At 40.4% G+C, this 72,089-nt stretch overlaps 2 long non-coding RNA genes across 2 annotated transcripts; both read right to left on the minus strand.

The window, feature by feature from the left end:
• Positions 1–18,836: 18,836 nt before the first annotated feature.
• On the minus strand, positions 18,837–20,870 carry LOC115299544. Its single transcript, XR_003912236.1, has 3 exons — positions 20,810–20,870; positions 19,200–19,422; positions 18,837–19,068 (listed from the first exon to the last, which is right to left on the minus strand). It is a non-coding gene; the product is annotated as an uncharacterized LOC115299544 (long non-coding RNA).
• A 2,492-nt stretch (positions 20,871–23,362) lies between these two features.
• On the minus strand, positions 23,363–49,198 carry LOC115299543. Its single transcript, XR_003912235.1, has 3 exons — positions 49,052–49,198; positions 28,167–28,255; positions 23,363–23,498 (listed from the first exon to the last, which is right to left on the minus strand). It is a non-coding gene; the product is annotated as an uncharacterized LOC115299543 (long non-coding RNA).
• Between the last annotated feature and the right edge of the window lie 22,891 nt (positions 49,199–72,089).

The raw sequence follows: 72,089 nt of genomic DNA on the forward strand, positions 1-72,089 counted from the left end.
GTTTGCACCATGTAGCCAAACCCAGGGAGTTTGTGGAGAGGTAGATGGGCTTATGGGATTCTGAGATGGGTTGAGCTCTTTCCTTACTGGCTGCTCACACTCCTTTGCTTTTTCTTCCTCATCTCCTGCCTCCACCTTAAATAATAGAGCCCAGGGCTCAGTACTTGGACCTCTTCCCTTTTCTACGCATATCTTTTATGAGCTTACCCACTCAGGTGGTTTTAAGCATCACCCTTTTTCTGGTGACTCTCTAGTTTCTGTCTTTGGTGCATGTCCCGGAGTCTAGACTTGCACATCCAGTTGCCTGTAGACCATCTCTACCGAAAAGTCTAACACTGAAATGTTATGAGCCCTAAAACTGCCTGGTGTTCTTGACCAGATCTAGTCTTTCTCCAGCCCTTCCCTTGTAGTGGATTTCCTTCCAGATTCTCAGGCTAAAAATCTTGGGGTCATCCTCAGCTCCTCTTTTGCTCACAACCACAAACAGTGATTAGAAAATCCTGTTGACTCTACTTTCAAAATACAACCAGAGTTTGACCACTCCTCCTCACCTTCTCTGCCACACTCTAGACTGGGCCACATCATCACTCACCTGGATTTCAACATCCTCCTAAGAGACCCAGACCTTCCCTTCCTATACTCACAGGATTCTAGGTGCAGGCGCCACAGGGATTCTGTTTGAATGCAAGGCGGACCATGTCTCTCTTCAACTCACAATACTGAAAAAGCCCTTCTCTTGCTCACAGGAGAGCCCCACACTCTTCCAATGGCTTTTCAAGTTTTTATTCTCTCAACTTCAGCCAACATAGCCTCCTTGCTGCTCTTACAAGTCCCACCTCACAGCCTTTGTCGGATCATTCTGTCTTCTTTGGAATCTCTTCCTCTGGACTTCCACAGTGTCCTTGCTTCCTCACCCCTTTTGCTTACAGGCCATCTTTCCACAGGTCACCTACTCCAGCCACCCCGTCAAGAATGGCACCCACTTTGACTTATTTTTCTTTTTTGCACTTATCACTGTCTATCATAGCTATTTTATATATTTACCTTGTTTATTCTCCACCTCTGTCTTTGATGTAAGCTTCCAGAAGGCGGAAGTGTATATGGGTTTTGTCCACTGCTCTATCTCCAGTAGCTAGGATAGTGTCTCTATCTAATAGGAACTCAATAAATATTGGGTGACTGAATGTACAAAGAATTTTAATTGGTTTCAGGCAATGAGACACAACTGTAGATGTTTGAATTGAGTCTGAAGAGAGAGAAATGAGCAACAAGTCTTTACCAAAATCTTGCATTGTATCTTTGAGGTAGAAATTGCATTTCAGGGGCAGCAGTCCAAAAACAAAATATCAGAAAAAATGCCTTGACTTCTTCCCCCATCCCATCAAAATTGCATCTCCATTTATCTTTGATAAGATTATCAAGATTATCAAGATTATCAAGGCAGCTTGGAATTATGGAAAATAATAAGGACATTGGAGTAAAAAATATACCAAAGTTAAATTCTGATTCCAATAGTGTTTATTTCATCTATAAAATGGAGGTTATAATCAAAATTCTTTCTCATGGGTTATAAGGATTAACCATTATTGTTAATGTATGTAAATGATCTGGCAAATAGTAGGTATTTATAAAATCCTAGTTTCTTTGATTTAATAATTAATTAGAGAACAGCCAGTCTCTTAAACTTACCTGCCTATCTTTTCATCGTCCATTCACCCAAATTCTTGCTAATGTTGTAGGTAGAAATTATCAACCAACATTTGACTAATATGCTCAGCAATAAAATGTGCCTGCTATATGATTCCTTCTGCTATGTTTCATTAATTTTCCTATGATCCATGCTTTCAAAGTCTGCACCCATCTCTGACTATCCAACCAACTCTCAATCTCTTCCAGTCTACTGGAAAAAAAATAACTATTTTATCAAGTACTTTATTAAATTAAGAGTACATTCATTTTTTTTATTCTGCATTTCCTTCATAAAGAAAGCTTTGAAAATTAAATTTGAGAACAAAATAGGTTGGGATCACCACATCTCACTCCAAACTGTCCATATAATTTCTGTATTAGGCAAGGTAGATTAATCCAGTGGCTTTCAGTCTCTTTGGTCTCAAAACCCCTTTACATTCTTTAAAGCTTATTAAGGACTCCCAAAGAGCTTTTGTTTATGTGGGTTATACCTATCAGTATTTGCCATATTAGAATTGAAAAGAGAAACATTTTTTTAACATAAGAATACACAAAGACACATTCCATTAGACATCAAAGCAATGACATCATCACACGTTATATAGCATATAGAAAGCTCTGCTTGACAGTCAGTATAGTATGAGCATGAAAAAGGCAAACAATACCTCGACATTATTATGAAAATTGTTTTCGCCTGCCTAACCCTCTGAAAGGGCCTCAGGGATGCCTAGGGGTTCTTGAACCATATTTTGAGAGCCACTTGCCTAACCTTCATTTAGTAACAGATAAGTCCTGAGTTCCCAATGACTTAACTCAAGGAATATTGATATTTTACTCACATAAAGCCCACTGTGGCCTGGACAGTCTTGTGCATCTTAGAGCTACACCATCCAGAATGTGTGGCTTCATCTCAACAAGGGAAGAGGCACCTAGCCGGCTCCTGGCTGCTCTGGTCCAGAAGCACACATGTTAGTGCTACACACAGTTCATGGCCAGACATAATCACATAAACATTTGGTACAAAGAAGGACCTTAAGTGGTTTTAGACAATTAGAAACCAAAGATATTTGAATTAAGTCTGAAGTAAGAGTAATAAGCCTCAAGTCTCTGTTGAAATCTTGCATTGTATCTTCTTTTTTTAATACTTATTTTTGAGAGACAGAGAGACAGAGTACAAGCCAGGCAGGGGCAGAGAGAGAGGGAGACACAGAAATCTGAAACAGCTTCCTTGGCACAGAGCCTGACGTGGGGCTCGAACTCATAAACCACAAGATCATGACCTGAGCCGAAATTGCTTAACCGACTGAGCTACCCAGGTGCCTCTCGCATTGTATCTTTAAGATAGAAATGACCCCAACCTGCTACAAGGGAGGCTGGCAAGCTAGAAGTCTCCCATACTGATCTCTTTCAAACTTCTGTGTGAAACATCCTTCTCCAAATAAAGCATTTGGAATCAGAGCATCTAAGTTTCATTCAGTCTTCTGAGCAGAAACTAGATTCAAGGCATTGAGCCAGACGGTGACCAGGGAAGTGAAAGACACTTTCAGCACAGAGATAAAGCATGCTAAGAAAATAAAGAAGGAAATGGATCCAGTTATAGAACCATTACAATCCAGGCCTTGTCTGATGTAGTGAGCACTTAGTATGCACAGACCAGTGGCTGCATTTTTTGGCCTCATTTAAATCCTCACAAAAACCTTATGTGTTCTGCCATTATTTATGCCAATTTTTAAGCTGGAAAAATTGAGACACAGAGAGATTTAAATAACTTGTCCAGGGTCCTGTGGCTAACACAGGGTGAAGCTAGGACTTGAGTCCAGATCTGTTGAACTTGAGACAGCACTTTTAACCACTCAGCCTCACAGTACTGGCTCTCTCAGATATCTCTTCCTTGAGAAAATCCTTCAGGATCATAAATGATGTTTCATCAGGTTAACATTTTCCTCCAAACTCCATAAGAGACATGTGACTTAGCCACTACAATCCTACAGCATCAGTGTCGCTTGGAAAATCACACCAGTAATGGCTGTGCCTTTGCTAAATCTCATTCACTATGTTTTTGCTGCTTCTCTTGAGAGGTCAATGCTTAGAATGTAAAGTGCATGGCATACTGGGTTCTAGACCCATCTCTGTGTGGGGCAAGTCATGTCAACCTCTCCATGCACTGTTTGCCCCCATTTTTATAGATGAGGAGGCACAAAGAGTGCAGAAACATGAGAATCAGACAGACGTATTACAGATCCCAGCAATGCCACTATTTCTGTGAGCTTGGCAAGGCGTTTAAACTGCCAGGCCAATCGCTTCTCGGCCTTTTGGCTAAGATCAAGTGAAATTGCCAGGCCACCATTTCTTTATCTGTAAAATGGAATCGATAATGAGATTATTTAAACACTACGGTGAGATAATACATGGGAGGAAGCCTGGAAGGTACGCACACTAGGCCACGCCTCCCAACCCCGCGCATTTCACCTGTTCCCTCCCCGTGTGCTTCAAATAGCATGCCAGCCTCTGAGGCCGTACAAAACCGGTGAGGTTCCAGTCTAGTCTTTTACTCAAATTAACGCATCTGCAGTGCCTCATCAGGGCAGCCACCTTCGTAAATATAAGAAAGACCCATTCATAGACAACCGTTACATAATATTAATGCTTTATTTTATAGACAGATTGTTTCCTACTTTTCAAACAAGTTGAAACACACACCAAGACAGTTTTTTTTTCCCTAAGAGGAAAATGAACACAATTTAGAATGTAGAGTTTCATTCTGATTTGCTTAGATTGCCCGCTTTTTAAATTAGTGTAACATAGAGTCCATATAATATGGTATCTTACAAGAGGCAAAATGTTGAGATTTGGTGTACTTTTTATAAAGCTTTTTGTTAATATGTGTCAAGAGCCTGAAGTTACCCCAGGAAGTTCTATCCTGAGTAAAGAACGTAATCATAAATATGGAAAAGACGTTATATACAAAGATGTTCAACATGGGATTATTTAAAGTAGTTAAAATAGTGTAATCTAAATTCTCCAAAATTGAGAACTAGATACGCAAATTAGGATAAATTCCTAGTATGGCATTTTATGCTGTTTATGAAGATTTATGATGATATGGTATATAATTTAGGAACATTCTTAGCTGCCCATAACAGAAAAACCTGACCAACAGTAGCTTTAGCAAAAAGAGGTTTGTTCTTCTTACATAACTAGAGGCCAGGGGGCTGGTGGTCGCTGTTTTTAATGAGCTGCTCAGTGGTAACATCAGAACTCAGGTTCTTCCTTGTGGTTCGGTGTGTCACTGACAAGGCTTGACTTTTTATCCCTCATGCCTCTTGCCTTGTAGTAGTAAGATGACTTCTGTGGCTTCAAGTACCACATCTGTGTTCAGGGCAGGGAATGGTGTATCAGAAACGTCTCCTCCTACGCTTGACTCTTTCTTCAGGAAGTGAAATAACTTTCCTAAAAGACCCCATTCGCGTCCCTGGGCCAAGGCTGCTCCTTGTGGCCACCTAGCTGTCAGGGAGATTGAGCAAGCCGTTGTCGACATTCCCTCCTCTGTAGCAGAGGTGGGGATGGCAGAAGGAAGCAGTCAATTGGCAGCATGCAGGGGAAGGGCTGAGGTGGGTGGGTGGGAGAACGCAGAATGTAAAAGAGGCTGAGGCAGCCATACTAAAACACGGCAGTGTGTTAAGGAGGATAACGCTGCAATCATGTCCCAGACTCGAGATGAATGTTTGATTTCTCCCAATGTTAGGGACTAGAGAGTAGACTGCATTGAGAGGCCCTTTAAATGCAAGTTGAGCAGTGAAGCTGATGGAAAGCTGTTTCTTAATTTTGTTTATTTATTTATTTATTTATTTATTTATTTATTTATTTATTTATTTTGTGAGAGACAGAGACAGCACAAGCGGGGGAAGGGCAGAGTGAGAGAGAGAGAGAGAGAGAGAGAGAGAGAGAGAGAGAGAGAGAATCCCAAGCAGGCTCCACACTGACAGTGCAGAGCCTGACTCAGGGCTCAAACTCATGAAACCATTAGATCATGACCTGAACTGAAACTGAGAGTCAGAAGCTTAACTGACTAAGCCACCCTGGCGCCCCTTGGAAGGCTGCTTCTGTGCCAAGAAAGTTCTCTACTTTTGCAGAATTTTCCACTAAATCTCTGACTGTATTGAATATCTCCAATCTGTGAGGTATCCTGAACATGTGAGGTGGTGTAATACCATGCTTAGGACTAGGGATTAGAATCTGACGGACAGGAGCAAATCCTATGTCAGCCACTGACTAGCTGTGTGACCTTGGGCAAGTTATATGCCTTCTCTGATCTTCAGTTTCCTCATCTTTAAAAGGTAAAAATAACAAGAAGAACATAATTATTATTGCTGCTGTTCTATTAATAACTACTTCACCCTTTCGTCTGAGGATTCCTGACCAGGAATGTAAAGCACCGAGCTACATATTACAACAGGTCAGCTGATCTTATCTGAGATAAATACTAATTTATCAGATGTCAGGGAAAAAGTAAGAGAGCAGACTGAGCAGCAGCAGAATATTAGCAAAGTATGATAATAAGAGCTAACACTGTTGAGACTATATCATGTGTCAGGAAGTGTTTTATTTGCCTTACCTCACTGAATTCTCACCGCAAGTGGTGTGGCAGTGATTAGTCAGGATAATTTAGGTTATGCTGTGGTATAAATAACTCCCAAGTCTCAGTGGCTTCATAACTACAAAAGTTTATTTCTTACACAAAATCATGCAACGGGTATAAGGTCCTAGCGGCAGCATTCCAGGATGCTTTGATTATTTAGGAACATTCAACCATCACTGGGGCAGGGCCTAAGAACCACGCCACTGGCTTCTGTCAGTCTGATGTGTTAGCACCTGCCCTCCATGCATATGCCGGCACTCCTTGTTCTGGGCAGCCCAGCGATGTGCCTGAGCCGCCTCGCTTTGGCCGCCTGCCTCTCTTATCACCCCCCTGCCCCTCTGGAAGAGTCCTCCTCCCCAAGGCGCACTCTCAATTAAAAACCAACCCTCCGGGGCACTTGGGTAGCTCCGCCGGTAAGCCATCCAACTCTTGATTTCAGCTCAGGTCATGATCCCAGGGTAGTGAGACCCAGCTCTCCACTGGGCTCTGTGCTGGGTATTTGGTCTGCTTAGGATTATCTCTCTCCTTCTGCTCCTCCCCCAATCTCTCTCTCTCTCTCTCTCCCTCTCTCTCTCTCTCTCTCAAATAAAAAAATAATAAAACCCAGCCAAACAACACTACACCCACCTCTCTGTCAGGCGCTTACGCCCAGGACCACTATGCCCTTGCCCTAATCACTCCAGGTCTGGGAGCAGACAACTGGGGACAGCATCTCTGCCTTCGGATCTGCTGAAATAATTCAAACTAGCCAGTCCTAGGCCTGCCTATCCTGCCTCGCTCATTCTTTCTTGCAGAAACGACAATCAAAGCCCTGGTCGATAGTTCCTTCCTCTTGCTCTGCCTTGTGACACACCCCAGGGCTTCCTGGGTGACCCTGCGCCTCCTTCTCCTGAGAACCAGGAGTAAGTAAATTGTCTTTACAGCGGTGATGGTTTCCTTATCTGTTGGCCTTAGTATTCCTCAAATTTTCTGGTAATACACTGTCTTTTAAAACACAGGGGAAGAAAGAACATGGAGACACACACCTTAGCCCTGGAATGATTCCATCCAGACAAGTTCATACCCATCCATCTGCAACGGACGAGGAGGCGCCGTCCTTTCTTGCATGCGCTGACGGGAAGAGACCCTCTGAGAAGCCCTGGTGAACAGGCTTCCGTCTACACCCGAGGAACCAGCAGTGAGATCGCAAGCGATGAGGGACGCGGACCAACAGAGGCGCCCATCGGACCCACGGCCCTCAGAGACCCACACGTGAGCCAGGGGGCAGTTAGCTATGCATTTATCTTTTAGCCACTTTGTTTTGTTTTACCAAGGGTTTACCTTGGTGCCAAGGAAGCCCACCGATTCCACCGATGCTCTGTGACCTACTTTAACACATTTTCATCACACTGTCAAAATAAAAATTTGGAATCTTTCCCTTTTCAAATTCCTTGGAACCTAATAGTCTTCCACGAGGTTTCAAAAATAATTGCCAGCTGGCCGGCGCGCCTCCGTTCTCTCCTTTTGTGCTCTGCAGCGATTTTCCTACCCTGGACTTTCCGAGGCGCGATGCTTCTGGGCGCTCTATCATCCTTGACGATTATTACCTTAAGTAGTATTCTGGCTATTACCGTTGTCACCAAGCCTGGCTGGCTCATAAGACAGGCCAAGCCTTCCGCCCTTTTTCTATAATTTCCTATTTGCTCTTTTTCTCTGTTAAGAAGCTAGTCCACATTTTCTTTTTGTCATATTTTTTTTCCTCTCTCGAATACCTTCAGAATGCTATTTTTTTTCTCTTCTGTGACTTTTCCCCTTTACTCACAGCAGCTGTGCTATGGGCCCGACTCTACCAACGTTGCCCGTGCCTGTGTCGCTTCGGTCTCTGCCTCAGTTCTTTCCCAGGCGCCACTTTTCCATGGTCCACTTCCCATCTTTATGTCTTTTAAACCATCACCCCTGTCTCTACTCATGTTTCTGTTAGAAATTATTATGGCATTAAGTCATTAAAATCTGTATCACTTAGCTGTGTCATTTTACTGCCACCCTGTCAGAGACCTCTGGCTATAACAATATAATGGAAAATTACTCTCATGCAAGCAGTGAAAAAGAGAGGGGCAAAGTGACAGGAAGAGAAAACAGAGAGCAAACATAAAAGTAAATTACAAAGGGTCTGCACAAAGCGAATGGAAGAACGAAACCATCAATCAATGAATTTTTTCAATGTAGATGGTCAATTCAAATCATTCTGGTAGGAAAAAGAAAAGGCAGGCAGGCTGGCAAAACTACCCAAGAACTCGTCCCTCCTAATGTCATTTTCTTCCTAAATTATTTCTCAATTTATTCTAGGTTTATTCATTTATCTAATGCATATTTACTGTGTTCTGACTATGCGCCTGGTGTAAATGAGATATATTCTCTCTCCATTTGCACAGATCCCAGAAATTCTGGGGTTTGGTCTGGACTCTAGCTCTTGCAGGTATATGTGCTAAGAGGTTCAGAATTTTATTGGAGTGAAGTTTCCAAAAATGATTTGTCATGAGATCTGTCAGACTTCAGGAACTGCACTGAGAAATGGGCTCTGGGTGCTTCTCTTCATAACAAATCAGAAGGTCTAGGTTGGTGGAGACACGGGGAATATGGCTTCTGGTTCCTCAGCTCCTCCTGGCCAGATGGCCACTGTGTGAGACCTCACTGCGCTCCCCTAAGCAGTGGAAGGGGGATCATTAAGCCCACAGATGTGGAAAACTTCCAGAGAGAGTGAGATGAGGAAAACCGAGAGGCTGGTAGAGGACAGCTGCGGTCTATGTGAAATGTGCTAAGGAAGGAAGCAATGGAGAGAAAAGGTGACTTTAGCTGTTCATTACGAATACACTTTAATGGGGCGCCTGGGTGGCTCAGTCGGTTAAGCGTTGGCTTCTGGCTTCGGCTCAGGTCATGATCTCACGGTTCGTGGGTTCGGCCCGACATCGGGCTCTGTTTCAGATTCTGTCTCTCTCTCTCTCTCTCTCTCTCTCTCTCTCTCTCTGACCCTCCCCTGCTCTCATTGTCTCTCAAAAATAAATTTTAAAAAAACATTAAAAAATTAAAAAAAAAAAAAAGAATACACTTTCCTGGGGCACCTGGGTGGCTCAGTCGGTTAAGCATCCGGCTTCGGCTCAGGTCATGATCTCACGGTTTGTGGGTTCAAGCCCCGCATCAGGCTCTGTGCTGACAGCTAGCTAGAGCCTGGAGCCTGCTTCAGATTCTGTGTCTTCCTCTCTCTCTCTGACCCTCCTCTGCTCGTGCTGTCTCTCTCTGTCTCTCAAAAATAATAAAAAACATTAAAAATTAAAAAAAAAAGAATACACTTTCCTCTTTGTCATTTCCTGGAAGGACTGATAAAAGATTTGAAAGATGTACAGTTAGTTTGGGTTTCTAGGTTGTGTTTCTTTGCCTGAGACAACATCTTTAGATTGGAGTACATGGGCTTCCAGAATTTATTTGGATTACCTCTGCCCTTAAGCACGTCACTCACTTCCCTTAGAAAAAATTTTATAACCTGGAGAGATAAACGAGATGACACACAAAAACTGAAAAATTATCATTTAATCTGAAGATGGGGAGGGCAACTGGAGGCTGAGGTCACAGCTCACATAGGTAGTTCTCTGCCAGGGCTGATACATTCAGCCCATTGGCCAGCCTCCATTTGGATTGCCTGGTCTCCATGCTGTATAGGGTATTAAACAGGCTTAATACCACACTGGCCTCATATGATTCTTGCACATAATTACCTGAATAAACTGAGCTTTTTAGGGAACTATGTCTAACTCTAGAGTGAAGGATTATGGTAGGAACACCATTGAAACAGAACCTTTTAAGTAATCATCACAGTGAGATGCATTTCTAGCAGGGAGTGCTACATTTAACACAACGGAAATATTGATTCATGTGTTTACCATCTCTGGAAGTCACTGGGACTTCAGGTGTAAGGAGAGAGAGCCCACAGAATGGGCAATTGTTTGGAATAATTAGATGAAGTTATGTCTGGAGCTGGGCACATGGTCTCCAGTGAGTGGTATGCTAAATCCTGTACTCCGACACCCCAGAGCTGGAGAATGCACTCCCTGTGCTGATGTGGAACCTGCTGTGGGACACCTGTGGTATGCTTGACAGGCCAACAGAAAGAGCTGAACTGAAAGTAAGAGCATGCCCTCAGTAACCAAAATGTCCTGAGCAAGGATGGCCAACAAACTAAGCAGCACTGTGAATTTTAGCTTTTCTCACAAAAGAGCAGTAGGATTTTTCATTCCTCTTCCCAGGTCACTGAATGCAGAAAATTTACCTGCCAGGGCTCTCTTCCAACTTGCCTCTATGTCTGTGCTCTAGATGTGTGCTTTGTGAAGAAACTGCTTAGGTTGCTCATGAGCCATATTAACATAGGCTGAATAGTCACTGTAGAGAAAAAGATGGATTTTACCCTCAAATGAGGACAACATCTTGCTTTCAAGTTGACATTAAACTTGCAATTGTCCAGAGGTACCTGGGTGGCTCAGTCTTGGCTTTGGCTCGAGTCATGATCCCAGGGTCATGGGATGGAGTCCCGCATTGGGCTCTGTGCTGGGTGTGGAACCTGGTTTGGATTCTGCCCCTCCCTCTCTCTCTGCCCCTCCCTCTCTCTCTGCCTCTCCCCTCCCTCACACGCTCATGCATTCTCTCTCTCTCTCTCTCTCTCTCTCTCTCTCTCAGAAAAACTTCAAATTGTCCAGAGAGGCTTGTAGGCAAGAACTACCAGATTCACCCCAGTGGCACCTTAAGTGGCCAGGTGACAACTCCTCTAAAGCACAGTTAACTCCTTAAAGCCCAGAATGAGCTTGGCTGCATGAAGCAGAGACAAACAGTTCTTACAAAAGAACCAAGCCTTTCATATATCCCACTATTCTGATTCTCACCTAAGTCAAGGGGTTTTTGAAACAAATCTCTCCCAGAATGTCCAAGTCCAGCTGATGTTCCTGCCACGTGCTTCAGAAGCACAACCACCAACAACATGCAAGAACAAAAATCCCTGGAGAACAATCTCTTAGAAATAGGGATGTGGACCCTATCTCTAATTGTCAAAACTCAGAGCAATCAAATGGCTTAATAAAATGGCCAGAAAGTATCTGCTAGATTCAATTATTCATTTTTTCAATTCATTCATTTATTCGACAAACATATATAAAGGCAGACATTCACTAAGTGCTTCAGATGCACCATTGAACATAATAAACAACAAACATGGTAACAATAAGGACCATAAACATTAATTTTATGGTATGGTAAAAGTCTTCGGTACTGTCCAAGAAAAAAATATGTAGAGTAGTATAAGATAATGTGATTGGGAGGGCAGGCTGCTATATGAAATCAAAATAAACTGGGAAGGTTCAATGAGGAAGGGGAGAGCAGGTGAGATTACATCGAAGCAACAGCTCTCTTCCAAATATCTGTGGACAGTGGCTGAGTCCCCAGCCTCTATCCACTCTTAGCTCAGTAATTCCCCCACCTTTTACACTGACATCCATATCTCTGTCACGCAGCCCTTCTGGCCCAGGAATGGAATGCGTGTCTGGTGCCCAAGGACAGTCAACATAACCCTCTGTCCTGCCCAGTTATTGACTCAAGGGTGTGCCCTTGACCCCATCAGAACTATAGATCTAAAGAAGCTATTTTATAGGGGATCCTAAAGAAGATGTCCTCATTTTCTGGCTCTTGTAGGCAGGCGATGTGACCTGGGTAACTGCTGCAGGCATTTTGCCACAGTGAAGCAGCCAGCCCGAGGACTGCATCAGCACTCAGAGGACCAGGCCCAGAGCCCAGATCAAATCATGTCTCTGGACCCTTTGGTAGCATAAGCCAATGAATCCACTTTCCTATACAGAACAATCAAAGTTAAACTTTTTGTTACTTGCAACCCAAAACATCTTGGCTAATAAGGCAAACAAAAGGCTACTAAGGACAGGAGACCCACCTCGTGGTGAACATGTGTGAAATGTCTTATTCTAGCAATCGTATCCTAAATGTCATCTCTCTTTATTAAAGTCATAATTTATAGACATAAGTCAACATTTTTTTGTGAGTCACAGAGAAACGACTTCTTAAATCAGTAAAAGAGATACTTCCAGAAAACTAAAAATAGCATGATATATTGAATTAGAAATGAAAGGTGCAGATGTTAAGGCAGGCTCTGGAGGATCAATTCTAAGGTAATTTAGGGGAAGGAAATGACAGACGCTCTCAACCTCCAGCATAGTAAATTGTTTCTTGATTCCCTCTTAATGAAAATATTGCACATTCTCGTTTCTTTCCTGCAATATAGTCGATGGACTTTTTTGCCCTCTTTTTTTGCTTTTACTTTTTGCATAGACTTGGTATTTTTGTTTTTAATAAAAGTGGAGGTGTTCCTGGGAATTTCTATTGCAACAGCAGGGCTTGAACTTCAGGACAGCTGAAAGGAAGAGTATGTGCTGTTTCCATGGAAACGGTAGCAGTATAATGTCAGGTACTAAGAGACATCAAGAATGAAGGGATAAAATCCCTGCATCATTTTAATAAACATGTCCTACTTACCATTATTAAACACAGTCTGCATACATGTGCTCTATCTCTTAATAGCCACTCTTCACAAATTTCTTCTGACCACAGCTAACCTTTCTACATTGGTCTTGATTGTACTAAGTAAATAAAGATGAAAAGAATGCCCTTCATTAGAGTATTATAAATGCTTTATTATTCTGAAAACTCATTAGACTTATATGTTTTAATTAGAAAATAGTACTCCGGTGACTCGATCATAAGGGTTAACGTAAACCTGCAGACAAACAGGTAAATTAAACAGGGCTTACATTTTGTCCTTAGTTCATCTCATATTACGGACCCCATTCTGGGTTATTTGCAGTAGAAAAAATCATCATCATCAAAACAGTTCTTACCCCAGCCCTGTCTCTTACTGATGCCTCTCCCCTCAAGCTTATGCCCCTAAAGTATCATGTCTGGCTGTCCGAACACTATGTCCAAGCCTCCAGTCTCCCAGGCAGCAAGGGATGCAGCCAAATGCTCAGCAGCCTCGCCTTGGGGAGATTATGAGCCGCTCTCCTAAGGCAGCCTGGAGAAGTGCACGTCTGCAAATGCTTCTCGCAGTGTCCTGGTCTTTGCTCACCTCACCTCTCCCCCAAACAAGGAGCCAGTTCTCAATCTTTTCCTCAAGGTCTGGCCTCCACACATCTGTTAGCAATCAAGAAGGAAGGATGAGAGAAGGGAGGAAGGAAGCAAGGAAGGAGGAGAAGAGTCAGAGAGGAGGGAAAGGGAGGAGGAAAAGGGGAGTGGAGAGGCTGGACCACACCATAAATCTACTGGAGGGAGGAAAGGTGGAGGGTTTCTCCGCTCCATCTAGGACCTGTGTCAGGGAAATTGGTTGGTGGGAGATTTGTGTGTAGTACTATATAAAGCCCCTTTATTTTTCTCCCAAATTCAGTGAAGGGAAATTGTACCAAAGTTCAACTAAAATGAAATAATACTCCATTAGGGCCAGTGATTAGAACTCAGTGAGCAAGGCCTTTCTGTACTATGGCCTAAGAAATGGTAACCGCTAAAGGGAAAAGGAGTCTTTTCTCCCTTCAGGAGGTAATAATTGGAATTGAAAGTAGTAAACCCTGGTAGTCAGGGACTTCACAAAGCCATGGGGGATTCACAGCCACAGCCAGAGGGCTAAGGGCCTTGTGATAGCTGGCGAGCCACAGAATGAGGGGCTGGTGCGCCAGAGGGAAGCATCGAAGAGATAAAGTAGCAAATCTGACAATAATGGGCCCCCAATCCTCTTAAGAACTCCCCAGGGATGTCTTAGCCAGAGAAGGGATGCCTGGAGCTGAGGTCCAGCAAGTCCCTGGTTAAAGAATATGATTCAAAGCCTAAGGTCTGGGTCCTCTTTCCTTAAGTGTATCCTTCCTGTTGGGTTCCACTCTAAACCAAGAAAAACAAAACAAAACAAAACAAGACAAAACAGTACAGCCATCACTAAATTATCACCAAATCCAAGAGAACCAAAGGACTGAGAAGGACAATCCTGCCCCCGGGAGGTGATACTAGAGATGCCAACAGGAGAATTTCTTGTTGGATCCAGGCATGATCAGCCCTCCCCTCCCCACACATCACTCATCTGAAACCAAATCACTCCAGGTTTTAGGTTTATATGTGGCATAAAAATACCCAACTAACCGACTTAACTACAGATAAAATCCCAGAAGATGACCTGAAATCTTATGAAATCATCTCACAACCTTTTAAAGAGACGATGAGCTTACATTTCGTGCAATCATCTGATTCTGTATAAAATGTTCATATGCAATATTAAATATCCTTTTGATTTTATCAGATTAGGGGCTCTGGAATCATGATGCCAGGAAAGCCAATCAATTTGGACATCAATAAACTGGTCCTTTGATCTTCAATAATGTCTGATAGTTTGGAATATACAAATGACCTTGAGATGGTTTCCCTCTCTACCCCACATGAAGATTCTCCTACAAAGGAAAAAACTGACAATAGCAGAATAGGTTACCATTTCCTGATCAGGGAACGAGAAGATAGTATTCCAGACGACATAGAGCAAGTTAGTTAACTGTAATAACAGATTTTTAAGATGCAAAGACTTCATTAGAGTTGAATATCTCAGTGGGTGCTTTTAAAAAAATGTTTATTTATTTATTTTTGAGAGAGAGGGGTGGGAGGGGCGGAGAGAAAGAGAGAGAATCCCAGGTAGGCTCCTCAATGTCAGTGCAGCACCCGATATGGGACTCTCACGAACTGTGAGATCATGACCTAAGCTGAAATCAAGATTCAGATGGCTGAGCCACCCAGGTGCCCCACAGTGGGTGTTTCTGACTTATCATATTCCCAAATCTGACCTGCCTCATCATGGGCTTACTATCTCAAGGAAGATTCTGTGGGAGAAAAGGATCCAATCTCATTGACCACAATTGCAGAGCATCTTAAATAAATATTTTTAAGTGAAGCAGAATGGCACAGTCTTCCTGATCTTCACTGAGTCTTAGAGAATGGGAAGAGTAGCAGGAAATATAATTGGTGTCTGTAGCTAATTCACACATTTCAGTCTTGAAGAGTAAAATTGAGAAATCATCTAGTCCACGTGTGGCCAATTCTTGCCTAGCATGTTAGGTTTGGCTTCTGACATTTAAAATGAACTGACACCACTTGAATAGGTTTACTTGGGGTATGCCCTATTGGGTTTGCCACAAACCTTTATGGTCTAGCTCTATCCACCTTCGATTATTTGCCCAGCCTTTGACATCATTCACTCAGCCACAAAAAAACCTGGAAACTGTGCTTCAGGGCAGTTTGATAATTTGGTTGAGACCACAGCATGACAGAATTAACAAAGCTTGTGTTTGTGGGACTATGAGTGGAGACAGGAATCTCCCAAGCTCTTCCTCACTCACAGATAATGTGAGTCAACTCAAGCTGAGGCAGAGAAGTCACAACCAAAAGAAAAAGTACTCCTTTCCCTTACTTTTCTCTATTGCTAAGCACTGAATCAGGTTCCCCCACCCACCCACCCCAATTTCATATGTTGAAGTCCTAACCCCTAATTTGATATATTTGGAGATGATTCTTTGAAAGGTAATCCAGTTTAGGTGAGGTTGAAATATATTTGGTACCAGGAAGCAGCGTGCTAGTGTAAGAAACACAAGACAAGAGGAGACAGCTTCGGTCAGAACTGGGTAATGGGTGCTTGCCAGAGGTATGGACAATTAAGGCAATTTTGGTGAAGTCTCAGATGGAAATGAGGAATGTGTTATTGGAAACTGGAGGAAAGGCAGTCTTTGTTATAAAGTGCAATCTACTGGTTTGCAGAAGGTAGAACTTGAAAGTAGTGAAATTGGATATTTAGCTTTGGAGATTTCTAAGCAGAGTGTTGAAGGAGCAACTTGGAGCCTCTTGACTGCTTAGAGCAAAATGTGAGAAGAGAGAAACGAAGAGGAAGTGAAGAAGGAAGTGTTAAGCAAAAAGGAACTTAAAGGTTTGGAAAATTCTCAGCCTGTCTATATAGAAAAAAGAAAAAAAAGTATGTTCAGAACATAACACCAACAGCCTGGCTCAATAAAAAAAAAATAAGATTATACCAGCAAAGACACTGCCATTCTGAATGAAGGGAGACAGAGAAAGCAGGACAGAAAGAAGGCAGGCTGCCAGACTTGTCGGGTTTGACAAGAAGGGACCATAAAGCTACCCAGCTGTGAATGTGCACTATTCCTTAAGGAAGGGAAGAAAGAACCCTGAAAGGGATTCAGACGTCATAACATTGCTTCTCCCACCATGGTCCCAGACACCAGAGCTGGTTCCTCCTGGCTTTCCAAAGATAGGGGGACTCTTCTGTTTTGGGACCAGGGTTCCCCCGGCCCAGTGCCCCAGGGGTGGTACCTCACAGAGCTGAAGGGGGGGATGGGGGAGTGAAGTTGGCTCCACAGTAGGCCCAGAAAATGAGAGGTTGAGCCAAAGTGGATTGATGATTCTCAAGCCATAAGATCTGCTAGAATTTGCCTTGCTGGATCTTGGACTTGCTTGGGATCCGTCACCCCTTTCTGCTTTCCAACATCTCCTGTTGGAATGGCAATATATATTTTCTGCTTGACCCGCTGTTGTATTTTGGAAGCACACAACTTGTCTGGTTTCACAGGCTCACAGCTGGAGAGGAATTCTGCCTCAGGATGAATCACAACACATGTCTCAGCCATATCTGTCTTAGATGGTATTTACATGAGACTGTGGACTTCAGACTTTCAAGTTGATGCTAGAATAAGTTGCAACACTGGGGGCTGTTTGGACAAAATGAATGTATTTTATATGTGAGAAGGACTTGGATTTGGGGGGCAGCAGGGGCACATCGCTGTGGACTGAATTTTTAGGAACTAACATAGCTACCATTACATACCCAAGACTCCCTGAGCCAACTTACACCCCATCCTAGAGTCTGTGTGAAATGGAACCAGTCTGTCACATCAAGAGTGTAGCAGAAATTCTGTTGGTGACATTAGAGTCCTAATTTCTTCCAAAGGAGCATTTTCAATTGCAAATTTGTCCATTCATCTCTGAATCCTTGTTTCATACTGAATTCAATGAAGGCTCAGTGTAATAAGATCTTATTTTTAGCCATAATCATTATATTTATTTTTATAACTCAGCTTTTTTTTCCCAATATAGGAAATATTCTGGATCCTAGATCATCTTCTAGATTTTCAAACTAAAGATTAAAAAAATGGTTTAAAGGAAATTTTATCATAAGTACAACTTTAATGGAATTTGCACTTCTGACCTTTGAAATATGAATCTAAAATTTGACCTATCAGACTACACTATTATTTTTACTCTCCATAGGCCTGTCTACACACTGAAATCGGTTCTCAGATTGCTCTTTCAGAGAGTTCTCCAAGGTCAACAAAACCTGAGATTACAAATAAAAAATTAATTTAAGAAATCAAATAACAAGTATCACTAGGGTCATGACAGAGTCCTTCCTACAGCGGTCAGGTCCACACCCGGGGCAAATGGCAGACAAAGCAGCCTTACTATACTAGTCATACGATCATGTGTGTCTGTGTGTGCATGTTTGTGTGTACCTGGGAGGAGAGAAAGAAAGAGCAAGGGGGAGAGAGAGAAAAGATTGAAAGAGAGAGGGAAGATTTCAATGTGCCGGAAAATTGCACTGTCAATAGGGCACTCTTTATTTTTTTATTTTATTTTATTTTTATTTTTATTTTAGAGAGAGAGAGAGAGAGAGAGAGAGAGAATCCCAAGCAGGCTCCAGACTCAATCCCACGTCCCACGACCCTGGGACCATGACCTGAGCCAAAATCAGGAGTTGGACACTCAACCTCCTGAATCACCAAGGTGCCCCAGTAAGGCACCATTTAGAATAAGATGACATTTGCAAGGTTGCAAGAGCAGAAAAGATGGATGTGTAAGACTAGAGGGTGGGATGCCCAGACTTTTATTTCAATTCAATAGTACAAATTTTGCAGTTTGGGGCCGTGGCTGGCCTCTCTCACTTCAGTAATCTGCCTTCCTTCAAAAAGAACAAGTTTTTTTGTTGTTCTATATGATGCTTCTATCAGAAAAAAAATCCAAAATTAAAACTTAAATAAAGACCAAGTCAAGCAGAAAAAAAGTCTTTAAGAAGAAGCAAAAAAAAAAAAAAAAATCTCTGCTAACTGCATGACAGCCTTCACCTGCAATGGCAAGACTGCTTGCTGGGGTCTCCTGCTCCCAGACCAGAATCTATCTCACTAGTGCTCATTTTCAGTTAGAAGTGTGTCCTCAATCTTATTACATATCATTATTCATGAAAACTAAATGATAAGTAAATTTTAAGCTTCTCAGATCAGTGTAGGGTTTCACTTATAAGCATGTTTTTAAGTAGACAAAGTAACCCATGAGAACCAGGTTTCGGTTTTGTTTTTTCTTTAATAAACACATTGCTAAAGATCTTCATTCAGTACCTAATTGAAGCTAAATGTAACATTATTTTTATGAGAGCTTTCTATAATAATGAGTCACAGCCAAAAAAAACCCCCAAAAACAAACCTACAAAGGAGGTATATAGGTGCAGAGAGAAACGATGAAAGGGGTCTCCTTGGGTCTCCTCCAGACATGGAGCCACTGCAGGGACAGCAGGTCACTAACGTTGGTCAGGATCTCTAGCTGACCTCAATGGCTGAATTGAGTTGAATGTCAGCCTACGTTGTGGAAAACATCAGAGAGAAGACACGTGTTATTAGGGTTTACAGTTTGGTATTAAAGAGTTACAGTATCTTAAATCATACACCAATTTTATTTGCAATACTTTGACTCAGTGTCACATTCTTACCATTCTTGTCTTTGAAAGGTCCAACATTATGTTATTGGTTCTAGCATCGCTCAGTCTTTTATTTATATTTTCTTTGTAATTCTAAAGTAATATTTTGAAGATTTAGGGAATAGACAGCACAGTGGCTTTGAGGCCAATCACATCAGGCTCTGGGTCTTCGCTCCGCCATATGCTATATGTGACCTCGGGGCTAATACTTCCCTCTATAAGTTTGCTTACTTATCTGAAAAGATAATGGGTAATAAAACCATTGTTATGAGGTTTCAGCCCACAACAAAGGGAGAATTTACTAGCAATTTCTCCTCCTCCTTCTTCTGCCAGCTCTTTAGATGTTGGGATTACTCAAGCTTCAGTGTAAGACCTCTCTGTGTTGATTCCTGACTTGAGGACGGTGATTACAATGCATTTATTTTTGTCACCCACTGTCCCTTCAACTTTCCTCTGTGGCACTAGTTCTTTCCCTGCCATTAGATGACTTTTCAGTTATTCTGTTAGTCCTAGCCAGCAAAAAGTCCCAAAGTCAATGAAATAGAAAAACTCAGCCATATTTCTAATTAAATTATCTCCTCTTGTCTATTTTTTGGATGCTTTAAGCTCAGTTTGGAGTTTTGGTGTTTCATCTTTCTTACTGAGAGTGCAGTTTGAAAGCAAAAAGAAGCTACGGTCAGCCTCTTCTCTCTTCCCTCATGTGGTGTTTCTCTACTTCTTCCTTATCTTGCTACCAAGTCCACAGAGAAGCACCCAGAAAGCAGGAGAGCTCCAAACTGACTGCTATTGTGTGTGCATGTAGTGTCAGGCTCTCTGTTTAAAGTTTAGTTTAGTCACGGTGTCTGAGTGTCTGTTGGTTAAGTGTCTGATTCTTGGTTTTAGCTGACGTCAATGATCTCATACTTTGTGAGATTGAGCCCTGCATCAGGGCTTGGAATTCTCTCTCTCCCTCTCTCTCTGCCTCTCCCCTGCTCATGCACTCTCTCTGTCTCTCTCTCTGTCTCTGTCTCTCTCTCTCAAAATAATAAATAAACATTAAAATTTAGTTTAGGCAGATGTTTAGAGACCCCAACAGACACCCAGAAGTCAATATATCCCAATCCAAGCCCATTGCCTTGTCCGCATTGCATGCTCCTTTTAACAGTTGTGGTATTTTTGTCTCTTTTGTTTTGTTCTTTTGCCTTGTGCCACCAACTCTCTGTTGAATAATCTGATAAATCTAGAGTCATTCATGTGTTCACTGTCTACCTCATCTCATATCAAATTAGTCACCATTTTTTCTATTTATTATATTTACTGACAGCCTCTCCAATGGATTTCCTCTTCAGCAGCCTCACCACCACTGTCCTGCTTAGGACCTGGACATCTCTTCTCCAGGTTATCCTCATGGAGTCACAGCTGGTCATCCAACACCTGCCAGATGTCACAAACATGGCATCTCTCTTTATTTCATTTTAATGTCTTTCTTTTTATAAAATGATCTTTGTAATGTTACCCTGACCTTGCCAAATCCTTCTCAAAATCTCATAACTCCCTCTTGCCAAAAGGACCATCCAGATTCATTTATCTGCCTTATAAGATTCTTCAGTTCACATTCCTACCTACTTTCCCACCTCTTTTACCTCATTGTAGCCTGTTCTCAAGAAGCCTCTGATTAACCACATTTCCCAATGTGGAAGGCTGTTCTCCCTTCTGTGTCTTTGTATATGCTGTTCCTGTTGCCTAGGTTACATGTCCCTTGCTTCTACACTGGAAAACTCCTATCATCTCCTCCAAAAAGGCATGGCTCATTTCCTTACCAAGCCATGTCAGTTTGTGGCTGTTCTTTGTCCCTACTGCACTTTCTTCCTAATTCTCTGATAGAAAAGAGTTAGTGTTATAACTTTCTGTTGATGTCTTTCTCCTCCTTTAGATGGTGGGATTATTGATTTGGGGAACAATGAAAAAAAATTCATGAAAACTTGATAAGTAAGTGAAAAGGCATATGAGCTGAACAGTTGGAAATTAAGAAAGCAGAAAGAAGGTATAAGTCAAGGAAGTTGGATTCTTTAAATATGAATTTTCTCAAGATAAACAGAATAAGCCTTTGTTCAATCATGAGCTATTTTTTTGCAGAAAGGACTTTCTGTTCCTAATTCTTAATCAAAGTGTCATTTTTTACACACTTCTATGTATGATCTCTGGGCTGGAGAATGGAGTGTTCTACTCATCTTTCTGCTAGTTTGGGGGAAAGGGAAGGAAGAATTGTATATATTGCTTAGCAAACTAACATGCTAACTGTGATGCTGTGGTGTCAAATCTTGGAGAGAAGAGATTATACTTTGCTCACACCACACCCCACACAAAGCTCTTGGCTCAATGGAGATGCCTGATACATTTCTTTTAAGTACAAGCAAATCATACGTTGCCCAAAATAAACTCATAAATACTACATCCATTTTCAAACTTAGAGTTCAAGCACATGCATCATATAAACCTAAGAGTTAAAACAATTCTGACAGCAATGGGTCTTAAGGTGAACAGTGAAACTACATCTGCAGAATAGGTTGGCTGTGGCGTTCTCTGTCTTCCAAAGTTTTCTTCCAAGAGGGCATGTACAGAGTGTGGAGGAGGATGAGAAGGTTGGGCATGGTGGGGAGGTGGGCAGGCTCATTTTCACACTGGAATATACAAAGCAGGAAGTAAAATGGAAGCCCCTTCTGGGTACCAGAATTGCTAGACCATAGAGGCTGTCCCCCAACATTTTGCTAGTCCTATCCTTTGGATTTACCCATCTTGTTTTGTAGAATCATATTTCCTACCAAACTCCGATCTCTTCCATGCACACCAAATCCTTTAGCAATGTGGCACTCAAGAGGTTAACATGATGGGCAAAATGGCTTTGGTTCCTCCCGGAGGGCATCCTGACATTGCTCAGCTAATGTTCTACATTCTACTAATGTGAATGACAACTGTGGAATTTTTCGATGCCAAGGAAGGGAAAGAATATCATCAAACATTCCAGCATCTCCCAGTTCTCCCTCCCACCTCGCTGTGTCTAACGCTGTTTAAATGGGCTCATTTTTATCAGAAATATGACAAACACAACAATAGCATCATTTTACAGCAGTACTAAAGCACATTTTAAAAATTCATTCCATTTCAAAGCTGCTCTAATCTGAGCCTTTTGGAGTCTTTATTCTCCTTTTCTCCAGAAGCAGCCTGTGTTTCTGAATGCCACCAGGAGAGCTGAGGAATGTGGATAGCACCTGCCAGGGATGAGGGGCTGCCTCCCAAGTCTTTAGTGATTCACAGGTTACAAACGTGCGGCTGTGCACTTACACCAGGAATTTATAAATGGGCATTTGCAGCTTGCAAATGGTTAGCGGTTAATATTACTCCCTGATATAGTCACAAATGTGAACATCAGATTCTCTACCAGATCAGTGTTGATAGGTACAATTCAAATTTTTTTTCTTAGTGCTTCCTTTTATCTAGAAGGTAAGAAGTAAATATCATTTTGCTTACTTTTAGTTTTTCCAAAATCAATCTGAAATAAATGCTTCAGTTACAAATGTGTATTTCAGAGTATTTTGAATTACCTTGAAACAGTTCGCATCTAATGGACATATTTACTTTACAGAACATGCAGTTTGATACCGATTTTGTATGCGGTTTGGTCAAGCTGACAGCTATGAGCGAAATGCTAGAGGAGTTGCTTCTGATTGTCCTTATGACCAAATATCTACTCTGTACAGCCTGAAGTATCATGAGGATTATAGCCCTAACTGCCAGTTTCTGTTTTTAAAACATCTCAGGGCAAACGGACAAGCTGACCTAATCAGGAGGTCATTTGAATAGATTTTATAGTGCAAGGCACAGCTAATGCCTGGTTGACATTCCAACCCAGAAAATTTTTTTCTCTGTGATTAATGGACTTGACATCCATTTTCCCTTTGCTTTTGCTAACCATGTAGTTCAGGATTTACTGTTAAATACCACTGAGATCACAGGAATCTAAACTCTTATGGCTGTGAAAATAGTGCACCAAAGGCCAGAGTTTCTCCAAAGAGTTTGCTTGGATCATACTAAGAAGTATAAAATGGTTCATAGTCTTGGTCCGACCGTCACAATTTCTCCAGTGTAAGAAACTTTTTTTTTAATGGAAAATGGATTGCATTAAGTTAATAAACCCATAGTTAGATGAGATTTTTAATAACTTTGAAAAGGGTAGCAGAACAAAGAGGGAATGAAATAGAGACGGGATATCCATCTGGTCTCATAAACGGTTGACTCTTGCTTTCTCTCTGCTTGCACAAAATATTCCAGGAGCTGGAAATGAGAAGGGTAAGAATTTGAGAACCCAAAGCATCTTTCTCTTGTTTCACTGATTTAAATGATTCAATTTTGCTAGCATTGACATGAGACATATCCTCCTATTTAATCTGCCACTATCAGGACATAATGTTAAACTCTTAAAGGATTCTCTAATTCTTCTCGATAATTCTAATTCTGTAATCCTTCCTTATCATTAAGTAGTCTTCTGGTGCACAAACTAAGAGCATCTGCCCTTCGTATCTCTAAAGAGGACACATCTTACTGCCATGAAGCCTTCGGGGTAAGCTAGTAGGTGAGAAACCCTGGCCTATGTGACCTTGGGCAGCTTATTTAATGCAATCTCGGATTCCCACCATGTAAAACAGAAATAGTTATAATACTTTCTTCACTGGGTTATTGAAAGTATTTTTTAAAAAGCAATGCACAAAAGGTCTTAGTACCTGATAAAAAACAGAATCTCGATAAGTATCAGCTATGATTTTTATCAGGTAGTTGAAATCGTTGCTTTTAAAAAGTGAATAACACATTTTTATTCACAAGCCACATTAGACCTAAATAGGCTTTACCAAATCTGTCCCTTAATACAAGCAACAAATGACTGTGTGATGTGCGTGTAAAAACAAATTCGCAGTGAGTTGAGGAAAATGGCAACCCTCGTGTGTCCTTGGTTCTTAAGGGAAAATGACAATTTCAACATTTCTGATCATTTGCTGTACTTTATAGGTGGGGTCGATGTCCTGTCTAAATACAGGTTAACGGTGACAGCAAGGAAGAACAATGGGCCAGCCCATGTAGCAGGGTTCAGGTGATTGTTTTATTATGAAAGGAAATCAACTGTTACTCAATTAAACCACCATGTGTGAGTCACAGGTGTCACTACATGAATGTGTTGACTGACTAGGGCTCTGCTGTGAAATGAAACATTTGAAATCTAAGCATACTTTTGGAACAATACACACATTTTCATTTACTGGTGAATTTTAATGCTTTTGTGAAAGCATAACATCTTACTTAGAGCGTATAAATGATTGGTTTCAAAATGAGACATGTAAACACAATGTGGGTTCATTAATTGTTCATTACTCCTGCCTGCTGCAAACATTAGCCCGGTGACTGGGCTCTGGCTGCAGCATACATAACATGCAAGCTGCATTTTAGTCCTTCTCTCTTCTGTCCTGGGCTGCGACAGTCCAGAATGAGCACCGTTAGCGATTCCTAATGGAGGCTCTAATTCCTACTTAGAGGCAAACAGTAAGAAGTTAAATCAATTCAATCTAAAAACATACAGTGGCAATACCATTTCACAAGGGATGCTGTTTAAACAGTTAACTCTGAGTGAACTCTTCCTGTTCTTTGATTGGGAAGCGTTTCAGCCCTTAATTACTGTGTTCTGTGAGTATGTGACAGATCGTCCCTTTTTTACAGGCTCCTTGCCAGGATAAAGCAGCCTTCTTCTTCTTCTTCTTCTTTTTTTTTTTCTTAAGAAGACTACACTTAATTAGAACTAGAACAATTAACTCTTTGTGGACTTGATCTTGGTTCACCAAGAATTTTTGATTCCGGCTGGAATCGTCTTCTCTTGTTGTCCTTGTAGAAATTGTTTAAATGAAAACAATTCGGAGCAAAAATTTACTGTCTGTACCAAAGGTAAAACTTTGAGATTTTTTTAAGTACAGTAAACAAAATTGTAAAAATTTTTAAAAAGCAAATGGGAGCATTTCCACCACAGCAATAGAAAGAGAAGGAAGGACAGAGGAACACAGGATTTCCCTGATAGCCGCATGACCACAGGCAATTCTTGTAGCCTCCCCAAGTTTCTGTTTCTTTCTGTATACAATGAGACTGGGAACACCTAACTCACAGGCTTGCTCTGACCATGCCCAGCATACATCAGGTGCTCAATAATTGTGAGCCAATTTTTCCTGTCCTCTTCAACCTTGATCCTAAAATAAGCTACTCTGCATTTTACTTTTTTTACTCTATTGTAGAACACAGCAGAATGGCTGTCAATCTGACGAGCTTTCAAACCAGTAGCACCCCACCGCCATCCTTCTCCTCAGAGAGTGTCCTTTTGGGTGACGCTGTCTGTTCATAGATCTAAGAAGAAGAGATGACAGACTTGACTTAAAACAGGGAAGACTGGGATATGAAAGGTTATCCTGAATGATAGAGAATGCAAGGAATGGCAGAGAAAAAGGATTCACTCTTCATTAGTGATATCCAAATAAAAATTGATCACATTAGGCTCACTATAACAAAGAATAATTCAATCTGTAGTGTCTTTTAAGATAATATATAAATTTCTTCCTAAAGGTAATTTAGAAAAAGGTGAGAAAAAATCATCTAGCTAAAGATGGCTGTATTGCTCTCTCCCATTAGTTTTTTTTCTTTAGAAAAATGACTTTATAGATTTTGTAAAAATGGTACATGCTCATTATAGAAAAAGGAAAAGTCAAGTGATAAGGTAAAGAATGATAGAATGATGAAAAAAATTGTTTAAATCATCAAAAATCTACCAATTGGTAGCACGGGATTGACACACTTAAACTTCTTCCCCCTTCTCATCATTTCACTTGTATGTTGTTCTGGTATATAGCATTCACATTCCATTAACTGAGGCAGATTTCAAATTTTAGTTCTCTATTTAGGTGGATTAAATGCTTTTCACTAGTATTTTAAAATTATATTTTCATCATTTCAAATTTAAAATTTTTGGATTATGTCAATCCAGTTAAATTTGAGTTAATTGTTTTGTAAATTTTCGATTCCTACAGTTCATGAACACAAACATGTTTCAAACAAAGGACAGCCTGTTTATGTGAAAATTTTGGGAGTACACATTCCCCCAGAATGCAACATACTATTTCCTAGTCTTGACTGTAAAGGGGAAAATAACTAAGATCAATCTGCTATTTTTCCCATTGTACATGACCGGAATTTTGTCTTGATGTCAATGTGCAAGTTATTTATTTATTTATTTATTTATTTATTTATTAGCCTTCAGGATCAGTAACTTCACTAGGATATACACTGGCATTAATTAGCCTAACAATGTTTTCCTAGCACATGAGACCAGTTGATCTGATTGAAATATTTATATTAGAAAAATTTTTTAAATTTTATTTCTGTACAGTTACTTCTAGAATCAGATGTAAGGCCAAGAGAATGTGAGGCCATGCACAAGGAGTGCCCAATATACCATGCAAAAACTAAGCAAAGAAAGCTACCATAGTGAAACTAATAGCAGACACAGTAGATTTAAAGTAAGAAGGATTACTAAGTATAAAGTGGAACATTTGGTAATGTTAAAAAGGTCAAACCCCAAAGAAATAATATAACTCTGTTATTGTACATACTTAATAAAATATTCTCAAAAAGCTAAAACGGACAGAATGAAAAGAACTAGAAAAATACGTTATCATAGTAGGTTTTAACACATCTCTTTCAATATCTGAACAAGTAGATGTTAAAATATTATAAGGACACAGATGATTTGAACAACATGATTAACAAACTAGACCTATTTGACATATGTAGGACACTGTTCATAATAACTATAAAATGCATTATCTTTTTGATAGAAAATAAACATTCGCCAATAATAAGCCAAGCCTATATGCTTGGCTACAAAGCATATCCCAACACATTTCAAAGAATTGAAATCAAAGAGAATATGTGTTCTGACCTTTGTGGAATTAATTAGAAATCAATAACAAAAGTGTCTACCTCTTGATTTCACCTGAAGTCATGATCTCAAGGTCTGTAAGGTAAATTCCCATGTCAGGCTCCATGCTAACAGGAGAGAGCCTGCTTGGGATTCTCCCTCTCCCTCTCTCTGCCCTTCCCCCACTCACATGTGCTCTCTCTCTCTCTCTCTCAAAATAAATAAATAAACTTTAAACAAAGAAATCAATAACAAAAGATAACTATACATTTCTCAAATACTTGAAAATTAAGTATTTTATTTCTAGTTGATCCATGATAAAAGAAAAAGTCAGTAAGGAAATTAGAAAATTTTTTAACTGAGTGAAACAAAAATATCGAAACTTGTGATTTATAGAAGTGATTAGAAGGATATGTTTAGCATTAAAATTCATATATACCAGATAATAAGTAAAGACTAAAATACTAAGTAATTTAAGTAAACTTTAAAAAACAGCAAGTTAAATGCAGAGAAATTAGAAGAAAAGAAATATTAAAGATAAGACAGAAATTAATGAAATAGAAAATTCACATACAGTAGAGAAAATCAATAAAGCCAAAAATGTATTCTCCTAAAATGTTAAAATTAATAAATTCCTACCAAGACTCATCAAGATGAGAGAGAGACAGAGAGAGAGAGAGACAGAGAGAGAGAAGGCAAACACTACCAAATTCAAGAATGAAAAAGGGGCATCAGTACAGATCCTACAAACATTTTAAAAAGAAGATATTATGAGTAACTTCATGCAAGTAAATTTGAAAATTTAGAAGAGATTTTCCTTGGAAAATATGGCTTTTCAAAGCTAAAATAAGAAGAAAATAGAAGATATGAACAATCTTACATCTACCAAGCATATGGAATCCTTTAAAAATCTTGCCAGAAAGAAAACCCCAGGCCCATATGGCTTCATTGATAAATTCTACCATTTAAGAAATAGAGAACAGCAATATTATACTTACTTTATGAGAGAATGAGAAAAGAGAGACCACATCCTAAAGTGATTTTAATTTTGCCAGGAAAACCTTGTTACCAAAACTTAATGAGGACACTGCAAGAAAAGAAAATTACGTGAATCTCTCTTAAAAACATAGGTAAGAAATACTAAACAAACCAAAGCACAAATAAAAGATCCAACAGAAATATAGGCAAAAGATGCAACACGATTTAATTTCCTACTTATGCTGCAACAAACTACCACAAAATTAGTGGATAAAAACAATATAATTTATTATCTTACAGCTATGTAATTTAGAAGTAAGAAATGGGTCTCACTGTGCTAAAATAAAGGTGTTAGCAGGACTGCATTCCTTGTGGATGTTCTAGGACAAAATCCATTTCCTGGCCTTTTCCAGTTTCTAAAGGCTGCCTGTATTCCTCGGCCCATGGCCCCATTCCTACATCTTCAAAGCCAGTAACACTGAGGCCAGTCCTTCTCACACTGCCATCTCTGGTTCTCTCTTTTGATTCCATCTTCCACTTTTAAGGGTTCTTATGATTACACTGGACTAACCTAGATATTCAGGATAATCTCCTTGATTTAATACCAGCTGATTAGCAAACTTCATTCTATCTGCAGCCCTAAGGCCCCCTTACCATGCAACCTATTTATTGGTTCCAGGAATTAGGATGTACACATATACACATACCCTAATTACTGGATATAGATCTTTAGGAAGACATTTTCTACCTACTACAAAACACATACAAAGAAGGACATAGAAATAACCAATAGAAATGTGAAAAGGTGTTCAACCTCATTAGCCATTCAGAAAATGCAGATTAAAGTCACAATAATATACCACTATACTCCTCAAGAATGGCTAATACTAAAAAGTCTGTACGGATATAGAACAATAGGAATTCGTGTATATTGCTGGTGAGAGTTTTTTAAATGACTATTTAATTTTGAGAGGGAGAAGAATACAGAGGGTCCAAAGCAGGCTCTGTGCTGACAGCAGAGAGCTCAATTCAGGGCTCGAACCCACAAATAGTGAGATCATGACCTGTGTTGAATACAGCCACTTAAGGGACTGAGCCACCCAGGTGCCCCACTGGTGAGATCTTTTTAATTAATGCAACCACTTTGGAAAATTAAAACATAAAAAATTAATACTTTAATATCCAACAATTTCATTTCTAGGTCTATATTCTTGAGAAGTACATACACATATGCAGCAAATTACACAATAGACTGTTATTCAACAGGAAAGTTGAACAAATTTCTACTATATAGAACAATATGGATGAATCCCACAAAATATGTTGAGTGAGTGAAGTCAGAGACAAAAAGGTATATATTATAGGATTCTATTGTCCTTCACATACAGTTGAAAAACAGACAAGACTAATCTCCTCTAAATGAAATCAGAATAGCGGTTACCTTGGGGCACACTACACCTGAAAGATGGGATGCATTTGGCTTTTGAGGTACTAGTAATGTTCTATTTGGTAAAAAATACAACTACAACTTTTATAATTTTCTATGTATGCTGTATTTCAAGTCAAGTTTCAATATAGCTATTGAAATAGCATATGTACTTGTGTCAGGAAGCTTGGGACCTTATTTAGCTTCCAAGGATATATAAAAACAGACTCCTGGGTGAGGCAGGCTATCGTGCTGAGACGAACTTCACAGTAGACAGATGCTTCCTGTCAGAAGAGCCAAATACCAAAAGGCAAGAGGTTAAAATGAATTAAAATTTATCTACTCTTGAATCAAATGAAAATGTTACAGACCCCAGAGATTATTCTTATATTTAGACTTTTCCAGTGACCTAAAAGTAGTCATTTGAAATTAGTTAAGTAACATTATATTCAACCTTTTGAAATGAGAGTTCTGCCTTTTTATGAGAAATTGGCATTTTCATCATCAAGGAGGTACACAACCTTCTTGACACAGTGATTCTCCAGCAAAACTATTCAATTTTTTAAAAATACCATGCTTACCAAAAGCCCTGCCACGATCTGTCGACAGAAAAAGGAACAGCAGCGATGTGTGCCCACAGGGGAAAAAAGAATGGAAATTTCAAACTGTAAAACCAGGAATCGAAAGCATTATAATGAGAATTCCCATAGTAACATGACTAAACCTGCTTCCTGTTTTGGTTTTGGTCTGTTTTTACAGTATCGCACATGGGTATGAATAACAATAAAGTAAATAATATTTCTTTTTATATGGTGCTTTATGTTTGTAAAGATCTTTCTTTCATACTAATAGGCTTCATTGGAAAATCAGGATCATTTGAAGATCTACCTTGGTTCAAATCCCAATCAGACCCCTGATGGGTATCCAACTTTGGACAAATTTCTCAAGTGAGCGTCAGTTACCTCCCATGTAAAGGTGATAAGAACTACCAGAAAAGGTTTAAGTGAGGATCAAGGGTAAGTCTCTGGAAGGCAGTACAGCAGAGATACTAGTATAAAGCCCGTGGCACATGGTAGGCACTTGAGGAATGGCAGCCCCTGCTATGATTATCGCATTTGGCTTTTATAACAACCTCTGAGGACAGGGACCGTGAGTGTTTACTTACCAAAATGCCTGCCCCATAGTAGGCATTCAGTAAATGTTGGTTTCATGAGTGATAGATTCATAAGTGAACAAATAAAAGGAAGTAAGGCAAGATCCACTGTCCTAATTCTGGATGAGAAAAGTGAATTTTATCGGAGGTCTCCCTGCTACTAATGAGAAAAGCTGAGTAGCAAACCCAATTTTTCTTACTCCAAGCCCGGTGCTCTTTCCTCTATTCAGGCAGTGCTCATGACAATATTTACTCGCCTTGCTCTGGATGTTGGCATTTTATCTTCATTTTGTGTGTGTGATTTGTTCTAAGTTAAGGAGTGTCTGGACTCAGCTCAGGAAGAAATTCAGTAAACAAGTTTCACGCTTATGCTGATAGCATGTGATATTTTAAATATACCTAAACTATGATAAAATGTGGAAGCACTGAATTTATATAGTGCGTATGTTTAATACAAAATAAAAATATCACCACAGAAAGTATTGCGCAAATAAATCCTCCCTGGGTTGTTTTTTGTTTTTTTTTTTTTTTTACTTGAAGCTATTGCCTTAGAAAATTAAACATTGCCAGATAAATGTCTTTCCCAAAGGCATCATGGTAATTCCAAAGTGGCATGTTAGGTCATTTAACTAAGGTTTAGAGAGTTTCTTCAACTAGCTAACATCTGGGCTGTCCACGCACCTTGCTTTTGCTGTTGGAAACGTGTTCATTGAGGCCAGCATGCTGGGAAACTTATGTGCATGACCATAGAATCATAAAATTGATTTTCAAATGTCAGTATGTTAGCCAACATAGTATGTGCAGAATGGAAATGATCCAGGAGCACGGGGAAGCAAATCAAGTTTTACATTGGAGGAGAACTGTAAAAAGCAAGAATGAGAGCAGGTAGAAGAAGAAGCTGGAAAGGAAGCCAGCGAGATTCAGGATGGGGCATCAGGACAGGAACCAGGCCCTCATCCGAGGAACTGTGCTCAGAGATGCTGCTGACCGCGTGTCACCGGGCTGCCTCTGGGCCGGCGCAGAGCTGAATGCCTGAACTATTCAGGCCTGACTGAAACTGCCTTTTTCACTATTTCCCTGGATAGACTATTAGGTTCTGTGAGTGTAGAAGACATGTGTACCTTTACATTTTCCCAAAGGCCTAGCATATAGGACCCATAAGAGTAACTAAAAACTATTTGTGGAATAGATGAAAGAATGAATCAATCAATCAATTAAATCTAAATTCCTCAATATGACTTATAAGGACCTGAAGCCCTGCTGACCTTTCCAGTAGCTCATCTGGTTGCCACTTAGTACAGAACCATGAACCCACCAGCCATTTTGAGTTATCTCGTTTATAACACACGTTAACGCCCCAGTCCCCCCTCTCCAGAACACCTCCTACTCATCCTTGCGAGCTCAGTTTTGTTGACTTCCTCGCCCTCATTTCTTTCCCGCCTCATTTAGGCGTTTCTACGCCAACACACTCCCTCCCTCTATAATGACACTTCGTAAGTTTTTCTGGAGCTTTCTGCTTAATAGTTAGTGTCTTCCTCTAGATTACAAGCTCCCAGAGGACACAGAACATGTTTAATCCAGTGTCTCATTTATTCCTGGCACACAGTGGTCATGTGATAGTTGTTGAATGCATAAATGAACTAAATCATTAAATCATTTTTAAAAACATAAACAAAATGTATGGCATTGTTCAGGCATTTCCTTCGTATTCCTCCCATTTCCAGAAAATGTCAATGTTCTGATGCCGTTTGGATCCTTTCTCTCTCATCATCTTTCCAAATTATCCACAGATCCTCTTCTGCATCCTATACAAAATTGGAATTGCTGTTTTCCTTCATGAGAGCTTTTATTGCCACTGTAAAGATTCTGCGCCTCTCTGTCGGCAACTGCTCAACGTTTCCACTTGAAGTGTCAGGTCTTTAATAACTGTATCGCTGTCGATTTGGCACATCCTGTTCCTACCAGCTATTGTTCAGACCCACACAAGGGCTGAAATATGAGACTTCCTCTCCTGTCTCTCTTCAGGTGCCTGTCACCTCTTCAGCTATAATGGAGTTTGTCCATTTCCTGGAGCCACACACTTCTCTGTTGAGTCTATGCAGCCTGTATCTTAGAGGAATAAATATTCTTGCCAGTCAGTGGATATTTCAGTATTCTCATTATTGGAATGCAAAGAGTATTATCTAGAATGAGCATAATCCTTGGCATCTCACACTTTTTCACTTTGTTTCACACTTAACTACAGCCATGTGAGCTTAAACTGTTTCATTATTTCATGCCCATTATGGATGGGTTGTGTTGCACCTTTACAAAATAAGGAGCGAGGAGGAGTAATGAGTGCAATCAGCCACTATTCTGGAGATGCTTTCCAAGATGCAAGGCGATGACATGCCTGCTGTCTCATCTCTGGTACCAAAAAGGTCATATATCTTCATGTGTCAAACAACATCTACCCTGATTCCCATTGTCCCGGCCACTAGCCTGTATGTCCTGAGACAGATTCACCACTGTTCTCCTGCTCTGCTCTGAATCACAATAAATCATATTTCCCAGATTCCTTTGGATTATGTCAGGGATAAGTCCTCCCCTGTAGCTCCAGAGAAACTAGATTTTACCAGAGAGTCCTTCTTTTCTGCTGGGGTTTCATTTCTCACCACACAGCCCAGTTTCTCTATTTTGACAACACCAACTTCTTTGACTTTTCCAGCCCTGGGGATGGTAGTGGTTTCCTGTTCTCAGTACTGTCTGGGATGCTGCACCAACCCCTATGTGGCTATTGTGGGAAGCCATCATCTGTGGAAGCAGTTTTCGATATTAAACTCTCTCTGTTGAAACAGAGAGGCTCACGTTTCCCTGACTGGACCCTACTTAGTAATATCTGGAAAAATCCAAACGGTTCAACAAATAAATCTTTTAAAGTATGTAATATTTTAAATATCGTAAGTCCTTAATATAAAATAACTATAGATCATTGATAATATTTATCATCTACTCCCTCAACCTGCAGTATTTATTTGGAATTCCATTTTGTGCTTTTTTAATTTTTATGTTTTTAATTTATTTTTGAGAGACAGAGACAGTGCGAGTAGGAGAGGGTCAGAGAGAGAGGGAGATACAGACTCTGAAGCAGGTTCCAGGCTCTGAGCTAGCTGTCAGCACAGAGCCCGACACAGGGCTTGAACTCACGAACTTTGAGATCATAACCTGAGCTGAAGCTGGACGCTTAACCAACTAAGCCACACAGGCACCTGCGTTTTGTGCTTTTTTAGTTAAAAATGTGAAAGAATAATGGTTCTGGTTCATGTTTTAATAAAAACCCCATTATGAATTGAAATCTTAAAATGAAGTTACAGGATAAGGAAGAAGGAGAATTTGTGGGCAAACTGGAAAGCCCAGACCTAAGACTCTATCACATCTTATATCAGAGAACCTAAGACATTATTTCAGGTAGAAAGTTATTAGACGTTGACCAAATGGTCCTGAGCAAATTTCAAACAACCTGGACTCAGTCAAGTGGCAAAAATCTTTTGTCCTCCTAAAATTTCCTGAATATTTAAGCATCTAGATGTTTTGCAAAGCAAATGAATAAACAAACAAAAAGCAGAATCAGACCAGGGCACCTGGGTGGCTCAGTTCATTAAGCATCCAACTTTGGCTCAGGTTATGATCTTGTGGTTCATGGGTCTGAGCCTCACATTGGGCTCTGTGCTGGCAGCTCAGAGCCTGGAGTCTGCTTTGGATTCTGGTCTCCCTATCTCTCTGCCCCTCCCCCACTCACGCTCTGTACCTCTCTTAAAAATAAACAAACATTAAAAAATTAAAAAAAAAACAGAGTAAACTCTATAAATACAGAGAACAAACATGGTGGCTGGGGAGGAAGGGGGATGGGGGGTGGTCGATGGACAAAATGGGTAAAGGGCAGTGGGAGGTACAGGCTGCCTGTCATGGAGTAACTAAGTCATGGGGATGAAAGGTACAGTGTAGGGAATCACTCAGTGGCATTACAGTAGTGTTATATAGTGACAGATGGTAGCTGCACTCATGGTGAGCATAGCATAATCTGTAAAGATGTTGAATCATGATGTCAAACACCTGAAACTAATGTAACATTGTGTGTCAAATATTCTCAAAAAAAAAAAGACTCTAGACGTTTTAAAGAAAATTCTTGTATGCTTCATATTCTTATGTTAAAAAAATTTCATCTCAATATATATAAATATAAAATCATTATGTTGTACACCTAGAACTAGTATACTGTATGTATATTAACGATACCTCAATAAAAAAAAAATTCAGTCCCGTCTGTAATAACTTGAGGTCTTAATTTCCTTGAGTCTTTAAAACATCATCATTTAAAAGGAAGTTACATTTTATATAAGTTGATATTAAAAACAGAAAGAAACTTGCTGCTGACATGAAGGCAAAAGCCCAATAGCTTTACAGTCCAAGGAATGTAAAACACTAAAATTAGCAAAATACTGTTTTTCAAACTTCAGTAAAACTATCACTTTTAACCCCACATCCATCATATACAAACATTCAAACGTCATCAAAGATGGAATTATCTTAAGCCTCCTATACGAAGGCTATGACTGGGGGTTGCCTGGGTGACTCAGTCGACTGAGCATCTGATTCAGGTCGTGATCTCATGGTTCATGAGTTCAAGCCCCACATCAGGTTCACCACTGTCAGCATGGAACCTGCTTCAGATCTTCTGCCCCCTCTTTCTGCCCCTCCCCTTCTTGAGCTGTCTCTCTCAAAAAATAAATAAAAACATTAAAAAAAGAGAAGGTTATGATTGGAAGTCCCTCGGACACTTCAAGAGCAGAGCTAGCTCAGAGGAGCTCATGGTGACTTAAGCATTGGAAGTTAATACTCATTCTCAAAGGGCGCCTGGGTGGCTCAGTGGGTTGAGTGTTTGACTTCAACTCAGGTCATGTTCTCATGGTCCGTGGGTTTGAGCCCCGCATCGGGCTCTGTGCTGACAGCTTGCTCAGAGCCAGGAGCCCATCTTCATATTCTGTGTCTCTCTCTCCCTCTGATCCTCCCCTGCTCATGTGGTGTCTCTCTCAAAAAAAAATTTTTTTTTTAATTAAAAAAAATACTCATTCAAACGAAAGCTTTCTCTCAACCCTTCTGGAATAACCACCCACTTCACCAAGTACTTCCTGGACTCTATAGCCAAATGACCACATACTCTTTAGAGATTTCCTTTTCGAAAGTCCTTTACTAGGTCTCTGACAGCAGAGGCAATCCTATGGGTAGACTTGAAGAAGACAGGAGGCTGTGAGAACAAAGTGGAAGTAAGCCATCCAGGCTCCTGGTCTGTTCTCCACTTCCTCCTAACGCAGCCCTGACAGGTGGGACACAACATGTCATTCTACAAAGAGCACTGCTTGTCTGGTCTCCCCCCTGGGAAACAGGTTCTTGTCTACCAACTTCACATATTTACACTGAGAACGATCAGAAAGTGTTTCTTTTAATTCCAGTGTTTTTATTAAAAGAACCTCAAGTAAGAATGAGCAAACTCTTAATATGGTTTATTAAACAATAGAAATCTATGTTGCATAGACATTTCCTTTATTACATCCCAGAAAGATAATCATCCAGCCTTGTTGTCAGTGCCTCCAATGACGTGGAGCTTGCCAGCACAGTGTTAATATTTGAAAGCACTTTCTTAAGCTGAACTAAATTCTCTCTCTTACTTTTAATAGCTATCATTTATAGAGTCATCGTGATGTGCCAAAGACTGTTATGTCATGCAGTACTTCTAACGAAACCTCACAAAAACCCTACAAGGTAGACATTATCCCACTTCCAGTTGAGAAAAATAAAGCTCAGAAAATTTCATTTACCTGCCTAAGATCACCACAAAGCAAGAACCTGGACCCACGGTGGTTTTTCCTAAGATGCCACACTGCCTTCAACAACAAAGAAATTAAATTCTTGGAAATGAAAACTAACTATTAAATAAAGCGTCATCCTTTAAACTGTCATACCTTTGGGATATTTACATATGCCCTTTCTCCACACAGCTGCAACAGTTGCTTTCAGGCAAGAGAATGATGATCTATTTTTTTACTCCCAGTAAATCTGAAGGGTTTGGAAGAAATAGACAAATGTCTGGGTATTAAAATATGTCTGTGTGCAAAGATACATGAATATGAATAGGGCCACCATGTGTCTCTCTTCTAGTCTATGTACAAACACACACACACACACACACACACACACACACACACACACACAAACACCTATGCGCACAACAAGAAACAACCTGATTTTTCATCCTTATGTGAATGATTGAGGTTCCTCGCCGCCACTCACCATGGGCGAGAGCTAGAGTAAACCCCAAAGGTGGTGGTAGGTGGGAAATGACAAAGCAGGGGGCAGTGGGTCGGGGAAGCACTTTACATGTGGGGCTTGTACAAACCAACCCATTGCCAGCTCAAGAGGCATCTTCCTGAAGAATCCAACCCTACCTTACCCCACGGATCTCACAAGGTCTGGGTGGGGAGACCCTAAGGCTGAATAAGGCCAGATCCTTGCCACTAAGGAAGTCACAATCTAGTGGGAAAACACCAATAAATAATTCTACTGGAAGTATGCACACAACAATTAATATCTTCAGTCTCTGTTCACCCCAGAGTGTCCTCAGCAGAGCAGTTGGGAGCGAGGAGGTTGGGTTTGAAAGCTGGCTCTCCCAGTGAAGACCACTGCTGACCCCACTCTGCTACCAAGCTGTGGTCCCCGTGCTTGGTACGCCTTGTAAACGGAGTCTTAATACAATTAGGGAATCTGAGTGGCAGTCAAGAAGATCACCAGGTGGGTGATTTCTAGCTACTGCATGACTGTTATTTTACATATTATCAGAAGCAAAATCATAATGTTACCACAGTCTTTCTCAGTCTTCGAACTCATGTAATTTCCAGAAGTTCAGCATTCACCCAAAACTCTCGACAACATAAGGGTCACAAACTGGATATCCCAAGTGCCACAGCTAGCGTGAACAACCGTCTCTTTTAACCTGGGACCAAGAGGCTTCCCAGGATGTGGGAACATCAGTCCTAAAACCGAGACGGCCTTGGGCAAACCCATACAGCTGGTCCACCTAACAAGGCCATCTCTAGATTTCACAGCACACCCGGGTCTTCTGGGTGCACTGATCCACACCTCCCATTCAACAGGGGTAGGAAGGGGGACAAGGGACCCTACTTAGGCACACTCAGAAACACACCAACCAATCAAATAAGAGGGAAATGGAAGAGGAGAGTAATCTCGTGCCAGGGGACACCTCGGAAGGAACACTTGTTGCCAGTGCCCTCCCGCACAGAAGAGAGAGCCCTGTCATGGGAACTGATTGATGTGCTAACATTACCTGAGCTTCAATATATAGCAGCAATACATTTTTACGAAGCTGCAACCTTCTCTTGGAGAAGGAAAATACAATAGTAAATTACTGAACACTTATGTGTATATATCATTCTAAGGCTCCGTTTTGTGTCCAGAGAACACTGCAAAGGCAAATTCAATAACTGTCAAAAATGAATATATACATATTCATTCCTTTAGCAACGTCTGCTGAGGGCCTACTACACACCAGTCTTCTCACGGGCTCTGGGGACCCACAGGGATGCGAAGGACTCCACTCTTCTCTGTCAGGCATCTTATTTAAATCCTCCGCGGTGTTCATAATCTCCACTTCCTAGTTTGAGGCTATTCTAACCTATATAGACTTGTTCTCCAGGGCTTGGGCCATGCATAGAAAACATTCAGTAATTCAATTGCCTCATTTACCATTGCTCCCCTAAGAAGAGCCATAGCCAACGAATTTTTAATGCATTCAGCTTGCATTTTCTTCTCTGGGAGCTTATTTCTGTCCACCAACATAGCTTAGGCATCAGGTAACCGCAGAGGCGTGCTGAAGACAAATGAAGGTGGAAAGCCCAACAGGAAGAAAATTATTGTTTTAGCCATTACCTACCATTTCTTGTATTGAATCAGTACAGGAACCATTCCCCCCTCCTAATTCATTATCATTACCTCAGCCCTTAAGGTCTTTATGGCTTCCTTCTGCACCTGGAGGAGCAACCACCTTCTGCGAAATCAGGCAGGGAAACACAGGCGAACCCAACCCCACTGATCAGAATAATACATTCGTGTCTATTATCTGACATCGCCCTCTTTTCAGCTAAACTCAGACACCACTCCATGGTTTTAGCTGATGATGCCTGACAGAGCAGATGACTGAGGCAGGTGACAGACAGGGTTTCAATAGAGGGAGAAGCCTGTTTAAGCTCCGGCCTGTCTGCTCCAGTAAATCTCAGGTTTTATCATCTGGGTGCAACTGGCTCATTTCGCCCAGATCGGTGGCAGTCCCTCTCTGTACAGCGCCTTGTCAGGGACAGCCTCCGGGTGCCTCGGCCGGCCAGGTCTGCCGGGAGGCCGGCCCGGTGTGAACCGGGAGGAACCCGGGGGCCGGTCCGGACTCCCACCCCGCGCGCCGCGGGGGCGGAGACCTGCGGAAGTCCAGCGGAGGGAACTTCCCGCGGCTCATTTGCATGTGAATGAACGCGGGCGCAGACCCGGGCGGCGGCGGCGGCGCCGAGAACGCGGCCCGCGCCCCCGCCGCCAGGGACGTTTCTACGCCGTCCCGGCGAAACCGGACAGCCTGTCAGAAACATGAAAACGGCGTTTGAAATCTGCATGTCTGGGTGCAGGCATAAAATATTCATGCCTCAGATTAAAATATTTTATTGAATTAATATTGATTTACGATTAATTTTTAAATAGATTCATATTTCATGAAGCACTCACGATGAACCCACCAATTGGGCCTCAGTGAGTGAAACCAATTACACAAATCGTTAAGGAAGCGACCAAGAAAAGCAACTCCTCGATGCCTGGGAGGAGACAAAAAGAACGTGAAAGTCTGGCTTTCTGATAAAATACACGGAGCATCTATACAGCGACTGAAAAAGAAAGCTCATCTCCCTGCTCGCTTTGATACAGCTTTTTCTTTTTAATGCATGCCAGCGGGGCATCCCCCTGTCAATTTTTTTTTTTTTAGAAAGATATCTATGTTTGGCCTCACATTTGAAAACTTCACCGTAGTGACATTTTTTTTTCAAAATTGCAATTAATTCTCCCCTTCTGAGAGGAAACTGTAATAATAATAGCAACCAAAAAGGGAAGCTTCGTTAAGAGCTTCGTCTCTCCTCTATTGGGCAAAGCCTTTCAGAAAAGTGCTGACAGCTGAAAACAAAAGACATTGATTGCTGCTCCCAATTAGCATCTTCAGACACAAAGCAATGGCGGGTAAGAGGAGGGTCCCCGAGCGCTTTCCAACGTGTTCTATTTCAATCTGAGCCCGGGGAAATTAACTTTTCCCCCTCAGCTCTCCCACCACGCTTCCCAGAATCATACCTGTATTTTTGTCTGAACGCTCAGATAGCCATCATTTCTGCGAGACCCCTTTTGGTAAGGAAAATGTTTTCTAATTTATACAAGATATTTTTACAGCCTAAGTAACAGACCCAGTTCATCTTTATTCATCCTTCTTTTCTTTTTATGTCTCATTCATGTCTTCCTTTTCTTATTCAACCATTCTAAATTGGGCCATCCTTGTTTAGCTTATTATAGTCAGGCCCTTTCTGCACAAAGCACCAGTATGTAAAGTTCTAGGACAAAATAAGGATTATTCTTCACTTTGTGATGAAGGGTTTTAATGTGAGCGTGAGGATTTGAAAAGGCATGGAGAATCTGCAGGAGATGCTAGACTGGGTTAGAATAGCCACATGGGGCTAAGATGATGCCCAGGGTCTCCTAATTAGATAAAGCTATTGTTTAGATTCAGACAATACCTGTTTACAGTTCAATAAACAACTTGTCACAGTTGCTTGCTCAAAGCAGACCTAGATGTCAGTGCAAACAGTTAGTACAGAGGTAGTGGAATAAATTGGTCTCCTGAGTAAATAAATTGAGCAGCAATGTGAAACAGCCTCATCAGTACTGAGGAAGATAATCATTTATAAAGGTTTAAAATGGCGTTTCATAAGTATTGACATTTAGAGAAATGTCTTTCCCCATCTAAATGACTACCCCACCTTTTCCTATTTTCACCAGCCACTAAAAAAGAAAAACAGTAATAAAAGAAAAAGAGAAAATAAAGTATGTCTGGGGTCAGTCCATCAAAGTTGTATAATGCTTTGTATATAAAATTGTATATAAAATACTCAAAAGATGCCTGGTTTTGATTCTAAATTATGGGTTAAGTATGGCACCTGCCTTCAAGGATTTTCCATTCTGTCACCGCAGAATGGAACCAGACAAAAAATGGTAAGACAATGGAAAGGTCATCTGACCAAACACACAGGTTTGTTGTTGCTGTTGTTATTTCTTGCTGAGCGACTGAGTGACGAAGGGAAAAGCACTAAAAGAAAGAACAGAGGCGAGGCACGTGCTTAGAAACTGTAGTCAGGGAGATTAACCAAGGGAGGCAGGAAGAAGAAATGAGGTGACACAATTTGGTGACTTCTTTTATGAGGATAATGACTGCACATAGTGGCATTCCCTTTCCCAAAGATCTTTGAAAGAAGGCGTACTGGGAGATATAACTAAAGAACTGAATGTAAGGTTTTTGCAACAAATTGCTGTACAGACAAACAGAGAAATCACAGAGACCCTGTCAGAGACCCCCATGCACACGTGAACACTAGGAAGCAGAGAGGCAAATTCCAGTTCTTTAGAAGTTGTAAGAAAACAAGGTGTTAACATTGACTCGCTGCCATCTTTAAACCCTTCCCGTAATATACAATGTAGCCAGCCCACTATAGGGCCAGAGGGGAACAGTCCAAAACCACTCGATCTGTATTACCTTGGGGGTCAGGGGGTCAGGGTGGGGGAGCTAAAGTTCTGTATACTTCATAGATGGCAGAAGCCGTTTCCCACCACATTTTCCCTTCCCTCCCTTTCTTCCTGCCTTCCTTCTTTTTCTAAGCCTGGCCATTATGCACCACCCCAAAGAGCCTAAGTGAAAGAGCTCTGGCCCTAAAAATGGTAGAGGGCACATCCCCTTTAAGTCTAACTTAAGCATCACAGCATTTAATTTAGTCTCCTCAATTCTGCCACCATGAATAATATTTATTTCCCTTTAACACAGAGTTTTTAAATCTTGCACTTGGAGTCTACAGCAACAGACGCCTTTTTCTGAACCAAGAAATAAAACTGGAGTGTAGTCAATACGATTATAAACCCCAGTGATCCTTTCTGGAGATGAATATTTAACATCTGCCCTGTAACTCACACTCCCTGTATTCCTGGCTCTTTACAACCACACCTGCTTTTTCAAATGGAGTCCACAGACTGACCGTAAGATGTCTTTCCCCAGCATTATGTTGTGGTCACAGGCCTGAGAGCACATAATGCCAGGATTACTGCTGACCTGCCCTCTGTGGAAATCTGAGCTCAGTGGTGTCTTTATAAAATGTTAGCTTTCAAGGCTACTCTAGACAAAATTGGCAGTGGATGTAGTTTTTCACCTCTATTCCCAGCTGCCATGTTCTGAGACAAAAATCTCATTTACCCCATACTTCTCGGGAGGGCCCAGTGCTCTTTTGAAACCTCTTCTTGGGCAGGGACCGCAATGCAGAGAGCAGAGGGAAGGACTCGCGATGAGAAAACCCAGGTCCGGGTCCCATCTCTCTCTGGCTGTGTAACCTTGTCCAAGCCACTTAACCTCTTCCTGAGGTGTAAAATGGGGATAATAAAATCACTTACTTCTCAAGGAGGGTGTACATGCTATAGTTACAAAATAAACAAATTGAAGTGCTTTGAAACATCAGGGACCAATCAGGTACCATTTCCATAAAGGGGTGTTCATCCACTCAAAGAGATAACGGAATACCTACTGTATTTGAGGCTGGATACAGTGATGGATATGGTGAGTCCCCTGCGCTTGGAGACACAGTGGAATGAGGAATGTCACGGAAAGTGTGACATTAATAGCATAAGATTGGAACCGTAATAGAGTATTAATAAGTGTTATGGGGTCACAGGTATGGAAGCAATCAAATAGTTTTGAGGCAAGTCATGGAAACTTTGTTATTATTTTTTTAATGTTTATTTTTGAGAGAGAGAGACAGAGACAGAGACAGAGAGAGAGAGAGAGAGAGAGAGACAGAATGTGCCCATGCCCACACAAGGAGGAGAGGCAGAGAGAAGGAACAAAGGATCCGAAGCAGGCTCTGTGTGGACCGCAGGGGGCCTGATACAGGTCTCAAACACATGAACTTAGAGATCATGACGTGAGTTGAAGTCAGACACTTAACCGACTGAACCATGCAGGCGCCCCAAAACTTTATTATTATAGTACATATATATAACAGGCAAATGTTAAGCCCTACCACTTACCAGGGCAGAATAGATTTTAACTCGAGTTAGTCTGAAACTCAAGGCATAGAATCTAATACTTCAATATTGAGTCTTAGCTCGCCATCAGAGGAGTTGGAAAAGGACCACCAGGCCTAGTCAGCTCCTGCTCCGGGCCTCCAACACACATGGACATGATCACTGCAGTTAAGGCAGACACCCTGCTTTTAACCATGGAAGTGAATGGTCAGAACTGTCTTAAGTCATTTTAAATAATTTATTCAGCTACATTTTTTGTAGTTAAATGCTCTACCCCTGAGCTATACCCCCAGCTACATTTATTGGATCTTGATCCAAATATATTAACTGAAAAAAATCTACTTTAGATGATGAACCTATTTCTGGTTTAGAGGTTTGGGAAGTCCTGTGGGAACAGTGTTGAGCAGACTCTTCCCCAGCCTCCCCCCCCCATAATGCTAGCGAGCCCCAAACCTTGTCTCCTGTGCAGACGCCTTCTGAATGAGCTTGCCAGTGTTACTGGTGGCTGCTATTGGTGAGTCTCTACCAGACCACACACACAGCTCCAAAACCAGACTTCCTGTCAAGACTGAGAATGACTCTCCTCCTAAGTTTCTTTTCTCTGTAGAAGATACCACCACTTACTCCTTTACTCAAGAAAGCAAGAATTTCTTCTTTTCTTCTCCCTTTATCTCCCCTCCCTCTGCTGTGTCAATCTGTGTCCTTACCACTGTTCATGCCTGTACCATCTTCTCCTTCCTCCTTTGACTGCCGGAGTTCAGCTGCGTCACCCTTCATCTCAGTTTGGAAACAGCCCCCTAACAGTCTCCCCGTGTCTAATCTCACTTCCTATAATTCATTCTCCAAATGCTACCAAAGTGATAGTGATCTTTAAAAAGCTAAGAAAGACCATGTATCCCCCTTTCTTAAAATCCTTCAAAGGCTCTCCATAGTTTACAGAACAAAGAACAAAATTCTTAAAATGACACAGAAGACGCTAAATTATCTGTCCTCACAGTTGTCTTGACCTCACAATTCTTAGAACTCTGACTCTTCTAGGTGGTTTTATAACTCCCGGCCTTTGCTCTTACTGAATCCCTTTGCCTGAGAAGTCGGCCTCCTGTCTTCAACCTCCTGTCCAGACAAACACCTACTCATTTGCCAAGACTCATTCCAGTCACCCCCTTCTCTAGGAATTCTTTATTTATCTTACCAGAACTTTGAGATAGAACTGACCACCCATTCCCGCCTGCCCTCCCCCTGCACTTTGCCCAGATATCAAAAACATGTCTCCCTTCTCCTGGAAAGAAAGCTCCCAATGACAAGGTCCACAACCAGCTAATTCTGTATACCCAGTACCTAGCACAGTATCTGACACATGTTTGGCACTCAGGTGATGTTGTGTGAATGGATGAATACAATATGCAACCCATTCTGTGAGAAAGGTCACAAAAGCCTAAAAGTGATTTGCATATAGTACGCAGTCTATACATATTTGTTGAATGAATGAATGAACAAATCCTTTCATATTTTGCCATTGGACTGGAGATCTGGTCACTGTTTTTTGTGTAATCCTACTCCATATATATTTTTTCTCTAAAATAACAATGCCCACAGTAGGCTAAAGCAGTGTGTATTATGCCAGTATCAAATGCTGACATGGATTGGAGACGACCTTGCTGGCTAATTATTTCATTACTGAGAACTCCTTGAGGGTTTCTTTCCTAGTGTCAGCCTCTTCACATATATTCCTAAGGACTCAAAAAAAAAAAACTGCTTTGTTTTTCCACTCAACTGCTCAACAACAACTAAACCAGGGCAGGAAAAATTATACTAACCCAGGGAGAAAACATCACACAAATTCTACTCCTAGTATGTTTAGATTTCTGAGATTTACATAAAAATTCAGGGTTAACCTTATAAGTGTGCAGAATAGACATACTTTCTAGAGGTGTGATGAACTGTCAAATATTTACTACTCTGGCACAGTAGAATGCTGAAATTTCTATTACAATATGATACCCTTTGGCTTCTCGATCTTTAAGAGAATCCTTTTAAAATGTAGATACTCTTGGGTAGAAGCAGGGTTGGTAAGTAGCCTGTATACATGATCAATAAGGACAGGGTGGTTGTTTGTGGCTGTCAATGGCTTTTATCATTCAGTGCTAGTATATTACCAGATGTTAAATATATAGCCTATGCTGCCGCCCAGAAGTAATCCCACCCTGAGCCTCATTTCTCAAGATTTAGAAATGAAAGGGCTTTGGGGCACCTGGGTGGCTCAGGCAGTTAAACACCTGACTTCAGCTCAGGTCATTATCTCATAGTGTGTGGGTTCAAGCCCCGCATCGGGATCTGTGCTGACAGCTTGGAGCCTGGAGCCTGCTTCAGAGTCTGTGTCTACTTCTTTCTGTTCTCAGTTATGTTCTGTCTGTCTGTCTCTCACTCTCTCCCAAAAATAAATACTAAAAGGTTTTTAAAATAAGAAATGAAAAGGCTTTGTAGATCATCGAGTCCTTCCCATATTATGTGTAAGGGATTTATTTTTTTATGAATATATTTATACATTTTTTCATTCGACTAATATTTGCTGACGGCCCAATATGTACCCAGCATTTCTCAAGGAACTCGGGACACAGGAATGAATAAAAGAGACAAAAATCCTAGACCTCATATGGCTTATATTATACTGGGGGAGATAGACAATCAACAGTACATCAGCAAAATGTATTTTTTCTTGGCTGCATGGGTTTATCAAATGGTGATTCATGAATACAAATGCAACTGGGAAAAGGGAGAGAACATGGAAGGCAGAAAGTGAAGGTGGCTTCTAACTTAAATTCAGTGATCAGGAGGTCGTCGCTGAGAAGGTAGCATGTGAGAGAAGACTGGTGGTGGGTTGGTGGGTATGCAACTACCAGGACAAGAGGGGTTTTCCAGACGGAGGGAAAAGCTAGTCCAAACATCATGAGAGAGGAATTTGTACGATATGTTAAAAGAAAAAGAACAAAGAGGACGGTGTGTTTCTTCTCGTGGAAACAAAGGGAAGAGAAATAAGAGGATGAGCTCAGAGGATTAGTGAGGGGTCCACTCATCACAGAACCCTGGTGAGCATTTTAAAGATAGGTTTAGGCTGGGGCGCCTGGGTGGCTCAGTTGGCTGAGTGTCCGACTTCGGCTCAGGTCATGATCTCACGGTCTGTGGGTTTGAACCCCACGTCTGGCTCTGTCCTGACAGCTCAGAGCCTGGAACCTGCTTTGGATTCTGTCACCTCTCTCTGCTCTTCCTCTGCTCATGCTCGCTCTCTCTCTCTCTCTCTCTCTGTCTCAAAAATAAATAAACATTTTAAAAAATTAGGTTAGGCTGAGTGAAGTGGGAAGGAACTGGAGGGTTTGAGCAGAAAACTGGCATGCTTAGACTTACTATACAAGTAAAGGACCACACTGCTGCTGTTAAGAAGAGAGACTGAATTGGGGCAAAGACAGAAACAGAGAAGCCAGGTGGAAGTCTATTGCGCTGATTAAGGTGAGAGGTGACAGCGGTGTGGACGGGTGGTAGTGGTAGTGGTAGTGGATGGTGAGAAGTGGACAGATTCTGGATACATTTTGATAGTGAAGCCAAGAGCATGCTATTGGGCAACAAATTGATTATGAGGAATGCAAGAAAGAAAATAGACAAGAATAGCTCTGATTTAGGGGCGCCTGGGTGGCTCAGTCAGTTGCATGTCTGACATCAGCTCAGGTCCTGATCTCACTGCTCATGAGTTGGAACACGGCATCGGGTTCTGTGCTGACTGACAGCTCAGAGTCTAGAGCCTTCTTCAGATTCTGTGTCTCCATGTCTCTCTGGCCCCCACCCCCCAAAATAAACATTAACAGATAAAGAAAAGCTCAGGTTTTTTGGCCTGAACAAGTGGAAGGATGGTGTTTTCATCAACTGAAGTGGAAAGACTGAGGGTAGCGTGTGTTTTGGAGGAGGGGGTATGATGGTCAGGAGCCAGTCGGGGCATTTTAAGTGTGAAGTACCTAGTAGACATCCAAAGAGAGGAGCAGACTAGGTCAAATAATCAGCTGAGAAAAGGTATATACAGGGAAGCTGTGAATTATATCAGGTCATCCAATCACAAAGGCACCATCAGGGTGAGACATAAAATAGCACCCTGGAGGGAAGAAATAGAAGCTAAAGGGAAAAGAAAGACTGAGACAATGACAAATTCTGCCTTCCTCATTGTTTGGCCGGGAAGTGAGTGGCCAGACCAAACTGAAGGTTCATAAACCACAAGCGAAATTGCAAAATGTCATTCAATTGCTAGTTTCTACTGTGCATTTTTCCATTAAGTTCATGATTGTGTCTACTAAATTTATTTTAATGTCAAACATTCTTTAAGAGTTGTGTGATGAGAATGTAAAGGGAGAATAGTATAAACTAAGATGGCAGAAATATATTTGAACTGTTTTACCCACATGGACTGCAGACACTCCTTACATATCAAGTGTCAGAGCAACTTGGAGTCCCTGGTGGCAGCTCCTAGAATTTAGATTGGGAACAAAACCTGTTCAGGATATGAAAAGCAACTGGGATTGGATTGGGTATCTGGCAAAGTGAATGGAAAGAACTTTCCCATTTGGGGTTAATTGCTCATAAAATACTTGGGAAGGAGCAAGATTCTGAACTGTTCATGCAATGACAGTATTCTTTTGCAGAGATCTAAAGCAGTACCTAATTCATAATCTTCTCTAAAGTTGCGAATCTTCAAGGGGTCATTTGGGTCAGCTCTGGCCTGGATAAAACCTTATAGGACAACTATAAACTGGGGTGTATTTACCAGCAGAACATGGAAAAGGGGAAGAAAGACAGGTTGGATCATTATTGGTGGCCTGATGGAGACATGTAGATATCCAACCTATGTATAGCCTCCATTTGCAACCTGCTACTGGGGTTCTGAAATAGAGGATGATCTCAAATGATTTCAACTTTTCAAACTTTTATCCTATTAAAATTCATCTACCATAAATCTGCTTATCTTAAATACTTTTTTTTAAGTTTTATTTATTTTTAAGAGAGAGAGAGAAAGAGAGAGATCGTGAGCAGGGGAAAGTCAGACAGAGAGGGAGACACAGAATCCAAAGACAGGCTCCAGGCTCTGAGCTGTCAGCACAGACCCTGATGTGGGGCTTGAACCCTCAAACTGTGAGATCATGACCTGAGCCGAAGTTGGATACTCAGCTGACTGAGCCACCCAGGTGCCCCAATACTTTTAAAATACAGAGTATCCAATTCATACAGACACCAGCCACTTACTGGGAGGAGGTTATGTAGGGAGCTGGTCCAGATATGATGGTTTTCATAGTTCATTGTGAAGAATTAAGAAGGGTGACTTGAGACATAGTACCTGCAAGAAAAACCTAAGCCCAAATCAGGCTATGTCAGTTAGTTACCTGTTATCTCTCTGTGCCAAGTCAACCCATCCTCACTCTGCTTATTTGCACTATATTTTCAATATTCCCATGCCAGATGGATTCCTGTTAGTTTCTGTCAGTGAAAGAGACTAGTGTGAAATTGAAAGACAGGAGGAGGGAAGAATGGACTCTTTTTCTATTTACAGTTCCTATAAGTTTTCCTCTAGAAGCAGAAAACAAATACCATACCAACATTGCTTCAGCCCCTCAGGGCTGGCTATGCCCCTTCAGTGATAGAGTACCAGCGACACCATGCACTTCTCAGAGATCATGAGTCCCACAGGACCTCTCCTCCAAAGGGCTGAACAATAGTCTCAGGGTCACCTCCTTAGAGATCCACACAACAGCCACATGGTATTCATGATTCAGAGCATCAGCCACACAGACCAGTCCTCTGAGCCACTACATAGACCAGTGCCCTTTTGTTCCTTCAACACCAAGAGTACTTGCTCCCTTCACACATACTAACATTGGACTTACCTTGGCATTCCTTACTGCTCTTTAAGGTTTCTAATACTGGTGAGCGATGGTTTTGAAATATGTCACAAAATTTTTCAGCATTATTCTCTTTAAATGGTGGATCCTAATTCATCTTCCCTTGATTGTGGGCTGGACTTAGTGACTTGCTTCAGATGAGTGGAATATGGCAGACATGATGTGTATGGCTAGGTCATAAAAGCTATCACAACTTCATCCTGCTCTCTTTCTTAGATCACTCTCTGAGAGAAGCCAACTGCTACATCATGAGGACACTCAAACAGCCTTGTGGGGAGGCCCATGTGGCGAGAAACTGAAACTTTTTGCCAAGTGCCAGCAAGAAGCGGAGGCCTTCCTGCCAATAGCTTTATAAGTGCGCCATCTTGGAAGCAGATACTCCCTCTTCAGCCAAGCCTTCAGACAACTGCAATCTCATCTGACAGTTTGACTGCAGTCATGTAAGAGATCCTAGGCTTCTCTTGGATTCCTGAACCTCAGAAGCTGTGTGAGATAATAAATGTATTATTGCCGTTTCAAGCTATTAAATGTGGAGGCAATTGGTTATTGGTTACAATAGATAATTAAAATACCAAGTAACCAATTCTTTATATTAAAGTTCTCCATTTGAAATATCTGTTGTTGCCTCTTGATAGATAGAGGACTTGGTAACACACGTGGGCCCGGGAAACTGACCCTCAAAGATAGGATTCTATAATTGGGTTACTTACCTCTTTAACTTTGAACCCAGTGAAACCTCCTTGCCAATGACAAATGGGATACTGGTAATCTGTATGAGGCAACAATAGCAAAACAACTTAAACTATGGCTGTGGCTTCTTGGGATGAATTTCCTATGGAAGACAAGGCTTTGAGTAACAAAGTGGCTAAAGTACTTGACAGTTACAGTAGTAAGTGTAACTATAAGAACTGGGAATGACATGCTTTCTCTCTGCCATCAAGTCATAGAAGACCAGACAGTGTCTAGCAGCTATAAAACAGCCTCTTATTTCTTGGATTCATAAGGCAGGTATGACTAATCAAAATATAATTTTTAAGTTGTATAATTACAATATAAGATGAATTTACAGAGTTTCTTATGTAAAAGTTTAGGAATTGTTTAGAATGAATGCCTGAACTCGGAAGGAGGAAATTTTGTGCAACTTAGACAAAGTTGAGTGTTTTTAATCTGATATCTCTGAACCTCACTTGCTGGCAAAAACAGCTCCTTAGGTTTTGAGGTGCATAGCCTGACCTCCCCCGAAGACTCTATAACCTCCTCTAAGGCCGATGCCTTCTAAAAGGATGTCTGTTATCCTCAGCACCTGTCACTGCCTCAAGACCTGCACTAGAGTTGTTATCTCAACACAGTCCATGAGCCAAGTCCCATTTGGGAGAAGAAGGTTCATATTCCAAAATAATACCAACGTTTTGCAAATATACATTGACAGAAACTTGGAGAATACGTATGGGAGTAGATTCTATAAATATTAGACCAAGAAGGGTAAAACGTACTATTAGATGGAGGCAAGTATATTATCATGGTTTAACTTAACAGAGAATTAGGTAACTGTGAGGAGTGCCAACAGTTTGCTTGGATGATTACTGAAACATGGATACCAAGGTAACCTAATTCAATCAGGATGAGATGCCAGAACTTCCTTGCCATAAAAGAGAAGGACCAAAAGGCTGAGGAAGATAGAAACCCTGCAGTCAAGTGAATATTCACATAAACGTGTCCCTTGAGAGTCCAGAGTACTCTCTCTTCACTAGTGTGTTGAGAAATGCGTTAATGATGGGGTCACTATATGCTTAGAAGAGCATTATGATGGCTGGCTGGCTTTCATAATCCAGGGATAATGGTGAGAAATGCAACCACTGAAATGGGTTTGCTAATTTTAAAGTAGATAGTAAAACTCTGGAATGTTAGGGGCCAACTTAACCTCTAAAGACAAAGTTTGCATAATTACCATAATAAGCAATTATATTTGACTGGCAGGTATCTTCAGTAAGGCTTGATCACAATATTTCAATAAAACAAATAGGTAGCCTATTAAATATATATACATATATTTAGTGTGTATATATTCACATATATGGCATAGTTATATATATGTATGTACATCATAATTATAATTAAAAATTCTAGCCCAAGTGAGCAGAAATCTATCTTGGATCACCACAAACACCACAAAATGATGAAGCACATCTACTTACCCACTGCAGTCCTTAGCAAATTCATAAGCTCAGAGTGCAGGGGGTTCATTCAGCATCACCATGATTATATTCTGAAATATCTTCTAAGCCTTCCACAGAGTGCTTACCATATAGGGTGATCACACTCTGGGAAAAGGAAAACATTGGGTCCTAACTGGAGATTCCTAGATTCTAGCTCTATTGATTTATAATGCCACTGTGGTCCACTAGTCAATGTGGGGTTTATGGAGGTCAACTGATAAAGTGGAATTTTGGGCCTCTATTTATATCCCAGACCCTGCATATATAATTTGAACAGTTATGTTTGTAAACTCACACAATCACCATATGACCTCTCTTACCTCTGGAGGTAAGACTGTTATGGTATGATGATGAGGTAGTGGCCGCTGAAACTTTCTCTCTCAACCAGGGTAGTAAGCCACAACTGATTCCTGATGGAATTACAGACAGCATGGACTTCACCAAAAATCTGAAAGGTGGAAGGATGATAACTCATACCGCATTCCAATGTAATTCTCCTTTTTGCATGCAAAAGGCAGATGGATCATGGGTTGTTATAAAGTTATGCAGGTCATTATTCCAGTTGCGGCAGCTACTTCAGATATAGTATTTTATTTTTCAAGGGGCAAATGGATACAATCTCTGGACCCTGGTATGCAGCTATTGACCTAGCAAGTGCCTTTTTGTCTATACCAAATTGCAGGTCCCACCAGAAAGTGTGTTCTCACTTAGCAAGGACAGCAATGCACCTTCACATTCTTGCATCACGACTAAATCAACTCTTCCATTGTCTGATGTAATCTAGCACCCAAAGATGTTGGTCGTCTTGGAATTTTACAGCGTATCACATCAACTACCTTGATGACCTCATGACTATTGTATCTTATGAACAGGAACTAGCAGGAACGTAAATGCCTTAGTAACATGCATTCCAGAAAGTGGGAAATAAACTCCACAAGTTTTCAGAAACCTGAAACTTAATGAGTCTTTTAGCTATCCAGCCTGCCTGCTAATACCATTGACATAGATAATCTATCAAGAAGAAAGTCTAAAGTAGATGATCCCAAGCGATTTCAACTATTAAAGTCTTCATTCCATTAAAAATCATATATCACAAATTTGCATATCTTGAGTATCTTCTACATACAAAGTGAGCAAGTAGTTCCTTCCAAATATCAGACATTTGCTGAGATATGGTAGTTCAGGGACCTGAACTGTACATACATGACCTCATGTTGTAACCTGTGGGATTAGGTTTGGGGGGCACCGGGGTAGGTCAGTTGGTTAAGTGTTCGACTCTTGATTTTGGCTCAGGTCATGATCTCATGGCTGTGAGATTGAGCCCCACATTGGGCTCCATGATGAGTGTGAAGCCTGCTTGGGATTCTCTCTCCCCTTCTCTCTCTCCCCCTCCCCCACTTGTTCTCTCTCTCTCTCTCAAAATAAATAAACCATAAAAAACTTAAAATGGCAGGTTTGGTACAAGGGGATTACACCATCCAGGAAAGCCAACAGTATAGACAGTGAGGTCCTGCAACAACCACCATTTCCTTGCACTCTCTCATTACTAATTAATCCCAACACTCTCTCCTCCTAAACCTAGACACAGTCACAGAATCCTTCCAGACACAGGGTAGCAACTAATTTTCACCAATCCATTACGAGAAATAAAACTTTCTTTTAAAATAGAGGGAATCCAGGTACAAGGGCATTGGATGGAAATCACAAAAACCAAATGAGAGTAAGAGGGAGAAAGTGAGGGGTAGGGAGTGAAATCTAAATAAACCTGAGTGTAAAAAGAAAAAAAGAAAAGAAAAGATCCACAGTATCCAATGTAGTCAGGGAAAGAACTACCACAGATATCTATTAGCTCTGACAGTGGATACACAGAAAATTCTTCCTGAAGAAAGCTCATCTGCTTAACATGGAAGTACTTCTGGGATAGAGGGGCCACATTCTGAACTTAGGTGGGAGTTAGGCATCAGTTTGCCCCTTGCTGCAGGTGCACAGTGGCCGTCTATAAGCATCTGCTCCAAGACACATAATAACGAGGACCTCACAGGCATCTGAGGACAAACACTGGAAATTGTTCTACTATTCTGGAAAAAATGAGCATAGTATTTAATATCTAGCTACTTCACAGAGGCATAGTAAATTTCTATATTAAGAAAACACGGCTTGCAAGCAAATTAAGCAAGACCCTCCGAGCAAAGCAAAAGATAAATGGAACAGTATTATTAGCACAGATTATTAGGTTCTTTTGTTAAAGAGCCCTGAGAAAGTTGGAACTGAGAAAGTTGTAGTCCATGGCTTTTTGCTAATCATATCCCCCAAAGGAATAAGCAGCAAACTTTTTACATTAGAGGATCTCAATAAAATGTCTGTTGAATTACATTGGAGGTGGCAAAATGTCAATTAAATTTTTTTTCAGTTTTGCCTTTTAAATTTTTACATATTTCAATTAATTTAACAGACACTAGAGCTTTTCATTTCCCAAAATCCTTTCTTTGATCAAAGCCAAGGAATAGACTGACAAATTAATTCTATTCTAATTCATGTCAGAAGCAACACTTCTCTTAGAAACGAAAAGTAAGTAAGCAACACCAAATGCTGGCAAGGATGTGGAGCAATAGGAACTCTCATTCGTTGCTGGTGGAATTGTAAAATGGTACAGCCACTTTGGAAGACAGTTTGGCGGTTTCTTAGAAAACGAAACATATTCTTACCATATGATCCAGCAATCACACTCTTTGGTATTTACCCAAAGGAGCTGAAAATTTATGTTCACACAAAAACCTGCAAGGATGTTTATATCAGCTTTTCTCATAATTGCCAAAACGTGGAAGCAACCAAGAGGTCCTTCAGTAGGTGAATGGATAAATAAACCGTGGTCCATCCAGACAATGGAATATTATTCAGCACTAAAAATAAATGAGCTGTCAAGACATAAAAGGACATAGAGGAACCTTAAGTGCATCTTAGTAAGTGAAGGAAGCCAGTCTAAAAAGGCTAAATACTGTGTGATTCCAACGCTGTGACATCCTGGAAAAGGCAAAACTGAGGAGTAAATAAATTAATCCTTGCAGCATGGAGGAGGGGAGATGAATAAATGTAGCACAGAAGACTTTTAAGGCAGTGAAAATGCTGTGGACGATATTGCAGGGATGGATATATGTTACTACACATTGGTCTAAACTCATGGAATGTCTAATACCAAGAAAGAAGGCTAAGGTATATATGGAATTTGAGTGTTTATGATGTGTCAATGTAGGTTCATCCTTGGTTAAAAAAGTAATAAAATCCATCCTGGTGCATGATGTTGATAACAGGGGAGGCTATGCAGATGTGGGATGGGGTAAATGGAAAATCCCTCAACTTCCCTTGTAATGTTATTTTAAACTTAAGACTAATCTAAAAAATTAAGTCATTAAAAAATAAAAACATAGAAAGTAAGCACTGGCTTGAAATAGGTCATGCTTTGTTTTCGGGATCTTAGTGACCCAGATCTGGAACCACTAATGAATGCACGGTAGGAAAAGAGTACCTTTTAGACTACCCGTATGCTTACAGTTTTACAGGCAGACAAGAGTATCAGAGGCTTCATTGACACAATCACTCCATTGCAGTCAGGCTGACCTCCTTGCTGTCCACACACCAAACATGTCCCCACCTAAGATTTTTACATTTGCTGTTTCCTTGCATTGAACACCCTTTCTCCAGATAACGTGCTCTCTTAACTCTTTCAACTATTTGAAGTCATTTTCCCACTGATGCCCTCCTTGGTGAGCCTAACTAAAAGTTCATCCACTTCCCTGCTTTATTTGTCTTATAACCTCAGTACATATTGCTATCTAACATAGCCTAGGTTTTCCCTTTTTACTCCATTATATATCTCCCCTGCTGGAATAAAAACTCTGTGAAGACAGGAATATTTTTTTCATTACTATATCTTCGTCCTTTAGAATGGTGCGTGGCCAATTAGAGATCAATAAATATCTATTGAATGAATAAGTGGATATGCAATCATGTTAAAAACGTGAAATGAAAAATATCAGGGAGATATGGTGTATAGCCTTCAAATCTTTTCTCTTTCTTCCTTCTTGCAGGAAACCTTTTACAAGATCTTGAATAGAATATACTCTATTTTATAATTTTATTTCAAAAATACCAAGGTGTTTGGGGAGAAGAGAGACAGCACTGATAAATTATGAATGCACTAGGAAATTTAAAAAATTCTATTCTCTGCATTGTTCAAAACACATTATACTTTGACATTTATAAAAATTAAAAACAAACAGAAATTAATCCCATCTTTAAAGTATGAATCCTATATATATTATTGGAGGATATTTACATCACACATTTTAAAAGTTCATATAAGTTTTAGCCTTAAAAATCCATTACTACTTCATACTGTAGAATTTTTATATCAATGGATGTTTATTTTTGATAGTCATTAATATTTCTACAACCAATATATTTGCTAATCTAATAATACTCTTCTCATTCTTTGCCTGTACTATAAAAAATTTTAATACTCAATTTTTAACTTTCTTCCAAGGGCTACTTTCTGAAAGTAGACCATATACTCTATTAAATAGGAGCAAGCTGTTGAATAGTGAAGCCTGACAATATTTTCACAATATAAATGACCCAAAATATGCAATTATGTAAACATTACTGCTGAACCGAAAGATTTAGCTGCAAACCTACTGTCGACACACCTGTTAATAGGTCTTAATGAACAGAGGTCCCAAGAAGAGACTGAGATAGAACTCCACAAGGAAGTCCACTCATGTGATCCACTCTGAGTGGATTTTGGAAAAGAAGACAGTAAGCGGATTATTTTGAGATTTTAGATTTAGGGGATTTAGAGGAGAATGGCCTCGGGATACAGAAAGCAATGACTGCAACCAACATACCCCAAGCAATTCAAGGTACAAACCTCTCCTGATGATGTGTTGACTGAGAGTCAGGAATGAAATTTCAACCTTAGCAGTTTTCAGAGTTACATTAAATCAACTTTTGTGGCTTACAATGAAGCAGAGATAATTCAGGTCAAGTATGAAGACTATCCTCATTGTTTGCAAATTACTCCACATTTGGGCAAATGCAATAATATTTTTGCCTTTTGACCCCACATAGTTATTTCTCATTGTTTTAAAATAGAACGGAGAAACCATTTTTATGTTTATTGTTTAATTAATTAATTAATTAATTAATTTTTTAAAATTACACCCCAGTTAGTTAGCATATAGTGCAGTAACGATTTCAGGAGTAGAATCCAGTGATTCATCTCCTACATAAAACACCAAATACTCATCCCAACAAGTCTCTTCATTAATGCCCCTTACCCATTTAACTATCCCCCAACCAAATCCCCTCTGGCTCAGTTTGATCTCTATATTTAAGTCTCTTATGTTTTGTCACCCTCCTTGTTTTTATATTATTTTTGCTTCTCTTCCCTATATTCATCTCTTTTGTATCTTAAATTCCACATATGAGGGAGGTCATATGATATTTGTCTTTCTCTGACTGACTAATATCATTTAGCATTATACCCACTAATTTCATCCACATTGTTGCAAATGGCAAATTTTCATCCTTTTTGATTGCCAGGTAATACTTATATATATACATATATATACATATACATATATCACATCTTCTTTATCCATTCATCTGTCAATAGACATTTGGGCTCTTTCCATACTTTGGCTATTGTCAATAACACTGCTATAGACATTGGGGTGCATGTATCCCTTCAAAACAGCACTACTATATCCTTTGGATAAATACCTAGCAGTGTAATTGCTAGGTTGTAGGGTAGTTCTATTTTTAATTTTTTGAGGAATCTCCATACTGTTTTTCAGAGTGGCTGCACCAGTTTTCATTCCCACCAGCAGTGCAAAAAAATTTCCCTTTCTTCACATCTTTGCCAACATCTGCTGGTGCCTGAGTTGTTAATGTTAGCCATTCTGACAGGTGTGAGGTGGTATCTCATTGTGGATTTGATTTCTATTTCCCTGATGATGAGTGATGTTCAGCATTTTTTCATGTGTCTGTTAGCCATCTGGAGATGGCTTCTTTGGAGAATTGCCTATTCATGTCTTTTACCCATTTCTTCACTGGATTATTTGTTTTTGGGGTATTGAGTTTGATAAGTTCTTTATAGATTTTGGATACTAACGCTTTATCTGATATGTCATTGGCAAATATCTTCTCCTATTCCATAGGTTGCCTTTTAGTTTTGCTGATTGTTTCCTTCACTGTGCAGTAGCTTTTTATTTTGAAGAGGGCCTAATAGTTCATTTTGCTTTGTTTTCCCTTACCTCCAGACACGTGTTGAGTAAGAAGTTACTGCGGCTGAGGTCAAAGAGAGTTTTGCCTGTTTCCTCCTTGAGGATTTTGATGATTTCCTGTATTAAGTTTAAGTCTTTCAACCTTTTTGAGGTTATTTTTGTGTATGGTGTAAAAGTGGTCCAGGTTCATCATTATGCATGTTGCTGTCCAGTTTTCCTCACAACCTGCTGAAGAGACTGTCAGTATTCCACAGGATATTCCTTCCAGCTTTGTCAAAGATTAGTTACCCATACGCTTGTGGGTCCATTTCCGAATTCTCTATTCTGTTCCATTGATCTAAATGTCTGTTTTTGTGCCAGTACCATTTGTCTTGATGATTACAGCTTTGTAATACATCTTGAAGTCCAGGATTGTGAAGCCTCCAATTTTGGTTTTCTATTTCAGGATGGTTTTGGCTGTTTGGGGTCTTTTCTGGTTCCATACAAATTTTAGGATTATTTTTTCTAGCTCTGTGAAGAATGCTGGTGTTATTTTGATAGGGACTGCATTGAAAATGTAGCATTTTGGGTAGCATTGGTATTTTAACAGTATTTGCTCTTTAGCCATAAGCATGCAATACTTTTCCATGTTTTGTGTGTCTTATTCAATTTCATTCATAAGCTTCCTATAGTTTTCAGTGTATAGGTTTTTCACCACTTTGGTTATGTTTATTCCTAGATATTTTATGGTTTTTGGTGCAATTGTAAATGGGATCAATTCCTTGATTTCCTTTTATATTGCTTCATTATTGGTATATAGAAATGCAATCAATTTCTCTGAAATTGATAAATGATTTTATATTCTGCAACTTTGATGAATTCATGGATCAGTTCTAGCAGTTTTTTGGTGGAATGTTTTGGATTTTCCATATAGAGTATCATGTCATCTGCAAAGAGTGAAAGTTTGACTTCCTTCTTGCTGATATGGATGCCTTTTATACCTTTGTGTTGTCTGATTGCTGAGGCTAGGACTTCCAATACTATGTTGAATAACATTGGCAAGAGTGGACATCCCTGTAGTGTTCCTGACTTTAGGGGGGAAACCTCTCGGTTTTCCCCCATTGAAGATGATATTAAAGGTGGTCTTTCATATATGGCTTTTATGATCTTGAGGTATGATCCTTCTATCCCTACTTTCTTGAAGGTTCTTATCAAGAGAGGATGCTGTATTTTGTCAAATGCTTTCTCTGCATCAATTGAGAGGATCATGTGCTTCTTGTCCTTTATTTTATTGATGTGATGTATCACATTGATTGATTTGTGGATATTGAACCAGCCCTGCATCCCAAATATAAATCCCACTTGATCATGGTGAATAATCATTTTAATGTATTGTTGGATCTGGTTGGCTAGCATCTTGTTTAGAATTTTTGCCTCCATGTTCATCAGGGAAATTGGTCTGTAGTTCTCCTTCTTAGTGGGGTCTTTGTCTGGTTTTGGAATCAAGGTAATGCTGGCCTCACAGAATGAGATTGGAAGTTTTCCATTAATTTCTACTTTTTAGAACAGCTTCAAAAGAATGGATGTTAACTCTTCTTTAAATGTTTGGTAGAATTTCTCTGGAAAGTCACCCAGTCCTGGACTCTTGTTTTGTTTTTTTTTTTTTTTAGAGATTTTTGATTACTAATTCAATTTCTTTATGGTTATGGATCTGTTCAAATTTTCTATTTCTTCCTATTTCAGTTTTGGTAGTTTAGATATGTTTCTAGAAATTTGTCCATTTCTTCCAGACTGCCCAATTTATTGGCATATAATTGTTAATAATATTCTATTCTTATTGTTTGTATTTCTGCAGTGTTGGTTGTGATCTCTCCTCTTTCATTATTAATTTATTTTGGGGGTCCTTTTCTTTTGATCCTTTGGATCAAACTGGCTAGGGGATTTGATCCTTTTGATCAAACTGGCTAGGGGTTTATCAGTTTGTTAATTCTTTCAAAGAATCAGCTCCTGGTTTCATTGATCAGTTCTGTCCTTTGTTTGTTTGTTTGATAACATTGATTTCTATTCAACTCTTTATTATTTCCCATCTTCTGCTGGCTTGGGGTTTTATTTGCTGTTTTTTCCCCAGATGTTTGAGGTGTAAGTTTAGGTTGCATACCTGAGACCTTTCTTCCTTCTTTAGGAAGGCCTGGATTGTTATATACTTCTTTCTTATGACCGCTTGGCTCTATCCCAGAAGTTTGGGGCTGTGGTATTATCATTTTCATTGGCTTATATGTACTTTTTAATTTCCTCTTTAACTTCTTGGTTGGCCAATCCATTCCTTAGGGGGATGTTCTTTAGTCTCCAAGTATTTGTCTTTACAAAGATTTTCCTTGTCGTTGATTTGGAGTTTCAAAGTGTTGTGGTCTGAAAATATGCGCAGTACGATCTCAAAATTTTTATACTTGTTGAGGGCTGATTTGTGTCCCAGTAAGTGGTCCATTCTGGACAACATTCCATGTGCACTTGAGAAGAATGTGTATTCTGCTGCTTTAGGATGAAATGTTCTGAATATATTTGTTAAGTCCATCCGGTCCAGCATGTCATTCAAAGCTATTGTTTCCTTGTTGATTTTCTGCTTATATGATCTATCCATTGCTGTAAGTGGTGTGTTGAAGTCCCCTAGTATTATGGTATTATTGTCAGTGAGATACGTTATGTTTATGATTAATTGACTTATATATTTGGGTTTCACCATGTTGGGGGCATAAATGTTTACAATTGTTAGATCTTCTTGGTGGATAGACACCTTAATTATGATATTATGCCCTTTTTTCATCTCTTATTCGAGTCTATATTTTAAAATCTAAGTTGTCTGATATATTTTAAAATCTAGGTTGTCTGATATATGTATGTCTACTCCAGCTTTCTTTTGGTGATGATTGGCATGAAAGATGATTCTCCATCTCCTTACTTTCAATGTGAAGGTGTCTTTAGGTCTAACGTGGATCTCTTGTAAAAAGCATATAGATGGATCTTTATTTTCTTATCCATTCTGTTACTCTATGTCTTTTTATTGGAGTGTTTATTCCACTGACATTCAGAGTGAGTACTGAAAGATATAAACTTATTGCCATTGTGTTGCCTGTAGAGTTGGAGTTTCTGGTGGTGTTCTCTGGTCCTTTCTAGTCAGGTAGAGAGATTTATGGTGATCCTCTAGGGCTTGGTGGGTGCAGTTGGATGGGTTTTGTGTAACAGCTCCATTCTCCACAAGGTGGCACTGCATAGCTTACTGGGATGGATAGGTGAGGGGTGCATGCATATGTGTGACCATGCATGAGAGGTGAAAACGGCATCACCGAGCTCCCCAATCTCTATCATCAGAACTCTGTCTCTTATCAACCAGCCACCAGCCACCCCTCCTTTGTCTCAGGCCTCTGTCCACTCTCTGCTTCTACCCTCTCCACATCCAAGCCATCAGCCTGCCAAGCAGCACCTTCCTCCCAAATTTTATCTCAGATGGGGCTGTGTTTCTGAACCCCTCACTTCTGAGGGCCCTGAGGCTTTGACCCACTCGGACCCTCTGGGGGAGGGTCTCATCGAGCAATGGCTTGATGCCAGCCTGCCCCCACGAACACTCACATGACCATACTGCTGTAGAGGCCCAGAGATTGTGGCTGACTGCCAGCCGCCCCACAAAAATTTTGCACAATTATATAGCAGCAGCAGTTCAGGGGCTATTGTAAATCACAACACACATCTGGCACCAGGCTTCACCACACTCTAGCATCCTTGTTCCAACACCAGCAAGTGTGGCTGTAATCTGGAGTCCACTGGAATCTTTGTCTGTGGGGAGATGTCATGGCCTCTACCAAATGTCCTCCCAGCAGGGAAACCACCTCTCCCCATGTGGCCTGAAGACTCTAAGGACCCTGCTGTCTGCTCCTGGGGATCGCCCTTCCCACCAGAGCTCTGCCAGGTATTGAGCTGCAAAGTTTCTGACTCTCTGCTCCCCTGTTTATACAGTCTTAATGGTATTGAATCCTCTCCTTTCCCCTTTCTCCCTTGCTTCTTCAGTTCCTTGCAGGTGTTTCTACTCTCATTCCAGCTGATTTTGGGGAGAGTGCTTTTCCTGTATTCTCCCTCCATCTCCATCATCTCTCCACAAAGAAAAACAGCTCTGCACCCTTTGCAGCTTCTCACTCCCCCAGTTCATCTCTCTGCGCTGCATACCTGCTGAGTTCTGTGGCTCAAGTTATGCAGATTGTTGTGTTAGTTCTCAGATCAATTTTCTATTTGTGCAAAATGGTTTGGTGCTGATCTAGACGCATTTCAGGGATGAAAGAAGCAGAGGGTCTCCTTGCTGCTCACCATCTTGGCCCGTCCTCAATCCAGAGAATCCACTTCTAAGTAGAAGATAAGGTAAATATCTTTTATAAAATGTTTAAGGTCTAATGATTGCACTTTAATTCAATTACTGAGTTCATTTTCTCCTTCAAACTTGAAGATCCTATTTTATATATGGCTTCTTAACATATATTTTATTTATTAAATTGTTTTTGTCTGTCAACCCCAAAACACACAGGCTCAAAAAGTTCAGAGGTTTTTGTTTTTATTGCTGTTTTATTCACTTATGTATCCTCAAAATATAAAGCACTACCTGGCACATAAAAAGCACTGAATAAATATTTATGGAATGAATGGCTGGTTGAATGGATGGATGGATGGATGGATGGGTGATACTATTAAAGTAGCCTCCTATGTGTCCAGATTTACCTAGACAGAGTAATCCATGATCTTCATGTATCTCCCTAAATATGAGCACCATAAGTTTTCTTAAAAGCTAATATATAGACCAACATTTCTCAGCAGATATAAAAGGAGATCTTGGCTATAACAAGCTTATCATTCTGTCATTGAGACAAAACTAAATCATGAGATAATGAGAGAATAAGGAAATATAAAGAAACCATAAAATGGCTACTTAGAACATCTATACAGTCAACATTCACAGGAGGAAAAAAAGCAATGTTATCTTCATGGAAAGCTTCATGGAAAAGACTTCAATCAGGCCTTGAAGGATAAGTATAATTTCAGTATAGAAAAAGAAAAACAAAGAGAATATACAAGTTTTGAAATCATGATTCATGGCAAAATCCAGTAAGAGATTCCAGGCAATCCAGGGATTCCCATTAGAGAGACTAAGAACACCAGATTACGATGTATTCTTACTGTTGGGTTGAGGATTCATGCATCTCTGATTTATCAGAAATATCTGTGCAGTTTTTACTATGTGCCAGGAACAGTGCTAAGTGCTGGGATCAGAAAGTGAACACAATAGGGGCACCTAGGTGGCTCAGTCAGTGAAGTGTCCAATTTCAGCTCAGGTCATGATCTCACTGTTCATGGGTTCAAGCCCTGCATCAGGCTCTGTGCTGACAGCTCAGAGCCTAGAGCCTGTTTCCGAATCTGTGTCTTCCTCTCTCTCTCTGTCCTTGTCCCTCCCCACCAGCTTGTGCTCTCTCTCTCTCTCTTTCAAAAATAAATATTTTTAAAAAATTTTAAAATCTTCTCAAGAGTTATAAGTATCTTAAGAGATGTAAAACATGTCAATGACTAGGAAAGTTAATATTGGCTAGGATAGTCAAAGAAGGCCTTTTGAGTTGAGTCTTTTATGAGCATGGGAAAGGAACAATTAATAGCCAAAATATTTCAACTAATTCCTGGATATGAATATGTGAAGGGTACAGAGAAGAGATCACTGAGAAAAGGGACCAAAGAAGCTATATTACTGGGTAGGCACAGATGGAATTACAGGGAGGTGGGGCGCTAATGTACTCTGCAGTGGTCTAGAGAGGCCTAACGCACAGACATAGCACGTATGAGGACATTTGAGTGCAAAACATGGAGATTAAAAGGGGATGAAATGAAACTCTGGGGACAGTATAATAAATGCCAACAATCCTGTAAGAAAATAATTCCCAGAATTTATTACTACCAAGTATTTATACAAAAGAAATGAAAATATATATTCACACAAAGACCCAGACACAAATATTTATAACAACTTTATTCATAATAGCCCAAAACTGAAAACAACCTTAATTATCTATCAACTGATACATAGATAAAAAAAAAATTTTTGTCAAGGCCAATTAAGTAATGTTGCTCTCCAAAAAAAAAAAAAGTGTCTACTGATATTTTCAATGAAATGGATGCATCTCAAAAACTTGCTAAGTGTGGGGCACCTGGGTGGCTCAGTCCATTAAGTGTCTGACTCCAGGTCAGGTCATGATCTCACAGTTTGTGGGCTTAAGCCCCCAACTGGGCTCTATGCTGTCAGCTCAGAGCCTGGAGCCTGCTTCAGATTCTGTGTCTCCCTTTCTCTCTCCCCCTTGCCTGATCACACTCTCTCTCTTTTTCTGTCTCTTGCTCTCTCTCAAAAATAAATAAACATTAAAATAATTTTAAAAAACTAGCTAAGTGCAAAAAACTAGATATGGAAGACTATGTATTATATGATTCCCTTTATATAAAATTCTAGAAAAAAAATCAAAACTATTGTGACAAGAACATTGAGTAGTGATTGCCATAGACATAGGGTAGATGAGGTAGAATTGACTGTAAGGAGGAGCTAGAGAGCTTTGACAGTGGTAAAAATGTGACGATTGTCATGATTGTGTAGTCACACAGCTGTGTACATTATTAACTTACACTGTACACTTAAAATTGGTGAATTCATGTATGGGGACAGATGGTAGCTACACTTATGGTGAGAACAGCATAATGTATAAACTTGTTAAATCACTATTATACATCTGAAAATAATGTAACATTAGTGTCAACTATACTCAAATTTAAAAAATGGTGAATTTCATCTTATGTAAATTATACTTCAAAAAACACACAAAAATGGAAGTCATATGTCTTCTACACAGCATTGTGAACTTCTTGATTGCCAGGACTATGTATCACTAATGCCTGTCACAGTCCCCCAAATATAATAAAACTTTAATAAATGAAGAAATAAGTGAATAAATGAAAGTATAATTGGTGCAGGATTCAGTGTCCTATAAGAAATCATAAAAGAATGCTTTACAGACTCTAAATACTGAAAATACTTCTATATTAAAGTTTTTGAGGTTCTTGGGGGACTCTTGAAACTTCTTCCTACAGGTCTTGATTTCTTGTCAGTCAGTCCTTTATAAGGCTGCCTATTAACAGGGTTCTTTCTTAGCTTTGGATTCTGTCCAGTGAAAGTTCCAGGCTAGATTTTATACAACCTGAAGTATATTGATATCCTTATTACTGCTCTAAACTCCTGAGATTTCATTTCATTTATTGGTCAGCTTGCCAAATGACACTCTCCAAGAACTTGTATTATCGTGTTCCTTTGGCAATTTTAGAGAGTTGTTTGGATGACCTGGGAATAAAGTTTGATACCAAGGTGAATCACTTCATATATAATTTAATTTTTAATAATCACAAATAGAGTCTTTTAGCTACTTTGTCCTCAAAAAACTAATTTTACTTGTCAACAAAGTCTGAGCCAGCAGCACAGACTTAGAAATCAGATTTTACCTTGTTACTTTTAAAAAACTTTAAAAAAAAATTTTAAGGGTTATTTCTCCACAAGAACAATAGATGTGTTGCACAAATACAAGTCAAACTTCCAAGTGAGCAGATTGTTTTGATTTACTGCACTTTGCCTTCTGAAAGTGAGATGCATCCCAGGAGACTCTGGGCTCCTTCAATCATTTACATCAAAGCAATCATTAATGAAAAACAAAGCAGCTGTTAGAAGACCAAGCATTGGTAGTCATCATATTTCCCCACAGCTCTCCCCACAGTTCAGATGGGCTGAACATGGCCCACCTCAATCCTGTAGGGAAACAAGAGTATGTATTTGCTGTGGTCACGCTTTAGTGGATGAACCACCAACATGCAGGCATCAGTTAAATGGTTGTTATATTGACAGAAATATTTGGGACTAGGAAACATCCTCTTTTGTTTAAAACCAGAGAGTAGAAAGTCGGTCACAGGGGCCCCTGGGTGGCTCAGTCGGTTAAGCCTCCAACTTCGGCTCAGGTCATGATCTTACCTTCGTGGGTTCAAGCCCCATGGTGGGCTCTGTGCTGACAGCTCAGAGCCTGGAGCCTGCTTCCAATTCTGTGCCTCCCTCTCTCTGTGCCCCTCCCCCTCTGTCTCTCTCTGTGTAAGAAATAAATAAAACATTAAAAAGAAAGAAAGAAAGTCGGTCACAGATGTGGGAGGTCCACTCTGGCATACAGTCATATATGGTTGTCACAAACAACTGCTTTGTGGACCCCCTGAGAGAGACTGATTCTCTCAGTCTTGGGCTGATTCTCTCTTAGAGGAATCATTGACCTGTTTCCCACCCCAGGTACATGGAGAACCATGCCAACAGACCTCCCAAGCAAGTCCATAAAGTTTATAGGTTTGTAACTAAGTTTGGGCAGAAATTTGAATCACTAAATTACACAATAACACTCTATAAAAAACCTTAACTGAAATAAATGTGAGAGCCACTGTAAAATGTCCTTCCCCCTGTGGCTTCTCAGGCAGTTACGATTTGTGCATTTCACTTCCGGGTCACAGGTACTACTCAGTCTTATTTTGACCTTCGGTCATAAGCTTTCACAAACTTGCATGCTATCCAAAGAAATGAGCTGGGCATATAACGAAAATCTGAATGCCTGTAAACCAAAGAGAACACAGTTACTATTGCATTCTTTAGAACTTTTTTTTTTAAGAAAAATCGGATGTTTTTATTTATTGATTGATGTGGAACTAGACAGAGCAACACTAGAGAGCCAAGTACAATGCAAACCCATCACTTGAAAGAGTCATGCTGAATACCTTCTTCAATTCCTAATCCAAGAATCTGGAAATGTGTGTTCAGGTTCCTGGATTTTTTTCAGATCACAGTGCCAAAAGAGAATTCCAGGTTTCCTGTGGATTTCCTTAAGGTGCCTTTTTGACTCTTACTACATTTTGGAGCAGTTTGTATCAGCTTGAATACTTGCCCAAACTGCATCATGAATCACTGTTTTCATCTTATAAGATGTTTCAGAGCACAGATCTTGAAGCTACCATCAACTTCAACATTCGATGCATTAACTCGTTTACATCATACATTTTCTGGCTAATTGCTAATACTTTCTCAGATCTTTTTATTTTGTATTTGCTTCTAACATACGTTATTATTTCATGAGAATTACTCAATACGTAACGATGTTTGGTAAAAAGGTAAGAGAAGGCTTGCCCTCTCAAGAAAAAAAACATTGCATGTCATGTTCCGCATTGTGAGAAGCATCCTAGGAGTAAAGGCTGCTGGATTCTGAATAGGTGACCATATTTACTTACAAGTTCACTGTCCACTTCCTCCTTTTTTTTTAATGTAAAACTACAGAGAGGGACATTGGCCACTTTCCCACAGCGATCACATTAATGTACTGAAGAATCAAAAGCGACTGGGTGGCTCAGGGTGATTAACTTCCACTCAGGTCATGTTCTCACAGCTCATGAATTTGAGCCCCGCATCGGGCTCTCTGCTGACAGCTCAGAGCCTGGAGCCTGCTTTGGATTCTGGGTCTCCCTCTTGCTCTGCTCTTCCTTGCTCAAACTCTGTCTCTCTCTCCCTCAAAAATAAATAAACATTTTAAAAGAATTTTTAAGTGCTCCCTTATAATGTCTTTTCAGTTTGTGATGGTCATTCCTTCTATCAAATACTTAGTTCCAATGTAAAAATATGCTAAAAAGGAAATCATGAAATTGCACTGAAATGTTTTACATTTTTTGGAATCTCTCATAGAATATGTATCTTTTGAAGAAACATAAAGCAATACTGATTTTTAAAATAGCTGAGATTTTATAAATAAAATAATTATTGGATCACATTAAATCCACTGACTCCTGGGTGCCTGGGTGGCTCAGTCTTTTAAGCATCCAACTCTTGACTTCAGCTCAAGTCATGATCTCGTGGTTCATAGGTTCAAGCCCTGCATCAGGGTTGAGATTTTGTCTCTCTCTCTGCCCCTCCCCTGCATGCTCTCTATCTCTAAATAAGTAAATGAATGAATGAATGAATGAATAAAGAAAGAAAGAAATGCACTGCCTGCTGATTCTATAGAATTTACTCAGCTATCCCCCAGCTCAGGAAAGCACAATGTCACTGCTTTAGAACTATTTATGATAAAGAAAACCAAGAGATTAAACCAATTTAGATCAATGAGCTCCTTCAGAAAGTTGATAATATTGCTGTAAGCTCTGAAGCAACACACCAAGCAAATCTGACGAATAGATACTCTTACTAATGTGTGTTTCTATGATGTGGGGGTGGAGCAAGGAAGGGAGGCTATTTAGAAATTAGTCTCCATTTGTCTTTATTATCTAAACGATTAATTTTCCATGGTATGATTTATATGTTAAACTTCTGCTCTCATTAAAAGTTCTACTAACATCTATTGCTGAGGTGCTCTACTATGTGTTTCAGCGGAGTAATTGGTGAAGCTTCTATCAAATGGCTGAGATCTCGGATTTACATTGCAAAACAGGCACATGGATGCAAAGCATGTGATACATTCAGATGTTACATATTAGAAGGTATAGATACTGGCTTAGCAAAAGCACACACACACACACACACACACACACACACACACACACACACACATATATTTATAGAAAGAGAGAGAGAGAGAGAGATCCTGAGCTTTCAGCCACTTAGGATCCCTCAAAAAGGAACTTGAGCTCATTTCATAATGATGCTATTCATAAAAAGCAGCTCTTTCATGTGACTGGAGGGGCTTGGTGTCATCAACAAGGTCCACGTCTCTCTTTCTCCACAGAGGAAGAACAGTGCTAAGCTAGATCTGAGCATCTGATCACTGATGAGCATGAAATTGTAAGAACTTGTTTCATGGAAGACAGTTAGCAGCAGACTTCCAAACTCTAGGAGAGCCATATACCAGAAACAATGTTGTAAGACCATTGATACTAGAGTCGGTTAAACTGAGGTTTTGAAGCATCAACTCTTTTTACCTGTGTAACTTGGGAAAATCATATTAAACTCTACAAAAAGCTTCGAAGCCTGAGTTTCCTCATCTATAATATGGGAATGATGAGCTCTGCTTTGAAAGGTTGTTGAAAGAACTAGAAATGATTTATGGAACAACTTAGCATAATGCCATTTCTCTAGATACCTCTCTATAAGTGATAATAAGTATTGCCAGATTATTCAGTATTTTGGAACTTGGGCCAAGTTTTCCAAACAACTGCTTAAGTGCAGGCCAAGGAAAAAAAAAGGATTCATTTCTAGAAATTGGGGTACAAAATTGTATGTTGTGATAAAATCTAAACAGGAATGATTAGGAGGATCCTGGGGCTATAAACTAAGTAAGCATGCTGGGGAGAACCCAGTTCTCCCATCTTGTGATGGAAGATAAGAAGAAACTAATCCATGGAGGTCAGAGATGATGAACAGTCTGGTGCTGATGGCAGCATCCCAGAGATCTGGAAAGATTTGCCAGAGAGCTGACTCAGTATTTGTTTGTAATCTTATACTCAATGAAATGAAAGAAAAGATATGTTAAAAGAAAAAAAAAAGACCAGAGATTCTGGATTGAACTATAGAAAGCCAACTCACTTGTGCCATCAACAAATATTTATTGAACATCTACTAAGTGCCAACCTTTATCACAGGATGTGAGGTTTGGCCAGTATAAAACAGCAAGAACCCTGTGTTCATAAAAATTATATGTTAGTGAGGGTGGTAGGAATTAAATAAAGAAGTAAATAGATGAATAAACTAGATAAGATCATAAGGTGAAAATTCTCCTGAAGACAGGAAAACAGGTGAGATTAAGCCACTGATGCTGTGCTGCACAGTCCAGATCACCCTGTGTCTGAATGACTACATTCAGGCTGTTAGAACAAAATTCTACAGACTAGGTAGCTTATAAGCAACAGAATTTTATTCTCATAGTTCTGGGGCTGGAAGTCCAAGATCAATGTTCCAGGGTGCTCCGAAAAGGGCCTCTTCCAGCATGCAAACCTCTCATATCCTCACATGGCAGAAGGGGCAAGGGAGTCCTCTTGGACCTTTTCTATAAGGGCACTAATTGTATTTAATGCCGGGGCACCTGGGTGGCTCAGTCAGTTAAGTGTCAGTTCAGGTCATGATCTCGTGGTTTGTGAGTTTGAGGCCCACCTTGGGCTCTATGATGACAGCTCAGAGCCTGGAGCCTGCTCCAGATTCTGTCTCCCTCTCTCATCTCTGCCCCTCCCTTGCTCACAGTCTGTCTCTCTCTCTCTCTAAAAATAAACTTTAAAAAATTCTTTTTTATTTTATTTAATGCCTTCATGGCCTAATCACCTCCCAAAGGCCCCGCCTCCTAAGACTATCACACTGGGCATGAGGATTTCAACATAGGAACTTTGAGGGCCACATTCAGACCATAGCACCCTGTTAGGGCTGAAACCTTATTCCCCCAGCTGTTGCGAAGGTTGTAGACTTCACTCTCAACTGTACAAGATCAGCTCCCAGAACAGCTTGCATCCAATGACTAGCCTGGGACAGGATATAAAAACACAGCCTCCCCCCTAACTGAGTACAAATATAAAGGGCCCTCCCAGCTTCTGAAGCGCGCATGCTGTTGGCCAAGGCCTTATGACTATAACATAGCCAACTTCTCCCATCACTCAGTGCTCCTCCACAACTGGTCATCTTTACAGAACTCAGAAGTGAACTTTCTGCATGGAAATGTCTGTTCCAGAGTCTACTCTGTAGGTATCTATGGTAAGCAGAATTCTAAGATGCCCTCCCTGGGATTTCTGCCACCTGGTGTGCATACCTGGTATAACCCCTCCCACTGAATGCTGAAAGAACTTGTGAGATCTGATGGATGTCACTGTTGTCAGTAGGTTACACCGCATGGCAATGGTAAAGGGGTTTTTCAGATATAACTAGATCACTAGTCAATTCACTCTGAATGGATAAGAAGGGAGATTACCTTGGGTGGGTCTGACCTAAGCAGGTGAGTCTTTGAAAAAGATGTCCTCATGCTGGCTTTGAAGAAGACAGCTTCTGGGGCGCCTGGGTGGCTCAGTCGGTTAGGTGTCCGACTTCAGCTCAGGTCATGATCTCGCAGTTCATGAGTTCAAGCCCCATGTTGGGCTCTGTGCTGACAGCTCAGAGCCTGGAGCCTACTTTGGATTCTGTGTCTCCCTCTCTCTTTTCCCTCTGCCCCTCCCCTCAAATGTAAATAAACATTAATAAAAAAAGAAATAGACCCCTCCTTAATCAAGCTTTCAGAGTGAACACAACCCAAATAAGACCTTAATTTACTCTTTATTTTCTTTTTTTTTAATTTATTTTGAGAGAGAGAGAGAGAGAGAGAGAGTACAAGCAGGGTAGGGACAGAGAGAAGGGGGAGGGAGAGAATCCCAAACAGGCTCTCTACACTGTCAGTGCTAAGCCCAATGTGGGGCTCGAACTCACAAACCATGAGATCATGACCTGAGCTGAAACCAAGAGTTGGATGCTTAACAAACTGAGCTACACAGGCACCCCGACTCTTGAATTTAGTCCAGAGTCAGGACTCTGGATCCACAAAAACTGAGATAATAAGTGGACGTTATACATGTTAACATTGTGGTAATTTGCTATGTGGCAACAGAAAACTAATACAAGAACACAGCCTGGGGTAGATTATATTGATAAAAAAAAAAAAAACAACAAAAGAAACAGAATAATGACAGTCAAGACCCAGAACCAGCACTGAAGATGGCTGCAAAGAGATAGGAAATGGTTACCTTGGGAAAGTCTCAAAGAGGCTCCAAATTTGCAATCAATAGATGATATAGAACAGGAGAGAGCTGTGGGGCTGCAATCAGGAGCAGTGAAAGAGAGATGGCCATGGAAAAGCTGGGCCCGGGGTTCCATCCCCTTCCATAGTATACATAAGGCAGCTAGTAGCAGCATTTTGCCAAGCTAAACCCTCAGAAAGAGCTTTTTAATAAAGTGGGATTTTGTTTAGAACATACCCAAGATGATGTGCTAGAAATAGGGAAAGATAAGTAGCAAAGCCTTTGGTAACTCCAAACCCCACCAGAGACTTAGAATGGGTTAAAGGGACGACCATTCCACTTAGGGAAAGGGCGACTGTATAAGGTATCATCCACATCTTTAGAAGGGGGCACTATGAGTAATTATGATATAAAAATAGGCATAAATTGAGAAGTACGGCCACAGTACTGAGCAGTGAAATGCATGAAGAATGACTTCACTCCAGAATGAAGTCTTCCTTTAGCTCTTACGGGAATTTCTAGTCTTTCAACATATTCTGCGTCTTCTACTATCTCCTGACTCACTCTGCCCACATATGCAGAGTCTGCAGGCAGTCCTTCCACTCATGGAGAGTACTTTAAATAAACAGACTACAAGTGAGTACAGGAAGCATATGTCAAATGCCTTTATTAAAGTCAGAAGAGCCCTTTATACACATATAGGGGGAGGCAAAAATGCTAGTTTTTGTAGAAAAC

The sequence above is a fragment of the Suricata suricatta genome, chromosome 8 (assembly GCF_006229205.1).
Source record: "Suricata suricatta isolate VVHF042 chromosome 8, meerkat_22Aug2017_6uvM2_HiC, whole genome shotgun sequence".
Taxonomy (NCBI): Eukaryota; Metazoa; Chordata; class Mammalia; order Carnivora; family Herpestidae; genus Suricata; species Suricata suricatta.